General features: G+C 34.5%; 3 protein-coding genes and 1 long non-coding RNA gene across 4 annotated transcripts; all 4 read left to right on the forward strand.

Annotated features, from left to right (window-relative positions):
* The first annotated feature begins 9,728 nt into the window (after positions 1–9,728).
* On the forward strand, positions 9,729–10,890 carry LOC131621071 (cold and drought-regulated protein CORA-like). The gene is made up of 3 exons (XM_058892281.1): positions 9,729–9,904; positions 9,993–10,289; positions 10,456–10,890. The coding sequence occupies exons 1-3, from the start codon at positions 9,793–9,795 to the stop codon at positions 10,674–10,676; spliced, it is 630 nt and encodes a 209-aa protein (XP_058748264.1). The 5' UTR covers positions 9,729–9,792; the 3' UTR covers positions 10,677–10,890.
* A 28,175-nt stretch (positions 10,891–39,065) lies between these two features.
* LOC131621075 (abscisic acid and environmental stress-inducible protein-like) lies at positions 39,066–39,972 on the forward strand. Its single transcript, XM_058892285.1, has 2 exons — positions 39,066–39,211; positions 39,384–39,972. Exons 1-2 carry the CDS (start codon positions 39,100–39,102, stop codon positions 39,716–39,718), a joined length of 447 nt encoding a protein of 148 aa, XP_058748268.1. The 5' UTR covers positions 39,066–39,099; the 3' UTR covers positions 39,719–39,972.
* Positions 39,973–54,378: 14,406 nt separating this feature from the next.
* Positions 54,379–60,460, forward strand: LOC131621076 (abscisic acid and environmental stress-inducible protein-like). The gene is made up of 2 exons (XM_058892287.1): positions 54,379–54,522; positions 59,935–60,460. The coding sequence occupies exons 1-2, from the start codon at positions 54,411–54,413 to the stop codon at positions 60,267–60,269; spliced, it is 447 nt and encodes a 148-aa protein (XP_058748270.1). The 5' UTR covers positions 54,379–54,410; the 3' UTR covers positions 60,270–60,460.
* Positions 56,127–59,477, forward strand: LOC131621078 (uncharacterized). The gene is made up of 4 exons (XR_009289437.1): positions 56,127–56,337; positions 57,963–58,025; positions 58,510–58,565; positions 58,670–59,477. It is a non-coding gene; the product is annotated as an uncharacterized LOC131621078 (long non-coding RNA).
* Positions 60,461–71,013: the final 10,553 nt, after the last annotated feature.

The raw sequence follows: 71,013 nt of genomic DNA on the forward strand, positions 1-71,013 counted from the left end.
CAAACCGATTAAAATTAAATGGATTGGTTTGGATTGGATTTGCCAATTTTTGCGATAAAGCCCAAACCGAACCGAACTGAAAAACAACGGGTTGGTTTGGGTTGGATTGATCGGGTGTATAAAAAAATGCAAAAATATTTTTTAAAAAAAGAACTTATTTACAGAAATTTATTTTTCATAATAATATAAAAAATATAGTTTTAATAGTGTTCAATTGTAAATATTAAACTAGCAATTTTTCCCTAGAAAGTATGAAGTTTTTCAAGTCCTCAATGGTTTGATATTTTTCAAAGGCAATATTTTCATTCCCGGAGACACACCACTAAGGCTGACATTATTAGAAGAATTTCTTGCATCTCCTCTTGGGGGACATAGTGGCGTTCATAGAACCTTGGGTCGGTTACAGGAAAATGCTTTCTAGTTTGGCATGCGGAAAGACGTTATCGAGTTTGTGAAACACTGTGTGGTATGCCAACAAACCAAACCACCAAATCATGTGCCTTATGGATTGTTGCAACCACTACCAGTTCCAAATCAAGTGTGGGAAGATATCTCTTTAGACTTTATTGTAGGCCTCCCTTCATTCCAAAATAAAACAGTGATCCTCGTAGTGGTGGATCGGCTTTCCAAAGCTGCTCATTTTGGTATGTTGCCGACGCAACTTACGACATCAAAGGTGGCTGAAGTTTTCTCTGCGATGGTTTGTAAACTGCATGGAATGCCTCGCAGTATGGTATCGGACAAAGATCCTATTTTTCTGAGTCACTTTTGGTAGGAACTTTTTCGTTTAAGTGGAACTAAGCTTCGCATGTCAACTACCTATTATCCGCAGAGTGATGACCGGACGGAAATCGTCAACAAAATGTTGCAGCAGTATTTAAGGTTCACAACAGGCCAAACGCGTGGGGATCCTACCTCCATCGGGCGGAATGGCATTACAACACCGCCGTACACACAGCCACGGGTTTCACACCTTTTCAAGTTGTGTATGGAAGACAACCTCCGCCTCTATCAGATTATGTGGAGGGAACGTCACATATCCAAGTTGTAGACACAATTCTTGCTGATCGAGCTGCTGTATTACAAGAGCTGAAGAAAAGATTGATAAAGGCTCAAGTAACCATGAAGCGAAATGTTGACCGTACCCGAATTCCTCATAAATTCAAGGAAGGAGATATGGTTTTCGTGAAGTTGCGACCTTACTGCCAAACTTCTGTTGCTGGAAAAAGAGTTCATAAACTCTCCAAGCGTTTTTACAGTCCCTTTAAGATCGTAAAAGCAATAGGAGAAGTAGCATTTCAACTAAATTTGCCCCTACTAGCAGAATACATCCTGTCTTTCATGTATCCCTGTTGAAACCGTGTATTGATAATGCTGAATCAGAGCTTGAATTACCATCTAAAACAGTGGCAACACTATATATTAAAAAAAAAGTCACATCTAGAGGAGGGAGAAAAAAATCCTAAAAATTGTGAATTAGAGAAATCAAAACGTTGATTTTGAAAAAAAAAATGATTAAAAAGTTAAAAACATAAAAGATAATATTTTATATTTTAAAAATTCAAAACTACACTTCCTGTTAAAAAATTATTTTTTGGTTGTCATAATTGTCGTTTAAAAATTTATCGATAATTTATAAAACATCAACAAAAGTTAGTTTCATATAGTTATTAAATGTTTTCTTGGCGTAAAAATAATATATGTTTATGAATTAATATTTCAACTTTAAAATTAGTTTTATTTTAATAAAAAATGTGTTTGAAAATATATGTTATTCCCAATTTAATGTAAAAAAAATTTCTTTCGAATATGTCTTTAGTTATTTAATTCTAGAAATTGAAGGAGATAGATGGAGTATATGCCCTTAATTGGGACTATATACATTAATTATTACTACTGATGTCAAAATTGCCAGCGACGATAATGATAGTTATCCACTTATTTGATTTTTTCTTCTGTTTTCAAATTGAACAATATGAGTGCATTTATTGTTTCTATGTTCTTTTCTATGGATACAAATTTGGGGGTATGATCATTCAATGTTAGCAAAGATATAGACAAATAACAATAAAATTTGTAATAATATATCAATAATTCTATCCATGATATTAACGATGTTGGTAACATTGTTGCCACAAAATTTAGCTAAATTTTCTTAGCAGTTTTTTTTATTTATAATTCTTAATTTAAATAAGATAAAATTAATTTAATTTAAAATACATTTTTAAAATTTATTATAAATATTTGAAGTTTAAAACTATGGGCTTTTAAAAATCCATGATGAAAGTTATATTAAGAACCAAATAACACCTAAAAAATGCACTCAAGTATTTTGACTTAAAGAAAACTCCCACCTATTCTTCCTCTAAAATATGTATACAATTTTTTGAATTTTTAAAATATAAAATATTTAAAATTCACATATTACAGTTTTTAGAATTTTTAAATATAAAATATTAAAAATTCAAAACATTTTGAAAGTATAGAAAACTATCACCTAATCTTATAGGCACGATAAGAAACTGTATATTTCATGTCTAAAAAACTTTAGTCCTAAGTCTTTAGGCAACAACTTTCTTTACTTTAAGTCACCGTATTTTACTATTGACAAAAACTTTTTTTAAATGTATTCAGATAAATTATATGGAATTTTTTAAAAACTTTTTTAGAGGTAATATGGATTGAAAAATATAGTAGAAAGACTCTGAGAGTAATAAAATAGACAATGGTTTTTTAAAAGTTTAAATCTCATTTTTTTACTATTGTCTAAACTTATTTTTGTTGTAGTCACCAGATTTATCTATAAATTAAAATCTAAAAATTATTTGAAATGCAATTTTTTCAATTAAAGGGTAAATTATTCATAGGGAAGCAACTAAAGACTCCAAACATAAACATAGAGTCAAAGTTAGCACAAGGAATACACCACCAAAGAAGCAACAGAATATAATAAAAATTTGAGGATTTAACTTATATTTGACACCCTCCAAACTCAATGAAAAGGCCCTAATATCTTTGCAAAAAAAATTCACCATCTTAAAAATTCACTCAAACCAATCGGAAATTTCAAAATCTCTCGTGCGATATCAGAAATTTTGAAGATCTATAGAAAATTCTTGAAAAAGTGAGTAATTTATTAGAAATTATAAAGTTGCCGGAATTTTACTCGAAAATTTTGGAAATGCTTAAAGTTTTTATTATAAATTATGAAATTTTCGAGATTTTTTACCAGCAATTTTGAATATTTTGGATTTTTGTGAATTCGTTTGTACCAAAAATTTTAGCATTTCCGGTAGTTCAAAAAATTTTAAAAATTTTCGGAAATTTCATAATTTCTGATAGTGCTTAGATATTTGAAAATCGACCTTTGTTTACTGATTTTTGTCATTTTAGCATTTTGCAGTGAGGACTAAGGGGATGGACAATACTATTGCCGGAAGGACAACACCATTGTCATTTTTATGTTTAACTTCATTTTATTTATTATTGTTACATGATGTGTTAAAAGTTTACTGGTAATTTTTTAACTTTGTTTGTTACAGGACAGTCAGTCGCTGAAGGTGACATCCCACATTTCAAAGATGAAGAAATTCTCACGCAGTCTGATGCCTGAGCAAGTCAGTCGTATTGTTGTTGATTTTGGTCTCCTAGAGTTCACCGACTGCTCACTAACCTTGCTTGACCCTTCACTTCTGACTGCTTTTGTGAATGATGGCATAAGAGACATATTTCTTTCATCTTCCATTTGGCAAGATGACTATCACTTTAGATGATGTTTCCTCCTTGTTCCATCTCCCCATCACCGATGGATTCTTTATTGCTCCTGTTATTAACCACACGAGAACATTTAAGACATCTCATACTCCTGTCGCAAATGGTTGTACATTTGAGACATCTATTCCACTTAGAAGTTCACCTTGTTTAATGTCCACATTCGTACCCATCTGACCTGCTAATGGCAACTTAATTTCACAAGATGCTTGAGGATGGGATTTTATAATGGTGACTAATACTTATTCAATATCATTCATGCATTTTATAGACTAAAGCAATTTCCCATGCTTTCTTGCTTTATCTTCCAACACATCACAACAGATTCATGGATAACATAAGAATCCACAACCATAACTAATTCACTATCAATGATACACAAATTGGGCAAAAAAATTGACATGCTAAAAAAGAAATACGTATTTAAAATGAAGTTCTATGATTCACATATGGGTATAGTTAAACATATGAAGTTCTATGATTATCTGTGATCAACTATAAAGTTTTCTATATTCTAGAGACATTATTATAAAGTTTTTTTTGTTTAAGATCTATCTTTATCTTTCTCTTTTCCTCTTTGGTCTAAAGGGAATATGGTTTATCCACTACTTCATCATTTACTTAAGGAGTAGGATTAATCGAACCATTGACTATTGTTTCTAACAATTCATGATTTATGCTAGGAAGAAAGATTATAAACCTAGCTTGTCATATGTTAAATTTACTATAATTGACAAGTGGTGGTGTGTTTATAAAGGTTCTCTTGTCGGAAGTCATCTTGCTCCTGAGATGATTAGTCCTTAAACAAGAGTTAAGGAGACGGTTTGCTAAGCTAGAGTCCACCTTAGAAGCAGGGAGAGAGAACTGCTAGGAAATAAACGTTGATGTGATGGAGGTGAACCATCGTGTTAAGGAGACTCAGAAAGCATGAAACTGTACCAGGAAAGGGCTTTGGTAGAGAATCGGGGTGCGATATCTCTGAGAGAAGAAGCTTGATTTTATTCTAATTTTTCTTTTCCCTTATAAGTAGTTGGGCTTTCATGTATTTTCAAAAATGACAATATTTATATCTACATTTTTTACTTCCTCTTTCTGTGCCTTTGTTTATATTGTTGTGCTTGACATTTTTTTATTTCTTCTTTGTGTTTCTATGGCCCACCTTATTTATTGATAGTCTCAATGCTTTGGATTAACTAATGAGCTCTTACTGCGTCAGTATTTACTCTTTGTTCTTGAAACTCTAAGTTGTTCTCCTTGTGTGTTGCTGGATTCTAATTAAGAATAGATAGTGTCATTCTTCTACGTCACTAGGAACCCTCCTCTACCAAAGTTAAGGTTCCCGTCCTTGCCTCGAGCGTTGACCTGGTTCGGGTGGATGTCTCTGGGATCCAACACCTACGCTCTTGGAGTGGCTAGATCCTAAGAGGCGGGGAAGGGGGCACTAGCTACATTGGAAACGTGTTCAATGAGTGTGACATCTATTTTAGAGGAGAGGCTTATGACATACTGGTTGGGGTTACAAGATCTTTTGGGGACACAATTTCTCATAGTTAGCATATTAATGATTAAAATTGCATAAAAGTTTACTGAATACTTAACTCTTGAAGAAATTTAGAATGGAAGTGTATTCTACTTCTTCCTTTTTTTTCTTTTTTGGCCAACTGTGCATTCTAGGGAGGCCCTAGTGGCAGCGTTTCTTGGTCGACTTCGCTTTATGCGGATATGTGTCTTAGTTGTTGTGGATGGGATCCTTTGATTTATGTTTCCGGCGAATGTGCTTGTCTCTTAGAGGGTCTTGTCTGTGTATTTTTGTTCGAGGGAGATGTACAACGGGAGATACCTTCTTGGATATCTTGCTTACTTATGCCCTTGGAGGTCAGACTATCTCTAGGGTTTTCCTTTAGCTAGTTTTGGAAGACAACCAATTAGGTTATTTTCCCTTTCATCTCATTATTTTATGTTTGGCGTTGATCTCCAGCAGGTCTCTAATGCTCGGTTACTAGTGTGTTTGAAAGACATGTAGGAGACTAATTTCCAAGATCTGGTCGGACTGACATCGATATAATATAATCAATAAGCAATAATGGATAAGTGATTGGATTTTTAAGAGCTTCTATATTTCTCATTAGTCATCGTGAGTAAAGTATGGTTTCTTTCCAAATGTGTTATCTTTACTTTTGTCTCTACACGAATTGCCAAAGTTGGGAGTTTATCATGCTACACTGAGTCTAACAAAGATATCTTAGACGATGTTCTGACACTAACGTACTAGGAACCTGTATGTACATATCGATGATTATTCTTTTCCTTTGCTCTTTTTCTCAATGGTGAGCATGACCAATCCACCTTTATATATACTGTCTACCATATTTTCCAATTGATGGTATGGTTTCTGATATACAACAAAAAATATAATGAATTATCGAAGGTCTGTGGATCTCTGCAAGTATAGGTATTCAAATATGATAAGTGGGGATTCAATTGCTCGACTAAGTTGGACTTAAATTTGTTATGGAAGATCAGTCGTGTACGAGGAATCTTGTAAGCATTTCACTAGTGAGGGAGATTATAAAAACTATCGGTATCTTCACTATCGAGGTTTTCCCTATCTCCATGTTTCTCAATTAGCCTAGTGCAACTTGATCCTCATTTTGTAGTTTGGAATCGCTCACTTGGGAAAAATGTGTTTCAATGATGAATCACTACCAAATCTAACGGCACAATGGATCTCATTGATGACAATCCAATATGATGGAATAAAATTGGATAATCAAATAGATATCATCATAGAGAGGTGTTGATTGATAGTGTTTCTTTCTTGACTCCAATAGAGATCTGACTTTGGATCGAGAATGATCTACTTATGGAATTTCGCGGGATTTAGGAGTCAATTCCAACAAACGGTGCCACTATTCTGGAACCATCACTAGACATGTCTTGATGGTAAATAATCATGAACGAGTGGTGCTGATCTTCGATGCAGTAACGTAGGGTAGACCTGTAAGGTTAGCACTCCAACATCTAAGTTAGTTCATAATTTGAGATGAGTTTAATAAAAATAGAGATTAGAATAGTGTACCTTGAGTATCTAGTATGAAAGGTTTTATAAGTTGGGTCATTTGGAGTGGACTGTGCTTTGACTTTTTGGGCCTTTGATCTGTTGGGTGAGAATATGGACACCAAAGGTCTAGAGAGGGGTTGAATAGACTGATCAACAAAAAGAAAATTTCAAAAACATTTAAGGTCCCATGAAATGAAATTAGAGATTTTAAAATACGTGGAAGGAAAACACAACACGAAGAGAGCTTTGAAGCTTCTAACTGAATTAATTCAATAAGAGTATTACAAGATATCGCAAAAGGCATGATTCTTTCTAATGCAAATCAATTACAAGATAACCAAAGTAGCTTCAAACAAAGCGATTTCAAAAACTTTACATAAAATTTCATTTAAGGCATGGTTTGATTTATGATGATCCAACAGATTTGAAGTATCGCAGACCTGACCTTACACATTAAATTACTATAAGTAAGATATAACCTAAACGCATACAAATGATGAAATAGCTTTAGTGGAGAATATAGAAAATAAAACGAGATAAGGATGAAACACGAGTACACAGAGATATGTAGTCGTTCGATGTTCGTCCTCGCTTTGTCTACTCCATTATCCCATGGTGTCAAAACTATTGGGAAAAAATCATGATCTTCAACTATTTCATAAGTTTAATACAAGCATTTTGATTACAATGAAATATCACACGATAATTTCCTCTATTGATATAGATACTCAAACTGCTAGCAAAAATAGGATCCTCAACGATCTTGAACCAATAACCTTGCTATCCACAATAATTTGCTCCAAGTCTTCGTATATGGTGATCCACCTTGATCCCACCGATATCTTGTCTGAGTGATTGATATTAGCTAAGCGTTCAATTAGATAACTCCCAACTTCGTCTTAAGAACATTATTTACTAGACTTCACCAAAAATTTCCATGGAGTATAGTGAAAATCTTCTCTTGATAGATAACACAATGTCCAAACCCCATTTAAGAAACAATTCTTGCACCAGTTATAAACAACAGACTTCACACAAAACCATTAGATACCCTTATGTACCACTAGTGTCCCTCAAATGCTCAATCTTTAGAGATGAGAGTCCATAACACTGGATTAAGACTTAGGTTGAAGATGATGAAAAGTGCCATAAGAATCTCACACACAAACTATTATTCTCATAAGATCCACATTCTAGGATGTTAGTCATAAGGTATCAACAAGGAAATTAGGTGTTGATAAATGAAGAATAAACAAAAAGGCTCTCTCAAGTTTTTGGGTAAAATAGGTCTTAGTTCTTGATGGTTATCATGAACTTGATCAAAATTAAATCATTACAAGGTTGATCAACTCATTTTTTCTGGTTTCTCTCAAAAATAATAACACACAAATAGTATAACAAAAAGGAGATGCAATATGACATGAATTACACTTAAGAAGTTGTTTTCAAACAGTAAAAAATACAAAGGGTGCTAATACAAAGGGTGCTAGGAATATACACACTAGACAAATTGACATTTTTGTCTAACAAAAGTTTCATCTTTCTTTCATTATGGAAAAAGTTCATAATGAGAGTTTTTTTATCAAAGAAACAAGTATTTAAATCTAAGGTGGAAATTTGAAATTTTAGAGGTTATGATTCGAATCACTATTCAAACCCGTGACTTGAGTCAAATGAAAATCATAATTCAAGTCATTAGTGTTGTGACTCGAGTCACTTGTATTTCATGATTCGAATTAAATATGACATAAGAAAATTCTTGCTTTCAAGGAAATCTGTGATTTGAGTCAAATTAAACTTGTGATTCGAATCAAATCACACAGAGCCCAAATCCAATTTTTACAAACTGTATGATTCGGTCACACAATGTACATGATTCGAATCAAGAAACTCAACACCTTGATTCAAATTTTCTAACTTGTAATTCAAGCATCACTTGATGAAAAGACGAAAATTAACTTGCAAGGCTAAATAATGACACAATATCATGAACCCACCTTCTAATTAATTGAACAATGAGGGGACTAAGGGTACAACACTACATAGCCGAAACACAAAAAATATAAAGTGAAAAAGAATCAAATTTCAAACATGCAAAAAATCAAATAACACATACACGCAAATAGACAAAAACATCAAAATTAAAAAAATGATACTATACGATACCGTGACTACAATTTCAGTCTCCCCCTTTCGATGTTTGGCAACTTTGAACATATTATTGTTGATCAATTTAATTTGAAAGTATTTGTAATTTGAAGAAAAATTGAATCCGGTGAAATGCTTAGCACACGATAGATGATTGTACAACACATTGTTTAAGCTCTTACACTTCCCTTACATTAAACACTTATTATACTGGATATCGATAATATCTCGATAACTTCTCCTCCTTTAATAAATGCCAAAAAGAGAGAAGGAACTCGAACCCGATCGGAAAAAAACCCAAAAATATAAATTGGAAACGGCACGAATCCACAAAAATTATCAAACAAAACCGAGGACTAGGTCTTTCCCCTCAAACATTGCACACGCGTCAGGAACAAGCTGATACTGTTTACTCTATTTTTGTACGTATATAGAAAAAATTATATGTGTAGATTATATTTGGAACGCAGCTCCACGAGATTGCTAGTGTTGACTAGAAGTACTGTGATTTCAAAGCTATCACTTTCCGCTAATAGCAAGTAGACGTAGCAAATGACATACATAATAACTGCACTGCTTCATTTCATAGCCTCCAATCTTTACTATTCTAAATCAATCAAGATCATCAAACAATCACTCCCCAGTTTAAAGATAAGATAGCATTAATACAGATTAGCTCCTTCTCAACTACCAAGTAAAGGTTCCGTATTGATTCCTCCTTCCTTCCACTATATATAGACTACACTTTCTTACTATTTTTCTCATCCTTCACTACTAAATATCACATTTCAATTGATCTTGAGTTGAATACAATGAGTTCCAAAAACGTTTTCCTCATCCTTGGTCTATTGGCCATGGTTCTTGTTATTTCCTCAGAGGTGTCAGCTAGAGAATTAGCTGAGACTGCTACTATTACCAAAGAGGGTGAGCTAGTTGTTAATTATTATTCTTAATTTAGTCTCCAAAATAAGAGTAAAGGATATTTTAAATTTACATAATGTTGTATTTGCAGAAGTTGCTGAAAAGTCAAATGAAGTAAATGATGCCAAATATTACGGTGGAGGCTACGGTCATGGAGGCTATGGTCATGGCTATGGTCATGGAGGCTACGGCCACGGTGGAGGCTACGGTAGTGGTGGTCACTATGGTGGTGGAGGCTATGGTCACGGTGGTGGAGGTTATGGTCATGGTGGTGGAGGTTACAGTGGCGGAGGGTACGGTCATGGTGGTGGAGGTTACGGTCATGGCGGTGGTGGTTACGGTCACGGCGGCGGTGGTGGTTACAACGGTGGTGGTGCTTCCGACAATGGTAACTGATTATAACATCATGCATGGACATTCTAAGTTTAATAAGTTTCATGAGTAAATAATATTGATTATTGAGTGTTAAACAAAACAGGTATAGATAGACAGACATGATTCTTTTGTGGTGAATGTGTTATTATGTCTAATATATTACACTGTTGTATTTGCAGAGGTTGTTGAAAAGTCAGATGAAGTGAATGATGCCAAATATGGACACTATGGTGGTGGAGGTAGTCACTATGGAGGTGGTAGTCACTATGGTGGTGGTGGTAGTCACTATGGGGGTGGTAGTCACTATGGTGGTGGACATGGTGGACACTATGGTGGTGGACATTATGGTGGTGGTGGAGGACATGGTGGACATGGCGGTGCTTCGGACAATGGCAACTGATGATACCATCATGCATGTAGCACGTTCTATGTAATAAGTTTCATGAGAATGAATAATGTTTGGTGTTAAATAAAAGTGGTATAGTTAGTCATCAATCTCTTGTGGTTATGTATCATATCATCTTTTTAAATGTGGTGACGAGTATGATGTCAAGTCAAAGTGATGAATGTGCTATCATTTGTAATACATCAAATATCATCGTTGTTTGTTGGTACTTTGCCTCCTTTTAAATTTATATATCCATACCACTGATTCGTCTAGTAAAAATTCGTTAATTAATGGACAATGTTAATATAAGGTGAGAGACTCTAGAAGCATGCATCTGCATGCATATACAATCTCTTGGTAATGAAAAGCCATGTATAAAAATCATAAACTTAACCAAGAAAGTGAACATCACCCTATAGAGTGCATTTTCTCTAACATGGACATAGCTTCAATGCCAACACATGTCACCATATCGTCATAGACAGATCCAAAACAAATAAAGGTTAGACATAGTATTAGAGAAGTGTTGGTTCAATTGTTCTAAAAATGAGGCTAGAGAATGAATCCCAAAAATATGCGGGTCAAAGGTTATATCAGTTCAACCAGTTAAACTGTACTTGAACCGCATATTAAATTTAAATTTAAAAAATTAAATAAATACTAGTAAGATACATGTGCTATCGCATGAGTTCCATTTGTATCCATATTACATGCCGCGATATTTCATTTGTCAGCTCTGAAATTTGTTTTGCAGTCCATAATTATTCACATAGTTTCAAGTATAGACTAATAATATGCACAAACTTTTAAGAATTGATTCGTACTTATAATAAACCGTACACTGGATTCTCTAACTTTATTTATATAAAACAACAACAAAAGAAAGATTTAAAACATGGACATTAAAATGAACTTCATTTTGATAAACAATTCTACAGCTGTTAAATTAAGAAATAAAAAGAAATTAAGAAATAAAAAAAACTCGTAGATTAATATACTCTACAAAGAGAGTATTATTAAGTATTTAATGTTAAACAGATTTTGTTAAAAAAATCTACAATTTAGTAAAAAATGAATCCTAAACCCTAAACACTAAATAAAACAACAGCAAATTATTCCCGTTTATAAAAATAATTGTATCAACAATATACTTTTTTCCGTTTATAAAAAAATTTCTAACTTATTCCAGTTTAGAAAAAAGATTTGTATCAACAATAAACTTTTTTCCGTTTATAAAAATATTTGTAACTTTCGTATATAAAATAAATTGTATCAACAATAGATTTGTCTTGTTTATAAAAATATTTGTAACTCATTTCTGTTTATAAAAATAATTGTATCAACAGTCAACTTCTTCGCGTTTATAAAAATATTTGTAACTTATTTCTGTATATAAAAATAGTTGTATCAACAATAAATGTTTCTTGTTTATAAAAATATGTGTAACTCATTCCTGTTTATAAAAGTTATTGTATCAAAAGTAGACTTTTTCACGTTTAAAAAAACAGTTGTAACTTATTTTCTTTTATAAAAATATTTATAACTTATTTCCGATTATAAATATAATTGTATCAACATTAGACTTTTCTCGTTTATATAAATATTTGAAACTTATTTTCGTTTATAAAAATAATTGTATCATCGGTAAACTTGTTCCCATTTATAAAAATATTTGTAACTTATTTTCGTTTATAAAAACAATTGTATCAACAGTAAATTTTTTCCCATTTTTAAAAATATTCGTAACTTAATCCCTTTCATAAAAATAATAATATTAACAATAATTTTTTTAATAAAAATATTTATATCAACAATATATTTTTTCCGTTTATAAGACAATTTGAAATAAATAAATATTAAAATTATATTATATCATTCACGAAAGCAAAAGAAACTGCATATTATTGTGAAACTATCTTTTTAAAATTATTTAATACCACAATCAATAAAGGGCTCTTATGATATTTGATGTTAAGAAATTGCATGACATTGAAATAGATCAATTTAGAGAGATGAAAGAAAAAATGTTATATACATTTAGAAAATTAAAAACATATTTAATTTTATAATTAAATATTATTAAACGATAAAATTAAATTAAAAATAAAAATTTAATATAATTTATTAAATCAATTGAGTAATTTAAATTTACATAAATATGTTCCAAATTTAAATGGTATATTTATTCCTTGAAAACTTAATTTCTTTATCTTTATTCGTTTAATTTATTATAATTTTTTTTAACTTTTAGAATTTAAAAACCTACCACAAAAAATCACAATCATGAATAGAATACATCTTTAAAAACCTGCACTTGTAAATAAAATACAATACAACAACACATGAATACTTTTTCTTTTATTACTTTGATACCAAAAGTGTTCAACCCTCAATCTCTTCTGTAGTATCGTCTGATTTGTCTCGTTAAAAGTCTGCTCAAAATCCTTTCGAAGCTTCTTGCTGGAAGACTTAAAGAGGTGATTGAGTTTTTGATTTCTAATTAGCAATCCGCTTTTATCAGGAAAAGGAACATTTTGGGTGGAGTCTTAGCGGTCAACGAAATAGTGGATTTGACTAAGAAGGAAGGTAGAAGTTGCTTGGTTATGAAGGTGGATTACGAGAAAGCTTACGAGTGTGTAAGCTGGAATTATTTAATGTTTGTGATGAAAAGTATGGGATTCGGAAACAAATGGATGAAGTGGATGGAGGCACGTGTTTTTGTGTGTTCAATGGCTATTGTCGTTAATGGCAGCTATACTAACGACTTCAAGATTGACCGAGGATTGAGGCAAGGAGACCCCTTCTCTCCTCTTTTATTTGTTATATTTATGGAGGGATTAACTTGTCTTATGAAGAGAGTGGTGGAGTTGGGCGAATATAGAGGCTTCTGATTTGGTGTAAATAACTCAGTGAATTTTTTGCACTTTGCGGACGATACAATCATCTTTGGCGAAGGAGAGGAACATAACTTATGGAGCTTGAAGTCTATCTTAAGAGGCTTTTAATTAATGTCTGGCCTTAAAGTTAAATTTTGCAAGAGCAACATCTATGGTATAAACCTTACTGATAGAGACTTACTACTTGCTTCCTCTTTTCTGACTTCTGGAGTCAGGGTATTTCCTTTTAAATTTCTAGGCGTTATGGTGGGGGATAGCCCAAAAAAGAGTGGAATGTGGAAGGAGGTGATTCGGGATGTCAAAAATAGGCTTCATAATTTGATAGGGAGGAAGGGTTGTGCTAATTAACTTTGTTTAGAATGCTATTCCGTTGTACTCCTTGTCTTTCTATCGTGCGCAAAAAAGGTGATCAAAGAGATAGTAGGAATCCAAAGGAGATTTTTATGGAGGGGAGTGGAAAGGGATAGGTGCATCAATTGGGTTAGCTAGAAAAAAGTTTGCAAATCCAATGAAGACGGCGGGCTATGTATTAGAGATATCGATAGCATGAATATCTTGCTCATTATGAAGTGGAACTGGAGGACCCTAACTGAAGATAATGCAGTGTGGTGTAATTTGATGAAGTTCGGGTATTCCAAGCCGGAGTTAAAGATGTTTGTGAACGACGTTAAATGTTAGAAACAGGGATTCCTTATGGTGGCGGGACTTAATGCTGATTAATGACTGTGCTGCCTCTAGAGGCCTTTCTGCCTTTGATTTATTTCTTTGCAGGGTTAAAAACAGAAAAAAAAACTTCTTTATGGTTCAGCAGATGGATCGGGAAACAATCTTTTCTCAAGGTTTTCCTGGAGCTGTACGCAAAGACTTCTTCTCCGTTCATGTCGGTTGCGGATTCTGGTCATTAGGTGAATTTTGTTTGGTACTAGGATGCCCAAGACTGGTTTTGTAATAAACATGAAGATGATGCTCCTCTAGTCCAGTTCATGACAGAACTGATTCTTCCATTCTAGTCGGTTCAGTTCGAAGAAGACGAGATCGCGTGGCAGGTTTTTGTTGATGAAGGATTCTCGGTCAAATCTTGTGCAAGAGAAATTAAAAAAAGAGTGGAGGGTAATGTCTTGGGGACCATTGAGCTGAACAAGCTGAATTTTATGTGGAACTTACAGGCTCCATCAAAAGTGAACTTTTTTGCTTGGAGAATGGTTTTGGAGAGACTTCCCACTAGAGACCAGGATTTTGGTCGAGGATTTTGAATGTTATTGTGTGTTCTGTTTTAGAGCGGAGGAGAAATCTAAGCACTTGTTCGAATCGTGTCCCTTTACGAGGAAGATTTGGGAGAGAGTACGAGTGTGGACTGGGGAATCATTTTCATTGACAAATGCAGAATTGACTTCTTTTCTTCCCTTCTCCGCCAAAATTAAGGTGTTAGACGAAAGATTAACTGTAGGGGTGATTTGGTTGGCGGTCGTTTGGAATATTTGGGTTATGAGGAATGCGATTTTTTTATTGGAAGCATTTTCAATTTTGATTAGTGCTTTAGTGCAATTGTGCTAGCTTCGTCGAAATGATTTTGTTCAGTTAATGTTCCTTCTGTGTCTTGTAATTTTCATTTTTGGAACATTTTACATATCTCTTGTATAAAGAGGTAAGTTCAGTCGCTTGTATCCATTTTCCTTAATGTCACCAAATGATTCACATCGTTTGTCAGAAATGTTATGAAACTGGGAAATTTGATGGTTTCAAGGTGAGCCACAAAATAATACATATCGGTGAGATCTCTTGATGTTTGGAGATAAAATATATCAATTTACTTTCCATTGTATCATCAACAAATTAATAATTTCAATGTGTAGTGTAAACTAATTTGATTTTACATTTCCGTTACTGTGTTATCGTTCATATACTTATTGTTGTGAATCTTATTGTGAAATACGATAAAATTCCATGTCAATTTGTGAGGCAAAGAATAGTAGCAGCAAAAATAAATGGTCTACAGCAATAATAATTCGTACACAGATAATATAACAGAATAAGGAGAGAAAAAGACGAAGGCCTGTTTACCCAGTTCGATCAAACGATCTACTCTGGGGGAGAGAGCAACTTTCCAATTCACTATACTCAGAAAGTTGTTGCAAGAGATTACAAATGAGTTACAAGAAAATAGCCTTCACAGTTCCCAAAGAACAAACCCTATTTTCTACCCAAGTGTTTCCCAACCTCTCCAACTCTCAATATAAGAATCACTCAAACTCAAGGTGTTTAGAAGTATTTCTCAATCCCCTTAGATAACTCCAATGGTTTCCCTAAAACCTTTGTCTTTCTAAGTTTTCCCTTGAAATTTCCTAAACTCTTATTATCCCTTGTTGTTGTAAGCTCTAAGATTGTCACTATAATAATAGAAGAGATACATATTTATAATAGCCAAAATCCAACAAATCCATACCAAATCCCAAAAATATCTCCTTAATTGTTTGAATAAAATATATTATTATAACCTTTTAATATCTCTCAAATATTATACATATCTTATAATATCTCTTAGACTATTATAAATATATATCTTATAATATCTTTTAGACTATTATAAATATATCTTATAATATCTTTTAGAATATTATAAATATATTATAATATCTTTTTATATTAACTTATATGATCTCCAAATTAATATATAATATTCTATCATTAATGAATCAATCAACAAACCGAACCGATCAAACCCGATACCGTAAATTGCTCGAACCGAATTACTTTTCGGCTTTCTGAATTCTTGACAATCTCGAAATATGTTTATTTTCTTTTCGTCAACAAAGGTTTTAAGGCATATTCCAACAATCTCCACCTTGACTTTAAACCGTGTTGATACCAATTTAACAATCATCAACATTGTTGCTCTTTACCAAGTTGAAACTCTAATCAATAACCTTGATCAAATTTAAACAACTCTTGAATCTTGATCTTTCCACTTGCATCCACTTGTTTCCAATTACACTTTTATTCTTATGTAATTTAACAAGCCTACAAGTATGATTTTTCAACCACCCTTGACTACACCTGTTTTCAAATGCCTCCCTGAAGGTTTTTCTTCTTTTATTTTGTAGTCCTTCAGCCACATTAAAAACATAATATCCAAGGCTAGCATAATCGTCCCTTTGAGATGCTACAATAACCCTCCTTACCTTATCATGAGTTAAATGATAATTAGAGATCTCTGTAACTGTTCCCTCACTACTACTAGTATCCATAGTAGGAAACTCCACCTCAAACTGAGTTTTTTCTGTTATAGTTTTTACCAGGTTTCTCCCTTGGTTTTCACTATTCCCTCTCTGAAGAAATTCCCTACCAACCAAGTAAGTTGTTTTAACCCCAACTTTTGCCCAAAAACTCAATAACAACTCAGCAGTAACATGCATTTTTATCCCTTGATTTCTACAAAATTCATTATACTCCTTTGAAACTTTCTCAAAACATTCATAATGCCTTAAACCCAAATCCCATAGTTCTTCCTTGTCATGAAAGCCTCCACTAGTTAATGATGAATGAATAACAACATTTGAACCTTCTAAAATATATAGACCACATATTTTAGACCCTTTAACAATAATTAATTCATCAACGAAATCTTCAACACTCCATGTTCAACTCTAGTACAATAGCCTAGATCATCAAACATACTTATTGATAACAAATTTCGTTTGAGTTCTGGAACATACCTCACATTGTGAATAAGAAGTTCATGATCATCAAATATTTTAAGTCTGTCCGTACCAATACCATGAACCTTGCAAGCCTTATTATCACCAAGGCGAACAACTCCACCTTGCATCATCTTCAAAGTTTCAAAGTATTCTATTCTTGGACACATGTGATAAGAGCAACTTGAGTCCATGACTCAACTATCTTTAATTTCAAAACTCGATACTAATAGTACATCGGCATCCTCATAACTTTCCTCACCCAAGGCAACTGCATCTTGAACAGAATCTCAATTGATCATTCTCTCAGGACAATCTCTTTTAAAGTGACCAATTTTCTGACAATTAAAATATTTTACCTTTGACTTGTCGGACCTCTTTGATTTGGACATCCCTTTACGCTCACCTCCTCCTCTTGACATATTTAAGCCTTCACCACTATCTTCAATCTTCAAATCTTTCAACTTTGAAAATTCTTTGGATTTTACCGCCGTCTGGACTTCATCCAAAGTAATAGTACCTTCCTTACCATAAAGAAGGACATCTTTAAAGTGCTTAAAGGTTCTGGATAATGAACTCAACAGGAGCAAAGCCTTGTCCTAATCATCAATCTTCACTTCAATATTTTGAAGATCATCGATAATCTTGTGAAATTCTGTAAGCTCTTCAACTATGGATTTGTACTCCACCATTCATAATGAATAGAGTTGTTGTTTCAAACACAACCTATGAGCCAAAGACTTAGTCATATACAATGATTCAAGTTTTTCCCACATAGCAACCGCAGTTTGCTCCCTGGAGACTTCTCTTAGAACTTTATCTCTGAGGCACAAGATAATGGCACTTTTGGCCTTATCCACCATCTCGGTCTTCTGTACCTGTGTAAGCCCTGCAGGCATCAATGCTTCACTCTTCAAAGCATTAATACACTTCTCTTGAATTAAAATTGCTTGCATCTTAATTTTCCACAACCCGAAGTCGTTGTTACCTGAAAATTTCTCGATCTCCCATCTAACCATGGTGCTCACTTGTAAACAATACCTGTTTGTTCCACACTCACCGCACCACTTGTTGTGAATCTTGTTGTAAATTACGATAAAATTCAATATCAATTTGTGAGACAAAGAATACTAGCAACAAAAATAAATGGTCTAAAACAATAATAATTCGTACACAGATAATATAACAGAATAAGGGGAGAAAAAAACGAAGGCTTGTTTACCCAGTTCGATCAAACGATCTACTCTGGGAGAGAGAGCAGCTCTCCAATTCACTATACTCAGAAAGTTGTTACAATAGATTACAAATGAGTTACAAGAAAATAGCCTTCGCAGTTCCCAAAGAACAAACCATATTTTCTACCCAAGTGTTTCCCAACCTCTCCATCTCTCAATATAAGAATCATTCAAACCCAATGTGTTTAGAAGTATTTCTCAATCCTCTTAGATAACTCCAAAGGTTTCCCAAAAACCTTTGCCTTTCTAAGTTTTCCCTTGGAATTCCCTAAACTTTTATTCTCCCTTGTAGCTGTAAGCTCTAAGATTGTCACACTATAATAATAGAATAGATACATATTTATAAAAGCCAAAATTCAACAAATTCATACCAAATCCCAAAAATATTTCCTTAATTGTTAGAATAAAATATATTATTATAATCTTATAATATCTCTCAAATATTATAAATATCTTATAATATCTCTTAGACTATTATAAATATATATCTTATAATATCTTTTAGACTATTATAAATATATCTTATAATATCTTTTAGAATATTATAATGATCTTATAATATCTTTTTATATTAACTTATATGATCTTCAAATTAATATAAAATATTCTAACATTAATGAATGGATCAATGAACCGAACCGACCGAACCCAATACCGTAAATCGCTTGAACCAGATTACTTTTCAGCTTTCTGAAATCTTGACAATCTCGAAATATATTTTCTTTCTCTTCGTCAACAAAGGTTTTAAGACATATTCTAACACTTATTAATATGATTAAGAATATGTTTGTGTTTATCTTTAAGTTGTGTGTGTGGACTATTTAAAATTTATGACCATATAGGATTGTCAAATTGACAAACCTGTGTATGCTCTCAATTCGATATATGTTATTGAGAAATCACGTGCTTACTCTAATCTTTTAGGATTTAATGTATATATCTATATGAAAGTAATTAGATACTATTATACATCATGTTGTATACTATAAGGGTATATGTCTGATATTCGAGGTAAAAAATACTAGGTAGTTAAACTGAGACAACAAAAGTGTCTTTGATCTAACCGAGAAAAACTCTTTAAAAATATTTGTCCTTCAAGGATCCTAAAAATATATATTATGCTATAAAACTAGGTGATTCATTGGTTCAGAACAATATCATACGCTCCATCAAACATCTTTCACCTCAGTTAACAGAAGCAATATCCGAGAGAAAAAGTTGATATTTTCACCTTGGTTCTAAGTCCAACCAAAGAAAAAAGGGGCACACATTCCATAACACGTTTCTTTATTTATTAATAACCTCTTTAATTATAAAACAGTACAAACTATGTACGGGATAAACAAATATAAAAGAGATTAAAACTTAAAAGAAAACGTCCAACGACTATTAAGTAACATGCTTGCAAACTCATCAAAAAGATTTACCTAACTCTCTAAACAACTAAAAGGATGAGCCTGTCGTTGATTAATGTCATAAGTAAAATTTTTATCTTTGTGTTTAAGTCATAATCATGTTCTTAACTTAATATATTTTTTAGCAAAAGATCAACAAGAAGATATGTCTGTTCACCAATAAAATCTTATGAAGACATTATTCATGTTAAAGTCGCAGTTGGTAAAGGAAATATCAACATCTAAATAGTTGTGGCCCTCTCGGATTCCACATGTTTGAATTCTATTACCACGAATTCCTTACAATTATTTAAGGAGTTGTTTTGGTAGGAGAATAGAGTTATTTTACGAGGATATAGCATAAGTTAGATGATAGCAAATAAAATCACTAGTAAATACTACAACGTTGAATAAAATATAAAACAATTCTAATTTTATATACGAGTTGATAAGCTATAGAACAAATAATCTTGTCGGCAACATTGTTCACAAATTACAAGTAATTTGTCTAAATCTTTGTTAACATTAAATGCTGATCACCCCAAATTTGTATCCATAGAAAAACCAAGAAACACTAAATGCATACATATCGTGAAATTTGCAAATAATGGAAAAATTCAAATAAGTAGATGACTATCGTTATCGTGGGCTTGCAATTTCAACATCCATAGATTTTAAGATAAACTGAATATGCGAAAATAAATGAGAAATTCTTTGGCCACCTCCCTATCTTCTAGTCCACCTCTGGTGAAAACCCCATTATACCCCTGACTTCGGAAATGAACTTCCGAAATGCATGAAAAAGGTATTTTCGGAAATTCATCTCCGAAAGCGCCTTTTTTTTTTGAAAAAAATGTCTTATTTCGGAAGTTCATTTCCGAAACTACAATTTCGGAAATGAACTTCCGAAATAAAACGCGTTCTGCAGATTAAGCAGAACTCTCCCCCTCCCCCAAATCATTTACCCTAATCATCATCAAACACTTCCATAGGCGAAATTTCTGCAGAAGCAAGTGTGAAGTAGCCAAACTCTTCTTCCAAACTCAACCAAACTCATCATTAAACACTAATTGGTAAGTTTATCATTGTTTTTTCAAGTTTTAGATCTATTTGATTAAACTATATTAGGGTGTTTAGAATCTGAAAAAATGACATTAAGATAGCTTAGTACTGATATTAGGATGTTTAGTAGGCAAAAAAATGGATTTGGTTTAGGTTTTTGGGTCTGCCATTGGAGGTTGCAGAGAAGCTCTGCGTGGGGGTGTTTCGGAAGTTCATTTCCGAAAACACCTCCATCCCAGTTTTCGGAAATGAACTTCCGAACTGTACCAGAAGTTCATTTTTTTTTGTTTTTTCATTTGTCTCGCATATTAATCGATTTCGATTGTTTACAGGATCATGTCAGACCAGCCAGCACGCATCAGACAGGGGAGAGAGTCCCAGACTGCGTCGGCTAGACGCGAGCGGGCGGCGGTGCATCTGGCGTCGACCCAGGGACGGGGGCAGGGACGGGGACGCCGTGTCCGCGTTCCACAGGACTTGGTGGAGAGTTCATCTGCTTCAGGCTCTAGGAGTAGGCTGGCTCGGGTATCTTCTTCCCGCCAGCGAGAGGAGGAGGATGAGGATGAGGAGGAGGAGGAGGTCATACCGGATGTTGACCCTCCAGTAGTGGTGGGGTTTATTCATTTTTTGATTTTGGATTGTATATTTAGCACACTATTTTTATTTATTTCGGTTTGTATATAATATTTTCATATTAGTATTTTTTTTTGTTTATTTATCATATTAGTGTTTTCAGTCTATCTATTGTTTATTTTATTTGCCGGTAACGTTTAATTAAAATGCGGTTGCGTTTAAGAAAAAACATAAAAAAAAAACACAGTTTCTGCATAATTCGGAAATGAACTTCCGAATTCACCCCCCATGAGGTGTTTTCGGATGTTCATCTCCGAACGCACCCCCCATGAGGTGTTTTCGGAGATGAACTTCCGAATCAAGGAAATTTTTTTAAAAAAAAAAGCGCTTCGGAAGTTCATTTCCGAAGCAGGGGTAGTTTGAGAATTTCGCTGGGGGTGACCCCCCATAGAGACACTACGCCAAATTTGGCTTTTAGCAGCACCCCTACGAAAGCGCTTTTAGGAAAAGCGCTGGCATAGGCTTCGCTAAAGACAAAATTAAAAAACACGCTAAAAAAGCGCTCTAATAGTGGGGGGGTATGAAAGCGCTTTTCAAAAGCGCTCTGGTAGGGGGGGGTACGAAAGCGCTTTACAAAAGCGCTCTGGTAGGTGGGGGGAACGTGGGGGGAACGAAAGCGCTTTTCAAAAGCGCTCTGGTAGGGGTGTTTAATGAGAGCGCTTTTTGTCAAAAGCGCTGGTATAGCCCAGGCTATGAGAGCGCTTTCCAGAAGCGCTTTAGTAGCCTTATTACTAAAATTAAAACCAAAAACACGCTTCTACTGTTTCTCACTTTCTCTCTTTCTTTTTCTCTCTGCACGCGAACCAGAAACCCCACCCCTCACCGTCGTCGGTCCTCCGTCCACCACCATCGCGCGAACTTCTTCTCCTCCGTCCACCACCATCGTTTCGTCTCCGTCTCTTCTCCTCTGGTAGCAACTTTCTTTGCGCCACCCAGGTATCACACTTCTCCGTCTCTTCTCCTCTGGTAGCTCTTGATTTTAGGGTTTGTGTAGATATTATCGATATGTAGTTAATCACAAACCGTGGTTTCAATTTCTTTAGGCCTAATCTTGTAATTGTTCTGAATGCTTCATCAATGGAATGAATCTAATTTGTTCAACTATTGTTTAAAGAAATCTAATCTGTACTGAAATTTTATATCAATAACGTTTTCTGAATGATAATTGCTCTATACTATTTTCTATTCAATTCTGGTATAATAATCTTTTTTGAAATGTAAGTTATGAATTGAAATGTAGCAACAAACTTAGTTCAATATTCTATTTGGTTTTTTGAAGTCTGTATCATGTGTCTAGTTTCGATTTTGTTATTTATAAACTAGTTTATTCACCAGAGATATAAGTAAGTTAAATTGTTTAGAATAACTACTACTCTGTTTATAAGAAGAACTGTTATTAACTTATGAACTTGTATCAAGTTTTTCACAAGAGAAAAGTGGGAACATACTTGGTCTTTTGTTGCTAGGCCATTGAAATTGCAAGTTGCTACTTTACTATTGAACTTAGCCCGATAGGTGCTAAAGACGTAGCTCGCATGTTCAGTGACTGAAACTGGTTCAGAGCATTCATTTCCTGGTGAATCTGAGTTACAACTAATGTTTGCTGCATTGCTAGCAAGCTGGATATGCTTTTAGGTGATAGGGTTTGTTCCAGAAACTTCTAAGTGATAGGGTTTTGAGTTCTGTTGAACTGTGAAATGGTGGCTGTTGGATTGTTTGGGGTCTGCTTGTATGGTTTTCACAAAATATAAATTTAACCTCTTCTTATCTTTTGAGTTCTGTTCCATAGAGAGGCTCTTATTCTTAATTTGTGGTCTCCATTTATGTCCTTAGCCTCTTCTTATCTTAGTACAATTGAAATTGTGAGTCTCTTGTTATCTTAGTAGAATTGAAATTGTGAGTAAAGTTTCTTGACTGTTGTATAAGATAGTGGAGGAGGTGCAATATTTCTCTACCAATGATGATATATGTAGTGGATTTTGAGGCATGTCGGTATATACATACGTGTAAAGGTATATAACTAGCTAGTGGCATAACCGATGCCCATCATATATTTGGGCATAAAACTGAATATAAATTAAATGATATAAAAATGAATATATAATAGTATCAGTATGAACATAATTAAAAATGAAACATCTCATGAAACAGAGACCAGCACTAAAATCATACCATTCCCTCCATATGCCATAAAGTTTTATAGCTTCGTGTTAGTAGTGGTGTATTTAATTAACTGCATCGTGTGTCTTGTGTTAGTAGTGTTAGTAGTGGTGTATTTAATTAACTGCATCATGAGCTATTCACCCATTCTTATTATAATCATACATTGAATTGAATTTCTTGTATAGGTCTGACTGGATTGATAACTTTGGATCTCTTTGGAGCTCGTATCATTGACTCTGGTACTACATATTTAGGAGTATGTACACACATCAAACTATTGTTGATTTCCTTTGTTCAATCGATTTTGTCTTGGTGGTTACTAACTTTGTGAATTTGCTATAGGGGTAACTTGTGTATAGTGAAAGTTTGATCGTTTCCCAGCCTAGTTCGACGTTTGGCGTTTTCTTGAGTTCGGTAACATCCGAGGTAAATTTCTTTCTCAAATTACTGGTATTATGATGAATTTGTCTGAAATTGTGTGATTATATATGTTACGTTTTATTGCTTCGGATTCATTCCGTTTATACTTTGCGTTTTGACAGAAACACATTAGTTTTATGTGTTTAGAGAGTTAATATAGGAGGTACTTACTAACTTTGTGAATTGAATTCGCCATAGGGGTTACTTGTGAAGAGTGGAAGTTTGACCGTTGTTGTTTAGCTTAATTAAGACATGGATAAGACATGGATGAATTCAAACCGATTGTCGAAAGAGTACGAGAAAGGGGTATGGGAATTTGTTGAGTTTGCGGTTGCGAACTCCAAAGACCCGCTTCGAATGCCGTGTCCTTGCTTGGGTTGCTGTTATGCCGGGGGTAAGGTTGACGGGAATCAGTTGGGATCTCATTTACTACGGTTTGGAATTGATAGAAGTTATACATGTTGGACAATGCATGGTGAGAAAAGTACCGGGAATGCTGGGTCGAGGTGTAATAGGAAGTATGCTTCAAACGACGATTGCACAGACACATACGATTGTGATCGAGTCGAAGAGATTGCAGAAGCGCTGGAAGAAGATCTAGCGGATTGTCCCAAAATGTTTGAGAGGTTGGTAAGCGATGCAGAGAAACCGTTGTATGATGGTTGTTCAAAATTCACAAGATTGTCTGCGGTGTTAAAGTTGTACAACTTAAAGGCGGACAATGGATGGTCGGATAAAAGTTTCACAGAGTTATTAGCCCTTATGAAAGATATGCTACCAGAGGATAATGTTCTTCCCAATCGAACGTATGAAGCCAAAAAGATGTTGTCTTCTATTGGAATGAGCTATGATAAGATACACGCATGTCCAAACGATTGCGTTTTGTTTCGAAACGAGTATGCAGCGTTGAATGAGTGTCCTAAATGTGGTGCCCCTCGATATAAGAAAAAGTTGTCTCCTGCTAAAGTCTTATGGTATTTTCCTATAATTCCGAGATTTAGACGCATGTATCGTAGTGAGACCGATTCAAGACACTTGACTTGGCATGCAGATGAAAGAATTATTGATGGAAAGTTGCGACATCCGGCAGACTCACCACAATGGAGTAAAGTTGATACTGAATATCCTGAATTTGGAAAAGAAGCAAGAAACCTTCGGTTGTCATTGTCTACTGATGGAATGAACCCGCATGGTATTCAAAGTATCTCGCATAGCACATGGCCTGTGATTCTTATGATTTATAACTTACCTCCGTGGCTATGTATGAAGCGTAAGTACATGATGTTATCTATGCTAATTTCTGGGCCTAAACAACCAGGGAATGACATAGACGTATACTTGGCACCCTTAATCGAAGATTTAAAGTTTTTGTGGGAGAGAGGTGTGGAGGTTTACGATGGGTATAGGAAAGAAAGTTTCAACTTGAGGGCGATGTTGTTTGGAACAATTAATGATTTTCCAGCATACGGAAATCTATCCGGGTACAGCAACAAGGGTCAAAAGGCGTGTCCTGTTTGTGAAGATGAAACCGATACGACACGATTGGCGCTTTGTCAGAAGAATGTCTTTCTCGGCCATCGTAGATTCTTAAAATCTAATCATCACTACCGTGGGTGGAGAAAAGCATTCAATGGAGAGGCCGAACATCGTACAGCCCCGCCTTTTTTGTCAGGTGATCAAATTTTTGAAAAGGTGAAAGATGTGAGCACTCAGTTTGGCAAGCCTTTTGCACATTCAATTGTCAAGGGTGGGTGGAAGAAGAAGTCAATTTTCTTTGAACTTCCATATTGGAAGTCGTTGTACGTAAGACATTTCCTGGATGTTATGCATATTGAAAAAAATGTATTTGACAGCGTTATAGGTACGCTACTCAATATACAAGGAAAGTCTAAGGATGGCGTTAACATAAGGAATGACATGGTAAACATGGGGATGAGAACTGAATTGGCGCCCGTGACGAAAGGAAGACGAACATATCTGCCACCTGCTGTTTACACTCTATCTAGAAAGGAGAAGAAAACATTGTGTAAGTTCCTCAGTGAAGTAAAAGTTCCAGAAGGCTACTCTTCAGATATTAGAAGACTTGTGTCCATGAAAGACCTCAAGTTAAAGAGTTTGAAGACGCATGATTGCCATGTTATAATGGAACATTTTTTACCAATAGGTATACGTTCTATTCTGCCAGAAAAAGTAAGAAGTGCAATAACTAAGCTGTGTTTCTTCTTCAGGTCTATTTGCAGTAAGGTGGTCGATCCCGCGATCTTACCAACATTGCAAAATGAGATAGTTGTTACTTTATGTGATCTTGAAATGTATTTTCCTCCCTCGTTTTTTGACATAATGGTTCATCTAGTCGTTCATCTTGTGAAAGAGACACAACTGTGCGGACCAGCTTATATGAGATGGATGTACCCTGCTGAACGTTATATGAAAATATTAAAAGGGTACGTGAAAAACAGAAGTCGACCGGAGGGTTGTATTGCCGAGCGATACGTTGCTGAAGAAGCGGTTGAGTTTTGTACTGAATATCTGTCAAATGTTCAATCAATTGGACTCCCCAAATCTCATATTGTCGAAAAAAAAGAAGGAAAAAGGCTAATTGGAAATAAAGTTGTGACAGTATCAATGGTCGAACGGGATCAAGTGCACTTGTATGTTCTGCACAATGAGATTGAGGTTGAGCCGTTTGTTGAAATGCACAAAGTTGTTCTCCGAGAGTTAAATCCAAATAGAAATGAGAACTGGATAGTACGAGAGCACAATCGAAGTTTCATACCGTGGTTTAGAGATCATATTTATTCAAAGTATCGTTCAGATCCTGCTTCAGTAACAGAAAGGTTGAGATGTTTAGCCTATGGTCCATCTGTAATTGTACTTTCTTATAGCGCATACGCAATTAATGGATACACATTTTATACCAAAGAACAGGATGATAAAAGTACTATGCAAAATAGTGGTGTAACCTTGGTAGCTGAAGCTATGCACATATCAAGTGCGAATGACTTAAATCCGAAATTTGCAAATTTGTCATATTTTGGGGTTATCGAGCGCATTTTGGTGTTTGATTACGCGAAGTTTCAGATTCCTGTATTTGGTTGCAAGTGGGTTGAAAATAATAGTGGCGTACGAATGGATAAGTCAGGATTTTTGCAAGTGGATCTCAATAGGGTAGGGTACAAAGATGAGCCTTTCATTCTAGCCTCTCAAGCTAAACAAGTGTTCTATGTCAATGATCCGACAAGTACGAAATGGTCTATAGTGCTTTTATCTAACAAAATAGTTGATGAAAAAATTGAAGATCAAGGTGATATTGGTGTTGGCATTGAATCTTGTACAAGAAACGATCAAAATGAGAATGAATCTTGTATTAGAAATGATCATAATGAGGGTATTTGGATCAATCCAACCGTCCGCATTGTTAAGAGACGCGTAGTACACAAACCTACCAAGAAAAGAAAGAGACGTTAGTGATAAAGGTAATAGTATACATAGTCCGACTAATTTGTTTTATTCAATTTGGTGCATATTCTCGTTTTGTACATAACTTTTGAACCATGTATCCGCTTGTTGACTTCTTTACATGTAACTATACTATTTTGACGATTCCGGAGCTGCTCATGCACTTATCTTTACATTTCGGGACTATTTTTTTATCGGTTTTGCTTCTGCCCGTAATCAAAAGTCGGGCTTAGGGTCTGAATTTCGGAAAACCGACTTTGTTTTTGAGTCCGTGGCGACGTTTTACCATAGCCATGTAAATTTCGTTCAATTCCGATAACTTTCTTTTTTACGCTTATTTTGATTTGTACCGATTTCGTTTCCGATTTACTTGTACATGCATGGTTTGACTTCCATTTGACTTGTATAGATTGTTAGCTTATTAATAGTGTACTAATGTGCTTTAGTTTGTTTGATACAGGTTCAATGGCTTCAGATAGAGATGCTCCACCTGAAAACCCACCTGAAAACTTACAAGAAAACTCACAAGAAAGAGTTGCTTCGGATACAAATGCTCCACCTGATACTGAAGCAAAAGAGGTTGCACGAGGCATCACTATTATGAGGAGTATCATACGACATAGAGACCAAGGATTAGTATACCGATTGGAATGGAATTCTGATAAACAACCAATTGGTCCTAATTCTGCAAAGTTGACAAGTTATATTGGTACACTTGTCCGTATGCATATTCCGGTCTCCATAGCTACCTGGAAATCGAAAACGAAAAATTTAGAATTGGAGGAGAAAAAACAAGCGATTTGGGAAGAGCTTCAGGTATATATCATATATGGTTAATTGTTGTTATTATCTTGACGATAAATTGTTTAAATTATTTATACTAACACACTATGCGTACGTTTTTTTGCAGAGGACTTTTGAGATACCAGATGAACGTAAAAGCTACATACTTAGTTTGGCCGGCAAGAGATATAGAGGGTGGAAAAGTTTTTTGACAAACACCTATCTTAAGGATAAAGATGGAAAATTTCTTGAAAATGCACCGGGACGGCCAACAAAGTATGCGACCTTCATTGATGAAGCAGATTGGGCTGAGTTTGTAAAGCAAAGAGATGAAGCTTTTCAGAAAAAGAGTGCCACGAATAGGGAGAGAGCATCCAAACCCGCGTATCCATACAAAAAAGGGCGTTTGGGATATGCACGCTTAGAGGATAAAATTGTAAGTAAATAGAAATTCGATTTAATTAATTGTCTACATGTGCATGTTTTAATTGACGATTTTATCGTTTGTGTCAATGCATAGTTGGAGGAGACTAAAAGTGAGGAAGCTTCACTTCCTGTACATGTGTTGTGGAAGGAAGCTCGTGTGGGCAAGAATCACGCTGTCGATCCCGATGTTCAGAGAGTTTATACTGAATGTGTAAGTATAATACTATGTCTTTAATTAAATCAAATGTTTTTTAATATACAAATGACTTTTTATCTCCACTAATAATTATTTAAATGTAAATGAATTACAGGAGACCTTGTCGCAATCGGCATCCACCGGTGAGGAGAGCGTACTTAGTAGAGTACTAGATGCTCCCGAGTATCCCGGTCGGGTGAGGGGTAAGGGTCATGGTGTGACTCCAACCTCTTTTTACAAGAGTCCTAGGAGAAGAAATCCTTCAAATGAAGAAGTGTTGCAAAAGTTGGCGGAATTGCAAGCACAAGTCTCTGAATTGCAAAGAGATAAAGAGGCGTATATGAGAGAAAAATGCAACACTTCATCGGTGAAAGAAACTAGTGATAAGGCTAGTATCAACTATCAAAGGAAATTTCCCGAGGTAATTATAATTTTTTTTCCTTTTAAATTGTTCTATTTTATTAATGATAATGACTTTATATTTACTATTGGTTTAGGGCATTTCATCTTGCCAACTATACTTATCGGAACCGAATTATCGACTAGTTGGCAAGGGAAAAGTGCACAACACTTCGGGAGATTTACTTCACCACAGACCGCTCCCGGATGGACACCTGAAAGTATCGGTGGATGTTGTATTAGATCGTGATGCGATTCTACCGGTACCTGACATGGTCTCAGAGACGACATTGCTGCGAGATGCAATAGGATCGTTTGTTGCATGGCCCTCGGAGCTCATTACCATTAGTGATGAGGTAAATTGAAAACGATTATGAATCATTTAGTTTTCGAATGTCAATTCTAAACCGTTTATTAATTATGTTTTACATTTTATTTTTAGACTGCTCCTATAAAACCCGCAATTAAGGGTAAAGGGATTTTACAGGAGGAGGAGTCTGTTGCATCGCTAAAAGAGGTACATTTAAAGTGTTAATATATAATCTGAATCAAAATATGCATGATTTTATATTTTACCTAACTTATATGATTTTTAGGCATCCGCTCGGGAGTCACAACAAGTGACGCAGCAGGTTCGTAGTGTACCACCCAGTGGTCCTCCGAAGCAAGCGGCAAGAAAAGGCGGTGCTTTTGTGCCTCGATACCGGGCGACACTCGCAACAATGGTTGATATGTCCGATATGAAGGATGGTGCTTTACGGGAAATCGAGATGGATGAAAGTGTCTTCGGTATTGAGTTCAAGTCACATATTACAATTGATGACTTGCAAGAGATTTTTAACCAAGATCAACTAGGCGTCAGTAATATGCATTCATACATCCGGTAATATTCACTCATTCGATATATTATTTAATTAGTCCCACAATATAATTTATTTACACTTTTCAATGAAAAGAATCTAATGTTTATTATGTTTTTATTTAAGGTTGTTGTATGACAGAGTGTTGCGCGGGACTGCATTGTCTAACAGATTCCGGTTCGTGTCTTCCGCCCATTGCAGCGGAATGGAAATTGTTTCGGATCCGGAATCTGTTAGACAGCGCTTAGTCGATAGATTCATGTCCACCGGCAATACAGAATGTCTGCATCTTTGGGCGTATAATACCCGACCAGTAGGGTTAGTTTCTCATTCTTTATTCATCTAATCTCTGTTTCTTTAGTGTATAGCAATATTTTCATATAACCTATTGTTTTAATTTATAGAGCACACTGGTTGCTGCTTGCTATCAACCCGATAAGGGAAGTCGTGTATTATCTGAATTCGGTAAAGGGTGAATGGACCAATTATCCGGCCATGAAGGAAATCGTTGATTTGTAAGTAGGATCGTTCTAAATATATATTCGTGTATATTTATATATTTACTTATTTGTGGGATTGATCTAAACATATGCTTTTATATATTTGTTAATTAGATCAATACAAGTATTCCGTAGTCAACGGGACGCACAGGTATCCCGGACTAAATCAAACAACATCACCTGGATCGAAGTGCAGGTACATTACTTTTCACAAATTTGCTCATAATATTTATGCTACTTGGTAAAACAAGACAACTTATATAGAATCTTATTTGTTTTTCTATGTAGTGTCCGCTACAGCGTAACAGTTCAGACTGCGGATACTTTGTATTGAGGTTTATGAAAGAAATCATTCAGGCGAATCAATTAGAGATTCCTCCCACGGTATAAAGTTATAACTTAAGATAATTTCATATAATTTATTACATTTACCTAAATATATTATTCATATTATGTTTTTGTTTTATAGTACCTTGACGAATTCCGTGCTGCTGGGTACTCGAAGCTAAAGTTAGAAGAAATCAAAGAGGAATTGTGTCAATTTTATATTAAGCTATTTTTCATGCAGATTTGAACTATAATATTGTTGATTTTGTAATGATGTATATATATAATTTTGTAATGATGTATATATATAATTTTGGATATTATAATGGTATATATTAGTATATATATTGTCTTACTGATGGCTGAAATAATTTAGTCGAAAATATATTACAGGTCGAAAATATATTACAGGTCGAAAATATTACAGGTCGAAAACATTACAGGTCGACTGGGAGGATTAAATTATAGGCTGCACATAAAAATACCTCATTTAGCAACTACAGCGCTTCTTAAAAGCGCTCTTAAAGGTCCACATACTAGAGCGCTTCTTAGTAAAAGCGCTGGCAAAGACCAGTAAAAAAGCAAAAAAAATTAAAAAATTACGCAGCATACAAAAGCGCTTTTGGAAAGCGCTCTGGTAGGCCCCCCTATGAGAGCGCTTTTTCTGGAAAAAGCGCTCTCATAGGGGGGCCTACCAGAGCGCTTTCCAAAAGCGCTTTTGTATGCTGCGTAATTTTTTAATTTTTTTTGCTTTTTTACTGGTCTTTGCCAGCGCTTTTACTAAGAAGCGCTCTTAAAGGGGGGTCTACCAGAGCGCTTTTTCCAGGAAAGCGCTCTAATAGGGGGACCTACCAGAGCGCTTTTTCCAGGAAAGCGCTCTTAAAGGGGGGGTCTACCAGAGCGCTTTTAAAAGCGCTTTCGTAGCCTACGCCAGCGCTGGCTATGGCAGCGCTTTAAAGCGCTGTTAAAGGCCAAAAAAAGCGCTGTGAAAGCTGTTCCGTGTTGTAGTGAGAGGTGGGTAAAGAAATTTTCAAATAAATTTATGACTACGTAAAAAGTCATTTCACAAATAAGGATAATGTACCCTAATTATAATTAGGAAACGTGTTACCTTTGGTTACTTTAAACAACCGTTGTTATATTTTTGACACATAGCTTCTAACAAAGGTTGTTATAAACGACCGTTATGATTAAGTTTATTATAAATTTTGTGAAATATTTTTTTCGTCGATACTCACTAAATATATAACCTTTCTATCTGATCTACAACATCATGATACGAAAAATTAAGTTATATTAGAAGAACAAGTTATACCATTTCGAATTCTTCAGTCCATTATTCGCATTTTGCTTTTTAACAGTTAGATTTTGTTTCAATGCTCATAGTTCTTTAACCTCCCTTACCTTCACCTCTAATTCATTTTGCAAAATTTTCTTTACTTTGTAAACAAAATTAGAGGTGGAGAAGGAGGTAGTTGAAGAACTAGAAGCATTAAACCAAGTTCTAACAATTAAAGAGCAAAACATACGCAATGGACTGGAAACTATTATGAAGATGAACATGAAAGGTAGTGATTTCCTAAGATTTGATGCAACAAAGATAAACTTTCGAAGAAGATTAGTTCGCTGAATTACTTTGGGGTTTCCATTTTGCATGTTTGTGAAGAAAAATTGTCGAACCGTTAATTTTTTAATTTTAATTTTTTAATTTATTTTAATTTTTAATTTCAATTTTATTTTTCGAACAATTCATATTTAAAAACACAAAGAAAAGCTAAAATTTGTTCTAAAATAATCAAACAATGACCTTTAAGACACATTCCTTCTCTTTACCACTAAGCTAATGTACATTAGTGATAAATAATTTCTATAATTTGTAGTAATATTAAACATTTCTTAACTTAAAATAATAAATACAAACCTAAGTCCTTTCAGGTTAAACGGTAGTTACTTTACAACTATATCAATCAGTTTTTATTGTTAATATTTCTAACAATGAATATTTAACTTAATAATTTCGAATAATTATTTATTTATTTTAAATAATACACAAATTTAAAAATAAAATTAATAAAATATAAATCTCAAATATAATTAATATTTACATGAGTTACTATTATATTAATTTATTATTTTAAATAAATAATACTTTGAAAAATAATAGATCATTTAATTTGAATGAAATAAATATTTTAATAATTAATTGAATTATTAATAAAATTAATTAATTAATATTAATTTTAATTATTTTAAAATAAGTAAATATTTATTTGTGTGTTATTTAATATTATTATTAAATTATTTATTTAATTTCTCTTTGATTAATTATATTTAGAATTTACATTTTATAATTTTATTTTTTAAACTTTTGTATTATTTAAAATAAATAAATATTTATTTTATGAATGATTTAAAATAAATAAATAAGTAAATTTTTATTATGAATTTTTAACTTAGGCATTCATCATTAAACATATTAAGAACAATTGGTGTAGGTAAAATGACTATCATTTTATCTAATAAATTTTGTGTTTTTTATTTTAAATTAAAAAATGTTTAATATTATTGTAAATTATGGGAATAATCTATCACCAATATACAATAGCCTTGTGGTCAAAGCATATGATGTGCCTTAAAGATTCTTCGTTCGATTCTTTTAGGAACAAATTTTGCCTTTTTTGATGTTTTTAAATATGAGTTGTTTAAAATTAAGTTGAAATTAAAAATTAATTTAGTATTTTAAAAATGAACAATAAAATTAAATTTAACGTGGCAGTCCAGTCACAGTTTAAAAGTAGAAAAAAACTGATTTTAAAAAAATTTGTACGAAAGGACAAATATGGCCCAATTAAATTTTGTGAGGGATTAAATTGAATTTTTTTTGTGAGAGATTATTTAGAATTGTATAATTTTTGCGAGGGACTAAAATGAGTCTTCACTCTAAATTTTTTTCAAAATCCACTTTAAACCCTAGTCATTCACGCTCAAAGGCTCTAGCCAAATCAATCTTTGAAACTTGGACACACTTAAAAATCAGGAACTACAAAGACTGTATTTAGTTTTAATGTACATAAATAATGGTTAAATATATTTTTGGTTTTTATAAATTTCACAAATTTTATTTTTAACCTTTATTAGAAAAATAACATATTTTGGTCCTTATAAAAATTTTATGAATGTAGTTTTAGTTCATATTCTTAAATTTTAAAAATTGTTTAATATGCTTTGGAACCTTAGCAACAAAACTGACAACTTATGGATTAAATGGATTCACATATATTACTTGAAGGGTGAAAATGTGATGCAGGGTGAGAGCAAGCCAAGATACTCTTGGATCATGAACCAATTGTTGAACCTGAAGCCTATCTATGTTCAGATACAGCAGACTATGGTGGATAGATTTAGAATGAAGGAAGCTTATAAGGTTCTACAAATGCATAATAGCCGTGTTAGATGGAGAAGCATTATATATCACAACATTACTAGACCTCGAGCTATGTTTATTCTTTGGTTAGCTTGTAATGGTAGATTGGCTACCAAAGATAGACTAAGGAAATTTGGCTTGTTGGCTGATGATGTTTGCTGTTTTTGCCATAAGCAAGAAACCATACAATATCTCCTCTTTGAATGTAACAGGAGCAAAGCTATATGGAAATAAATTCTGGATTGGATGCACATTCAACATGAGCCAAATTCGTGGGATGCAGAATTGGAGTGGATTACGCAGATCTGCAAGAGGAAGAATTGGAGATCCCGTATCCTTGTCTGTGTTGTTGCTGAAACCATATACTCTATATGGAAGTTAAGGAATGATACAATTTTTGGGCATACAGTGAATAATAGAATTGGGAGAGATATTATTGACACAATAGTGTATAGATGTTGGGAGCATGATAAACTCAGGCCTCATCTAGCATCTTTAATGATATAGTTTGTTTTTGTTTTCCTAGAATCGGATTGTACCTAGGTTCTTTGATATCTTTGGGCTGGATCGGTTGAGATCGCCTTGTATTCAGTGTTTTTTGAATTAATCAAATCATTTATTGATTCAAAAAAAATGAATTTTTAAAATTTAAAAGATAATGATAAAAGTAATGAAAATCTCGACTTAGAAATTAAATTTTGAGTTTTTTTAAGGAATTTTTTATAACGTTCTATACATGTATGTAAAATAATCATTCAAAATTACATATTAGTTTAATAATAGAGATTAAAACTACGTGCATAATAATTTTATAAGGACCAAAACATGCTATTTATTTTATAGGGAACAAAAACAAAATTCGTTAATTTATAGGGATCAAAAACATATTTAACCCTATAAAAGTATTATAAATATATGATGATTATTTAAAAGAGCATTGGTTTGTTGACACCCAATTTTGATACCAAATACTTACACCGTATATATAGTTCACTGTATTTCTACGGTGAACAGTGTATTTCTATTTAAATAATTTTATTTTTATAAATATTTATTTTTAATTAAAAAATATTTACTTTTTAAATTTATTTTATAACACAAATATATGATTGTATCATTAACCAATTTCAAAATTATATTAACCACAAAATTGCACGTCATTAACCAATTATTTTACTTATAATTTATTTACCACTTTCAGTACTTCATTAACCAATAAAATACATAGTATTAACCATGTTCTGACACTAAATTATAAATGTATTAACCAATGTTTATACTCTATTAACCAACTTTATGTTACTATTTAATATTTGGCTAAATTACATATTTGATCCCCCTATTTTGCCCAACTCACGGTATTAGGCCCCTATTTTTTTTAAACAGTTTTAATCCCCCAAGCCCATTTGTCAGCAAAAAAGCACTAAGGTGTACCATTGGTTTATTACGTGGCATTAAAATGATTGTCATGTCATTTTTAAATAACTAAAAACAAATTAAAAACACATAATTATGAGAAAAATGCAATAAAAAGAGGCTGAAACCTAAAATCAGTTCCATCATTCTCTTCTTCATTTGTTCTTGAAGTGCTACTTCCCACAACCCAGATCGTTCCATTTTCTCTTCTTCATTTCTGACCGTTTTCGCAAGAACTACTTCTTCCCTTCCCTTTGTAATGAATTATGAATCTGTGTAAATATCAAGTTTGTCTTCTCATTCTAGGACGAGACGGATACAATGTTATTGTGGGTTAGATTCCCCACTTGCAACTTCCTAGACAACTCAAAATCCAGGTCGGAGGTTCTATGACTGTGGGTTATATAAGGTACAACTAAATCCCTAATTTTAATATTGTTCATCTTAAAATTTTAGGTAATTTAAATGGGTAATTTCTAACTTTCATCATATTTTACGTTTCATTTAGTTAAATGGAAAGAAAAGGGTGTTCCTTTTTTGTTTGGTATGATGACAAGATTTCAGACTGCTCACAAGAAGTGATTAACTCTCTATTAAAGAAGGTTAATGAGTTAAAGAGGAAATATGGTTTAATAAATAAGAGTGCTGATGACCTAAAGAAGAAGATCAAGTTATTGATTATTTTGTTACTTTTGTCTTGGGTTTTGATCATATTGTGAATCACAAAAGCATTTGTTTGAATATTGTTGTAATGTTACATTAGTAATGTTGTTAGGTTTGTAAGGAAGTAAAAATGTTATAAGCATTTGATATATAATGCTATCATAATTATATTTGTTATGTTACTGATATGTAATGTTTTGATAGTTATATGATGTTGTAATTATTGTTAATTGAGTAATTATTAATGATTTGATGTTATTGATAAAAGGGTTACATGTAATTTGTAATTTGTAATTTGTAATTTGTAATTTGTAATGAACAACAAAAGATATTTCAAAAGATAATTCAAACTCATATGTCATTAACAATAGGTTACACATAAAAGTTACAATCCATTACAAAATATATCAACATCAATTCAACATTAAACCAACAAAAAGTGATGCATCTTATAACATTAAACCGACAAAAAACGATATATCTTACAACACTAAACCAACAAAAAAGTGATCCATTACAAATATATGAGCATCAATTCAACATTAAACCAACAAAAAGTGATCCATTACAAATATATGACATAATAAGAACATTGCAATCAAGTAGTCTCTTGAGTCTGCGACACTTGGGATCCTTGTGTAAAAATAGTAGGTGCTTCGTTGTTTGAAGCAGTCTTTTGTTTTTTTGTCTTGTTACTTCCTTTTGCCAATTGTCGATTCGTCGCCTTTTTGCCTTTACACTTTCTTGAATTTTGCCCAATGATTAATTGTCAACCTTACTGAATTAGTCTGAGTGATAGTAAAAAAAACATCAATATTCAGTGTAGTTAACAACATTAAGTGAAAGTTATCAACATTCAGAAATTAACTTTTAATTCCAGGTTAACAACATGTCGGTGCAGTAATGAACATACCTCGCAAAAAAGTTAGGGTCTTCCTTAATAATGGAGGATGGTTGGCCATAAGTGAAAGACATTTGCAACTGTTACAGATTCACACAAAAATGTAGATGGGGAAGACCTAGGGTTTCAGTTTCAAATAGATAAAATACATCTTGCAACTATTACAAAATCAGTATCAAATAGATGAAATACCTTCGATGCGACCCCGACAAATGGTGTTGTAGGATCGTCTTCTCCGACTGTTTGATCTTCTCCGGTCGTAATCGTTTCTTCGGTCGTATTCTCTTTTCTAATTCTTTTTTTTTTCCAGAAAATGATTTTGGCTTTTAAAATATCATTACTCTAATGTCACGTAACTTTAATTTATTTTATTCTACTTTTGTTAATAAATAAATAAACTATAAAAATAATGCCAGTAATAAACCAAGGGTACACTTCAGCGCTTTTTGCTGACAAATGGGCTTGGGGGACTAAAATTGTTTAAAAAAAAAAAAATAAGGGGCCTGATATCGTGAGTTGGGTAAAATAGAGAGATCAAAATTGTAATTTAACATTAATCTTTTTTTAATATTTGAAAATTCATTAACCAAGTTATGAACTACATTAATCAACTTTATATAAACTATTAACAAAAATCTAAATAGTATATATATATATATATATATATATATATATATATATATATATATATATATATATATATATATATATATATATATATATATATATATATATATTAACTATTTTATATAAGAATATATATTAACCAACTTTAGAAGTGTATTAATTAAATTTTAAAACTTCATTAACCAAAATAATTTTAAAAAAATAGAAATATATATTAAAATGTTAAAATAATAATAAAAATATTGTTTATGTATTTGTGAACAATAGATTAGATATGGTGTAAGTTGTGAAGATATCTTTTCTCTATTTAGAAGGCCGATCCACGAGGCAGCATAACATATCTAGTGTTGACTAGTAGTACTATGATTTCAAAAGTGTCACTTTCAGCTAATAGTAACTATACAAGATTGAGTTAATACATAATGGTTTTAAATTGCGGTCCGCAACCGCAATTGCATCCGCAATATTGCGGATGCAGTTGTCTCCGCAACCGCATCGGACCGCAATTACGGTGCGATTTTAAAATCTCGTCTTCGGATGTATTAGAAATCCCATCGGACAATTTTAATAATAGTTTTTTAAGTATTTTCATCAAAAATCAATATATTAGAATTGTAAAACTCAATTTACTTCTTATATAATGAAAAAACATAATATTAAGTGTTTTTCAATATAATATTTCAAACACTTTCTTTTAAAAATTCACGCCGCAATGGCCGCAAAGCGCATCGCGAAAAACGCAATAACCGCAATCGCAACATCCGCTATCGCAACCGCATCCGCAGCCGCAATCGCAATTTAAAACCATTATACATATTAGCTCCATCCCAACTACCAAGTAAAGGTTCCGTATTGATTCTTCCTTCCTTCCATTATAAATAGACCACACTTTCTTACTATTATTTTCATCCTTCACTAACAAATATCACATTTCAATCAACTTGAGTTGAGTACTATGGATTCCAAAATCGCATTCCTCATCCTTGGTCTATTGGCCATGGTTCTTCTAATTTCCTCACAAGTGTCAGCTAGGGACTTAACCGAGACTTCAACTAATACCAAAGATGGTAAATTATGTCTTTTATTTTAGTCTCCAAAATAGGAGTTAATGATTTTATTAAACTAATTAAAACTAGTAGGGGTCATTCATAATGCTAAAGATTTCTTTCTTAGTTTTGAAAACAAATAGATATCTAAAATTAATTTATTAATTATACTCACACAATATTGTATATGCAGAGGTGGTGGAAAAGTCAAATGAATTAAATGATGCCAAATATTACGGTGGAGGCTACAACCATGGCGGCGGCGGTTATAATGGTGGTGGAGGAGGCTACAACCATGGTGGTGGTGGATACAATGGTGGCGGAGGAGGCTACAACCATGGTGGTGGTGGTGGTGGATACAATGGTGGTGGAGGAGGATACAACCATGGAGGTGGTGGATACAATGGTGGCGGAGGAGGATACAACCATGGAGGTGGTGGTTACAATGGTGGCGGAGGAGGATACAACCATGGCGGTGGTGGTGGTTATGGAGGTGGACATGGTGGTAGTTCCGACAATGGTAACTGATTATATAATCATGCATGGACGTACTATGTATAATAAAAGAGGTATAGAGAAATATGAATCTTTTTGAGGTTATGTATTATCTATCTTCTCACTATATAGTATAGATAAGTCACTATGTTTATGTGAAGATGAGTTTGATTTCGAACCAAAGTGCTGAATGTGTAATCAATCATGTGTGTAATAAATCAAATATCATCCTTGTTACGAAAAAAAATCCAAATAACCATGTTTAATAATTTATTTACACCAAAAACCATCTTTTCGAAAAAATTACCTGTATGACCAGGTTTCAGAGGTGGTCTCCACATAGGAGCCACCTCTGGTGGCGCCAAAGACAAATTTTCTATAACCCATGCGCCACCCCAGGTGGCATCAATGTCCATTTTCTTCTTTCAAGCCACCCAAGGTGGCGCCTATGTACATATATATATATATATATATATATATATATATATATATATATATATATATATATATATATATATATATATATATATATATATATATATATATATATATATATATATATATATATATATATATATATATATATATATATATATATATATATATATATATATATATATATATATATTTTGTTTTTTTTAATTGTTTATATACTATTTTTTTTAAAATTTTTTTTATTTATTAATAAAATTATTTTAACATAAATAAATAATGAAACACCACATGTCATTCATTCCAAACATTACAAATACAAGAAATGCAGAAACAACATTATAAATACGGTCATACAGTTCAAACATTACAAATACGGTAAAAAAAAGAAAATTTATAAAACATGGATATTATGCTATTCACGACCCCTCCGACCATGACCCCTCCGACCCGGCGCCGGACCATGACCCCTCTCACCGCCAGTTCCGCAATCTGGAACTGTTCGAATCCGGTTGGAAGGATCTCGACGACCCACTTCTCCACGCCCCCCTATTCCTTGGTTGTTCTTGCTGTGTCTGGGTAGGTGGGCCTCGTATTAGCCCCTCCATGCGCTCGTTGGACATGTATTCTTGTATGTTGCTGTCAAATAGTCGGGTCCCCATGCCCTCAAAGATTTGTCTTGGCGGTGGAGTTGCGTCACATGGTCGATAAAACCCAGCGCTTGATTGACCTTGAAAAAATGGCATTGTTTGTTGGGGTGTGGTGTACCCATATTGTTGGTGTTGTGGAAATTGGGATGTGGGGTATCCATGTTGTTGGTACTGTGACGATTGAGTGGTCATTTGCTCGTTTGGGTCGTAATTGTCATCTAGACCCATGTCGGGGCTGGGTTGCCTATTGTAGCTGGAGGGGCCGGCGTCGCCGTGTTGTTGGGTGAAGGCCCATGATTGTTGCTGGATGGGTTTCCTAGTGGAGGAGGAGGGGCCGGCGTCGTAGTGTTGTTGGGTGAAGCCCCACGATTGTTGTTGGACGGGTAGCCTAGTGGAGGGGTCAGCGTCACGGAGTTGTTGGGTGAAGCCCCATGATTGTTGTTGGATGGGTTGACTTTGGTAGGGCGTTGTTGGTGTTGTTTGATATTCCTCATGGTCAGGTTGTTCGGATGTTTGGCGTTGTTGGCGTTGTTGGCGTTGTTGGGGTGGTTGTTGGGGTGGTTGTTGTGCGTATTGTTGTTGGCGGGGGTCGTGTAGGTAGTAGGGGTCGGACACATACATATCGGGGGTTGTGACTGTTCTATACCAAGCAAGGTATCCCGCGGTTGGAAACATGGGGAGTTGGGCAACAGGGAATTGTAGCAGACGGCTGCGACGCTGCTTCCACATCTCACAAAATTCAGGTGCGAATGTACGATAATCTGTGTGGTCCCATTGATTGTTAACTCTTTTAATATGCCAGCGACCCAAATCAGTGGGGGTTCCGGGATCGGTTGATGCATGCCAAACTGCAGTCTCACACGGTCAGATTGGTGCATCTCCACGATGTTGAACCTTATTATCGGTACTACTGCAGTCCAAACTTCCCGGTCACTCTCGTTTGGCTCATGGTCCAGCAACAAGTATGGTCTCCAATTAAACTGCGTAGGAGAAAAAATAACATATTATTAAAAAACATGATGAATTGTAATACATCTATATGATCATATAAAAGTTTAGGGGTAATACATCTTCAGCTCGGAGGTGATCAATTAGGTCCCGATACAAAACAACACTCCCCCTCGGATTCTTACTGTAATCCAATTTAGGACCACAGAACCTAAGAAAAAAGAGCAAAAATGTTATTTCAGATTTTTATGTAAAAGAGAGTTAGCGTTCAAGGAATAGCGTTGAAAAAGAGAAAAAGACGTACCTTGTTGCATAAGGGAACGTGTAGTTGTTCCTGCCTGCAGGGGATAGCGTCGGCACTCTCCACCAACCCCATACTTGTAGGAGGAACGCACATCCATAGAAGGTGCACTTCTCGGCAACCGCGTTCTTACAAAGAGACTGGTATAACATCGCCAAAACGGCGGACCCCCAACTATATTTCCTAATCTTGCTAATACTATCAAATTTACTTAAATAGAAAAAGTTGACAGTGTTACCTGTCGACTCCGGGAATAAAAGTTTACCAAACATCAGCATTATATAGACCTTAGTCATTAACCAAACATGCTCCTCGGTAGAGTTGTCCATAAAGACGAGTTCATCATAGTAAGCTCTAAGGGAGGCCAGACTGATACCCTGGCCTCTTGAACCTTGAGTAGGCACAACTAGATCTCTTCCCAACACTCTCTCACACATTGAATTAGCATGTTGAACAGATCCATTAACAGCCTTGTCATCAATGGGCAGACCAAGTAACATATAAACATCCTCTAGAGTAACACTACACTCACCTATTGGAAGATGAAACGTGTGGGTTTCAGGCCTCCATCGCTCTTGTAAGGCAAGGATGAATTTTCTGTCTATGGTGTTGTTGCTGACTTTTATGATATGTCCGAAGCCACATGCTTGGAGATTCAGAATAATCCTCTCGTCGGGTTCAACATAAGCGTGAGAACGTGTACGGAATCGGTCAACAGCCTAAGAACCACAAATAAATTGATTAAACTGGATATCATATACGCATAGATGTTTAGAAATAAATAAGTATAAACTTACATAGGTCGCCAAATTCGCTCTAGTTCCTCTGTGTGTTTTACCCATGGTAAGAAGTTGTTGTTGAGCCATTTTCAAGAACTCTTTAAGTTTTCTGTGGATTTGAAAATGCAAAGTGGTTTTTTGAAGAAGAAGAATATATGTTGGTGAAAAGAAAGCAAGTCTATGAGAGTATTTATAGAGGGTTGGTGGTTGCTGATGTTAAGTGCATGAGGGCCAAGTGGTGAGCATGCATGTGATACAGATATCAAAGTGATAAAGATGGGTTCACATGCATTCTGTGTTGAAATGACCATGCATTCCTGTGTTTTGTGCTGACTTTATCTAAGCATGCATGCATTAATTGTTTCTGGCAGAACAGACTAGGCCTGCATCCCGTGTTCGGTGCTGAATTGTCTAGGCATGCATGCATACAGTATTTCGATGCAGGTAGATCACATGCTGGCGGATCAGATTAGGGTTTTGGCAGTGGGGACCACTAGACAAATTTAGGGCAAAAAAAAACAAAAAAAAAAAGAAATTTCACTAATGCGCCACCCCAGGTGGCGCCATGCTGGGAAAAGTTACTCTAATGCGCCACCCCAGGTGGCGCCTACATGCTTTTGTTATTTTTTTTTTTGAAAATTTAGGGTTAGGGTTTGGTTAGGGTTTTCTATGTTATTTTTTTTATTTTTAGGGTTTAGGGTTTTTTCTAGTTCTATGTCACCGAAAATAATTAGCATAGAGTCTTCGCATGTGATTGTACAGTGTACACTGCTCAGTATGGTTGTGTCTGGTCAAGTCGGCAAAACTGTAGTTCACCAGTGTCAAGCACACCTCAAATCAACTCAGGCATTCATTTTCCGTCAACTTTATTCGCATGTGATTGTACAGTATGGTTGTGTCTGGTCAAGTCGACTGTGCAGCAGCTCAGCAGTGTCATGCATACCTCAAATCAATTGTGAAACAGTCTGGTGTGCAGCAGTGTCATTTATTCATCAAATCAACTCAGTACGCATGTGATTGTATAGTATTCGCCTTCATAATTGTCATCACTCAATGTTCGTCTACATAAAGGAAGCCTATAACGTGTAAAATAACACAACACATTACACATCTGATTACACATCTGAAATAAAACTCTCTACCCACTCAACAATGGCCCCTCCACAATACATTATCAACGCTCATGTTTTTGGCGAGACCTATGACAACGAAGAAGTTGGTTTTCTGTTTAGAAACACTGAGGTTAAACGATTTTGTTTAAGCAGAAAAGCAAATTTCAGTTACTTCAAAGGGAGATTAGAGACGAAGCTTGCAATGGGTGGTGTATCCCAGATTTTTTACCAATATCGATTTCTTCGTGGAGACAACCCGGTCAAGTTTATCCAAGTTGAGATCAAAGACGATGAAGACATGCAGAATATGTTTGCCAATCATGAGTATTCTGGTTACGAATGCATAGAACTGTATGTTACTCTACCAGAAGTTCAACCCACACAAATGGTTGAGTCACAAGTCATTGATGCACTTGGAGACGAGCAAGCAGAGGTCGACGTTGTAGATGAAGAAGAAGAAGCACCGGAAATAGAAGTTGATAACCTGGTAAACGAGGAAAGTGAAGATGAACCGGAAGTTGTTGTACCACGAGATCAAGTGCATATGCCTCCAGTGCACATGAGGAACCTGAATTTTGATGGGGATGACGAACCATCGACTGATATTTTCTATGATCCATACACCCAAACAGATCAACGGTTAAAAGTAGGAGACAAATTTCGTTCTAAGGAGGCATGTATCATGGCCATAAAAAGATTTCATATGGCAAACAATGTTGATTTTAGAGTTGATCGCGCCAATGTCGAAAGGTACAAAGTTTACTGTAGAAACACTGATTGTGGATTCAGGTTGCATGCATCATATAGGAAGAGAAGTGACTCATGGGTTATAGGATATATTTCCCAAGATCACACATGTGTTAACACAAATGTTTCACAAGATCACCGTAAGCTCAGTTATGACATCATTTGTCAAGAAATCTTGCCTCTAGTTGAAAAAGATCCATCGTTAAAGGTGAAAACGATAATCTCTCATATCGTTGCAACGTACAACTACACTCCGTCTTATAGAAAGGCGTGGCTGGCGAAGACCAAGGCGATCGAAGTTGTGTATGGAAATTGGGAGGATTCGTATAAACGACTCCCACATTTCTTATATGCGCTTCAAATTTATGCTCCTGGAACTGTTACTATTTTAGAGACCCTTCCGGCGCAATCTCCAGACGGAACATCACTTCAAGGAAATGTGATATTCCACAGGCTCTTCTGGGCTTTCCGCCCATGTGTACAAGGATTTTCATATTGCAAACCAATTCTTCAAATAGATGGAACTTGGTTGTACGGAAAATATAAAGGCACCATGTTGATGGCTGTGGCTCAAGACGGAAATAGTAACATCTTTCCTGTTGCTTTCGCTCTTGTGGAAGGAGAAACTGCTGGAGGTTGGGGTTTCTTTCTCAGAAATCTTCGGACACACGTTGCCCCCCAACCTGGACTTTGCTTGATTTCAGACAGACATGCTGCCATCGAGAGTGCGTACAACAATCCAGCAAACGGGTGGCAAAACCCTACATCAACGCATGTTTACTGTATTCGACACATCGCACAAAATTTCATGCGGGAGATAAAGGACAGGGCTCTTCGGAAGACTCTTGTCAATGCCGGATATGCGTTGACTCAACCGACGTTCCAATATTATCGACATGAAATTGTAGCGGCAAATCCAGATGCAGGCAGATGGGTAGACAATCTTGCTAGAGAGAAATGGACCAGATCATACGACAACGGGAAGCGATGGGGGCACATGACTACGAATCTTGTGGAGTCTATGAACGGGGTGTTTAAGGGCATCAGACACCTTCCGATTACTGCCTTGGTGGAAGCAACATACTATAGGATGGCTTCTCTTTTCGCAAGAAGAGGTGAGCGTTGGAATGCAGTTATAGAATCCGGACAATTATGGAGCGAAACATGCGTCAAATTCATGAAAGAGCAATCTGCCAAAGCCAACAGCCACATTGTGACATCTTTCGATCGATTCAACCAGACCTTCAGTGTTAAAGAAACGATTGACCATAACGAGGGCCTTCCGAGACAACAATACAGGGTTCTTATAGATGAAGGTTGGTGCGATTGTGGAAAGTTTCAAGCCTTTCGGATGCCATGCTCTCATGTAATTGCAGCATGTTCGTATGCGCATCAAGATCCGTTATCACTTTTATCTCCCATTTACAAGGCGGATACCTTGCTCGGGGTGTACAACAACTCATTTCAAGTGATGGCAAAGGAGGATTATTGGCCTGCGTATGAAGGGGACGTGGTTTGGCATAATGATAACATGCGGAGAAAGAAAAGAGGTCGTCCGAACAGCACCCGGATCACAACCGAGATGGATCATGAGAAAATGGTACGAAAGTGTAGCATATGTCGTGAAGTCGGGCACAATAAAAATACCTGTCCTAACCGTGGATCAAATTCCACCAACAATTAGTTGTATGTCATTTGTATTTTGTATCTGTATTTTTATTGATAATGTTTTTGTATTTGTATTAGTATTAGTATTAGTATTTGTATTTGTATTTGTATTTGTATTTGTATTTGTATTTGTATTTCTATTTCTATTTCTATTTCTATTTCTATTTCTATTTCTATTGGTTATGTATTTGTATTATCCTTTATTAAATCAACTAGTTATGTCTTTGTCTCGTTGTGTGTTTGTCCTCATGGACCATACTGCCACTCTTTATTTTGGACAGTCAAATTCGCATGCTTTCGTCTAGTCCCATCAAGTCAGTCATTGATCAGCGTGTCTGCATTTATCATACATGTTAGGCGTGCTTGTAAACAGTACGCAACATCATTACTTTTTTCTACCCACTACTATTATAAATTAGGGGCTCCTATGGTTGAGTTTACACACAGATACACAAACTCCAAATATCAAACAATCACACAAACACAACCATGCCTCGCCGGACAACCATTAGGCCAGATGGATGTCACCGGACAACAGAGTTGCCGCCCCTGAGATCAACATGGCGTGCCGAACCTGAACCGGAGTATCGCAGAAGGAACGGACATGTCATATTCTCCGCCGTCAAACCTCCCATGCCGGTTCTGTTGTGGAATATCTCTTCCGTCGAGCAACTCAAGAGGACTCTCATGTCTTTTTTAGAGGGGGAGTACGAGGCCGGCGAACAGATAAGAAGCATCAAGAGGCTTAAAACAATGGCTGATGATGTGACGGGAGCAACGATAACTTTCTGGGACAACGTGGAATACGACATTGATGCCATTCAAATGATGCATGGACCTAATGACATTGTTTTAACCGTGGTGATTTCTTAGATGTTTTACTTTATCTTTTTCTGTTGGTTATTTTCTATGTACCTTTTAATTAATGAATGAACTACTCTTTTCCGTGGACGCTCGAGTTAGCTGATTCACTGATTTTATCTGTTGCAATTTAATATATATATTTTTTTAATACTTTAAAATAAAAACAATATTTTATTAATAAATAAAAAAAACAAAAAAAAAATTATTTATTTATGTTAAAAACAATTTTATTAATAAATAAAAAAAATTAAAAAAAAATAGTATATAAACATTAAAAAAACAAAAAAAAAAACAAAAAAAAAAAGGGAAGTGTGCATAGGCGCCACCCTAGGTGGCTAAAATTGAAAAAATGTACATTGATGCCACCCTGGGTGGCGCATAGGTTAGGAGAAATTGGGGGTTGGCGCCACCTGAGGTGGCTCCTATGTGGATACCACCTCTGAAACCTGGTCATATGCGTAATTTTGCCGAAAACATGGTTTTTGGTGTAAATAAATTATTAAATATGGTTATTTGGATTTTTTTTTCCACTACTTCGCCTCCTTCTAGGTTTATATATCCATTGTGCAAATTTTAAACTAAATTCAACTAATATTAATATTGCCTTCAAATGGAACATTCATTTCACAAATATTTCAGACAAAATTTACATGATTTATATTTTGATTTTCAAATATACAATTCAAATAATAAATAATATTTAATTTATAAAATACTATAAATAAAACTTATTTTGTAATTTTCACCCATGTTTTAAGTAATATATATTTCATAATGTTTTTAAGCAATATAATATAGACTAATTTAAATATATTTTTTAATTTTTTTTTATTGTTTTGTAAATAAAACTAAAAATAATTATTAATTTTTTTATTTTTATAAATGGAATAGGAAATATTTATTAAGTTATTGTTCACTTGTCTTGCTATATCCTACATTCAATTATGTCCCATGTTTTCGTAGATACACCTTCGGAAGCACCTTTTATTTAATAATTTTGATTTTTTTCCGCAAATACATCTACGGAAGCGTTAAAAAACATAGTGAACAATGAGAAAATTCAAAATATTTGAGTTCAGTAAATCTTCCGTAGATGTATCTACGGAACGTGTTAAAAATATAGTGTTCCGTAGATGTACCTGCGAAACCTTCTTCTATATTATAAATCAGTGTTATTTCACTCCAAAACACCAATATTATTAACAAAAAGAAAATCAAATTATAGTACATCAAAGTAGTGCAATTTAAAGGCAATGAAATATGTACAACAAAAGAGTACATCGTATAAATCATCTAAATATCGTCAAATACATAATCAAAATAAACTGCAAAAATGTAATCAAATTACAGACATCAATAAAACCACAGGCATCACTACTGTGTGTGCCGGACAACATCCTCCTCCTCATCCCTGCCTCTGGCCCCGCGTCTGCGTCCACCACTTCGTTTGCTTGCTACTCGGCCTCTACCGTCAAGTGCCTCACAAGTCCTGACATGATGTAGACGGTACAAAAATACATATTTGCCTGGTTCCATCTGAGCGGGATCTAGGCACTAGCACACGACATGGCCTTGGTGTAAATCTGAAGGACCCCTAGGTGCCTCATTTTATTGTTTATTCTAGTACTTTCATTCCATTTTTGTTCTATTTAAATTTTGTTTCCTTGTTTTCTTTAAGTTTTAGGAGTTTTGAAGGTGAAAATTCATGATCAAGTGGATAGATGTTGAAGTAGAAAAGATACAAGAAGATGTTTGAAAACTAGAAGAGAGCAAAGGAAGTTGCACAAAACAAGGGGGCATTATCGTCTGACCATAATGGCTATTATGACTGTAATTGCCGCAACGACCTTTGGATTTCCAATGTCTTGTTGTTTCATTTCTGGCCCTTCCACATTTCAAACATTTACACTCTGATTTTAAGCATCTCTAATTGTGAATTATGGCTATTTTATTTGGTTCAGGGATATAAAACACCATATGACCTCAGATTACACTTACAACAATTTTACTTTAATGCGTTTTACGTTCTTGCACAAAGTCTTATAGTAGAAAGGTAAATAAAAGTTTACATGAGTGAGTCATAGGCGGAAATCATAGTCTTAAATATATTTTTTATTAAATTAAAATCAATCAAAATTACTTCAAAACCAAATTATTAATTGTTTTAGTTAATGAACAAAATATAAATTCGGTACTCCAAATAATGCTTAACGAAACAATACATTATTACTACTCTCGTAGAATTAAACATTCTAAATGTTGGAACATACAAATCAAATTAAGGTTTTAATAATGGAGAAAATGAACAATTGAAGAAGATGAAGATTAAAGAAATTGAGAGAGAGAGAGAGAGAGAGTGAGAGAGAGAGAGAGAGAGAGAGAGAGAGAGAAATTGAGGGTGGGTGGACAAATTGGCATTAACCACAATAGGAGTAGTGAGCCCCTTTTATAGTACAAGATACAAAGTGATTGGAACTAATAAAACAGCCTAAACAGAAACAGAAAAAATAGCTAAGCTTCAGTGTAACCGGTTACGGCAAACAGCGTAATCGGTTATGCTACTACAACAACACCAGTAACTCTGTTTCACGGGTTCATAACCGGTTACGGCAAACAGTGTAACCAGTTATGTCAACTGAAGTGATAAAAAACAATAGTTTCAACATTAAACCAAATTCGCTTTTTGTGTATCTTTGCGATATCATACGCAATTAATTAATTTGTTGCTGAATTTTTGTTCTCTTATTATTCGTAAAATTATTTTTCGTAAGAATTGGAGTATCTCTTATTTTTCACTTATTAATTATAGGGAAATGCTAACGAGTGCCCCAGGGGCACTTGTTAAGAGTTTTAAAAGGTAAGCAATACTTGTATTTAATATTTTATAAAAGGAAATATCTAACTTTTTTAAGCAATGACAGACTTTGTTTTATTGAAATTACTTGTATTAAAATCATTGAATATTGAAATAAATACTTTATTTAAGGAATATTTTCTTGATATGGAATGCTTAAAGAGTGCCCCTGGGGCACTCGTTAGCATGACCCTTAATTATAATAATCAATTATATATAAAAAATAAAGATACGGGATAAGCAAACATAAAAGACTTTAAAGACTTAAAAACAGCACTCAACGAGTGACTATTAAGCAAACATACTTGCAAACTCATCAAAAAAGACTTACCTAAATAACTAAAAGGATGAGTCTGTCGTTGATTAATGTCATAAATAAATTTTTCTTTTTGTGTTTAAGTCATAATCATGATGTTAACTTAATATATCTTTTTAGCAAAAGATCAACACGAGAAGATTTGTTTGTTCACCAATAAAAGACACTAATTCATTTAAGGTCGCAATTGGTAAAGGAGATATCAACATCTAAATATTTGTTGCCCTCTCTGATTCCACATGTTTGAATTCTATTACCACGAATTTCTTACCATTATTAAAGGAGTTGTTTTAGGCGGTTTATTAACTTTCATATAAGACTATCTTATGGTTACATTTATAAAGATTATTTGGTAAAGAATTTAGTGAATAACATATAAATTAGTTGACAGCAAATCAATTTATAAAAATAATGTATAAGTTAGTTTTTTTACGAGGATATTGCATAACTTAGATATGGCAAATAAAATCACTAGTAAATATTGCACGGTTTAATAAAATATAAAACAACACTAGTGCGATATCTTATAGACAATTGCTTATTAAAAAAAACATACGAGTTGATAAGCTATAGAACTAATAATCATGTCGGCAACAATGTTCACAAATTGCAAGTAATTTGTCTAAATCTTTGTTAACATTAAATGCTGAGTGCTCCAAATTTGTATCCATAGAAAAAACCAAGAGACACTATATCCATACATATCATTAAATTTGCGAAAAATAGAAAAATTCAAATAAGTGGGTGACTATCATTATCGTGGGCTTGCAATTTCAACATCAGTAGTTTTTAAGATAAATTGAATACACAAAATAAGTTCACTATTACATAAAAGTCGTTTTATAACGGCTGAAAAATGTTATCATTACGCTTGATCAAACTGTTATGAAGTAAAAGTGGTTGTAAGTATAATATTTTTTACCGCGGTCGTGTGACCATAATTATAATTAGGAAGTGTGTTATCTTTCATAACAGTTATTTTGAACAACCATTGTAATATTCTCAATGCATAACATTTAACAATGGCTGGCCATTGTGATATATACACTGAGTTTATTATAAATTATGTTGAATGCTTATTTCGTCAATATTCACTAAACATATAACCTTTCAATTTGATCTAGAAAATTATAATATGACAAATTAAATTATATTAGAAGAACAAGTTACACCGTTCAATGCTTAACAAGAATTCTTCAGCTCATTATCCGTATTTTGCTCTTTAAGAGTTAGATTTTGTTTCATGTACAACCATTAATTTTCTTATATTATAGATAAAAATATTGGGATCATAAATACCATTTTTTCTAAATAATAGATTTTTTTCCGTATACAAATATTGTTTTTGTTTAGGTATCATTTACAAAAATATTTGGATCAATATTAAATTTTCGTATATAAAAATATTTAGATTTATAATAGTTTCGATCATAAATATTATTTTTTATATATAAAAAATAGGGTTAAGTCACATTTTGCCCACTGTCATTTGGGGCGAATTTCAAAAACAACCCTGTAAAAAAAAAACTTTTTTATTCTGACATGGAAACACTATTTGACATTTTTTATTTTTTAATTTATTTTATTATTATGTGGAAACACACGTGGAGTTTTATATATTTTTTATTCTGACATGGGAACACTATTTTTATTTTTCAATTATTAAATTATTGAAGGGATTAGAATTAAGAAAAATCAAACAAAATTTTACCTTTACCAGGATTCAAACCCAACACATGCAAGATGAAGGACACCTGCTTTTCCACTTGGCTACTATTTTTTTCTTTGTTAAAACTGCAAACTAAATATATATTATATTACTTTATAAATTAATTTAGTTTTTATACTAAACTAATTAAAACTAAACTAATTAAAACTAAACTAATTAAAATTAAATTAAACTAATAAAAACTAAACTAAATTAATTAAATTAAAACTAAATTTATACAAAGTAAACTAAATAAAATAAAACTAAGTTTAATTAAATTTAAACTAAACTAATTAAATTAAAACTGAATTAATTTAAATTAAATTAAATAAATTAAAAATAACTTAATTAAATTGAGTTAAAATAAATTTAAACTAAAATAACTTAATTAAATTAAATTAAAACTGAATTAATTTAAATTAAACTTAATAAATTAAAACTAACTTAATTAACACATTTAACATTAAAAAACTAAACAAAAATAAATAAACTAAATTAATATTGTTATATTTTAATTTTATAAATTTAATTTATTTTAGTTTAGTTTTAATTTAATAATTTCAGTTAATTATATTTAAGTTTAGTTTAATATATTTTAGTTTATTTTAATTTATTTATTTTAATTCAGTTTTAGTTCATATTAATTTCAGTTTATTATAGTAAATGTCTATAAAGTTTAATATATTTCCTTAAATGTTGTAATATATTTCAGTTTATTTTATATGAATTTAATTTCAATTTAATTTATATTAATTTCAATTTAATATATTAATTTATTTTAAAATTAACGTTAATATATATTTATAAAAATGTGAATATTTATGTGAATATTTAATAAAAATTTAATTTATTTATGTGTTATAACATTAAATATATAATAGTTTTAATTTAAAATAGTGTACATATTTATTTAATATAGAACTTTATCAAAATAATCATATAAGACAAAACTTTTGAATCATATACATTTAATCCAACCATTATGACAATAAATTCAACTAGCCTGTTGGTTGGGCAGTAGTGCCTGCATCCAATGTGTTGTGGGTTTAACACTCATTGGCACTATATTTTAAGCTTTAAATATTATTCTTTAACACCAAAATAATAAATTAATAATTAAGTCGCCACATGGAATTTTAAAAATAAATAATAATAAAAATTGCCAACTAAGCCACACACATGGCGTTTCCACATAATAAAAAAATAAATTAAAAAATAAAAGCTTTAAATATTATTCTTTAACTCCAAAATAATAAATTAATAATTAAGTCGCCACGTGAAATTTCAAAAAATAAATAATAATAAAAATTGCCAACTAAGCCACACACATGGCGTTTCCACATAATAAAAAAATAAATTAAAAAATAAAAAATGCCAACACAGCAGCGCCACGTCACATATTTTGTTGACCAAATCTACTCAGGGGGCAAAACGATGGAATCTACAAATAGCAGGGACGAAATCTGTGTTTTTTATACAGAGTTGTTTTTGGGATTCGCCCCAAATGACGGGGGTAAAATGTGGTTTAACCCTAAAAAATATATATCAATAATAATTTTTTTTTTGTGGATGAAAGAAGTGAGAAAATGATGAAAGAGAAAAAAATAGAGAATGGAGAGAGATTTAGTAAGTTTGATAAAATATGAGAGTTGTATTATTTTAATAATAAAATTAAGAACTTTATTGTGCAAACACCAAATAACCATAATTTTAATGTGATGGCAAAAAATCAAATAAGGGTATTGTAGACTTTTATACAACCATTAATTTTCTTATATTAGATGTTTTCAGTTACATGCAAATTTAGTGTTACCTGCGGATTTACATGTGAATTTACTTATAAAATTATTTAATGTTTAGTCTGTAGATAAATACGGAAGTAACACCAAATCCGCAAGTAAATATGTAGGTAATTGAAAAAATTTTAAAAAAATAGAAGGCGCTTATATGAAAAATAGCCCAAGTTAGATGCATACTTTTTTTGAAATATTAGTTTGTTTTGTATTTTTTTTATTTTAAATTTGGTTATTATGAATGATGTGTATTCATTTTTTATTTATTTAAAGTATATTATGAATGATGTGTAGATTATTTGGAATGCAGCTCCACGAGGCAGCACGAGATATCTAGTGATGACTAGAAGTACTATGATTTCAAAACTGTCTCTTTCAGCTAATAGCAAGTAGACAAGATTGAATTAATACATATTAGCTCCATCCCAACTACCAAGTAAAACTTCCGTATTGATTCTTCCTTCCTTCCATTATAAATAGACCACACTTTCTTACTATTATTTTCATCCTTCACTAACAAATATCACATTTCAATCAACTTGAGTTGAGTACTATGGATTCCAAAATCGCATTCCTCATCCTTGGTCTACTGGCCATGGTTCTTCTTATTTCCTCAGAAGTGTCAGCTAGGGACTTAACCGAGACTTCAACTAATACAAAAGATGGTAAATTATGTTTTTTATTTTAGTCTCCAAAATACACTACTAGAAATACACGTATTACCTGCGAAATTTGCTGCGGAAAAATTTCCGCAGGTTTACCTGCGGAATTTGCTGGGACTTTCTTAAACAAACTAAATTTTTCTGTGGATTTAGAATTGGCAGAAAATTTCGCAGGAATACCTGCGGATTTTTCTGCGGTTCTTATATTTCAAACAGAAAACGAAACTATAATGCAAAATCCGCAGGTAAATTCGCAGGAATGTTTCCTGCGGATTTTGCTGCGAATATCTATTTTATTAAAACCAAACTATTATACAGAATCTGCAGGTAATTCCGCAGGAAACTTTCCTGCAGATTTTGCTGCAAAATTAACTATTTTCTTAAAATAATAGTAATTTTTGTCTAATTTTTTAAAAAATGAATCATTAAATGGTTAATTATTTAATATTATTATATTAATTAATGTTTTAATGTGAATTGTGTCATTTTTAAATTTTTTATCTTAATTTTTGACGAAATAAAAGGTATAAAAAATTTTAAAAATAAAATTAATAAAAGGTATTAAAAATTTTGAGAATGGATATCAGATATTCTTTTATAATAATCAATTTTTTTAAAATATTATCTCAATAACCCTTGTTTGGTTGACACTGTCAATTAATATGTTTTAAAATTATTTCTAAATTTCAAATTTAATCTTATTTAAAATTATATTTGTTCAATTGTTAATTATTATAAAGTTTTAATTTTAGAAATCCTACTCTAATAATAATGATGTGTTATATGAAATTATATTGGAACTCTTGTTAAAATATCAAATTTTATATAGGATTTTAAAATTATAAATTAGTTTTACTATTTTTGGTAGCTTAAATTTTGACTTTGTGGTTGAGTTTGCTGCACGAGTGGGCTAAATACATTTTCAATTCAAGTTACAAATTGAATATAAATTTTTATAATTTAATAATAAAATTATAAAATATGTGATAGAATTATAGCTAATTGAATATAAATAATAGCTAACATATATATATATATATATATATATATATATATATATATATATATATATATATATATATATATATATATTGCTTAATATTTTTAATTTATTGATTGATAAAAAAATATTTATATGTTTAATTTTTTATTGTGAATTAAAATAAATGATGTTTTTTTTAATTTATCTCTAAATAATTTTATTTAATTTTATATTTTAGTACAAAGAGAATTTAATTAAATTAAATTATTTTAGTTTTACTATTATTAGTTTTTCTTAAACTATTTTATTTTATCATTTTTGCCTTAACATTTATTATTGATTATTGATTATTGATGTTACAAATTAAAATTAAAATATATTAACATAGAGAATAGATAAAGGAAAACCTAATGGTGTGTTCCAATCTTAACCGGGGTTTCCAGCCACCAGAATGCTCCTGCATCTTCGTGAGTCCTCCGTCTCCGTCTATTCTCCATTATGAGTCCTCTCCTTCGAATGCTCCTGCACCTTCGTGAATCATCTCCGTCAAGCGCTTCGGCAACATCGTGAATCATCGTTATCGATTGTGTCACATCCATTTCGTTCATCCGGTTGTTTCACTTGCTATTGCGCGTTTTGTTACTCGGATTATAGTGTAAATACTTATTCTTCTCCCCTACTTCACTCCATTTTAACCCTGGGTTCTTTGTTTCAGAGTTGATAAATAGTAGATTCGATGTTGATGGTGATGAGGTTATCTAGACGAAACAGAGGACAGAAGGAAAAGATGATTGAAGACTTGATCCTTACATAATCCAATTGTGAGATGACAAGAGGTAAATAAAACCTAATATTTTCAAAGGTTTATTATAATCTGTATCTTGCACACATAGTGTTTGATAAAAGCTCTCAACCAAGTCCTTTCTTTTCTTTTGACACTGGATTTTTGTGTTGTTGTTATTATTTGTTGAAGGTGATGGTTGTTAGTTAACAGTAGTTTGTTTTGTTGAATCAGGGTAACCGTAGAAGGTGGTTCCATGAGATCAAATTCGGTTAAATTTTGCGAATTTTGAAAAAGATATTATAATACTAGTTATAAAGAGTGATTCATATGATTTTAGGAGATGAAGTCTTCATGTATGTTTTTGTGTCCCTTGAGAATATTTTTTCATCCAGTGAGCAAAAGATTAATCTCTTGTTCAAAGCTAGTATAATTGTTGTTACAGTTGGTACTCTTATTCAAAGCTAGTATAATTGTTGTTACAGTTTTGCATATATGCCTTATAGAAAGCATGTATGAGGTTTGTCCGATTAATTGTATTTCCTTGTTAGTTCTATGAAATCTCTTCTCCAAATGGCTACATCAAACAACAAGGTAAATTAACTTTTTAGGTCTGTATTGATGTGATGAAGTTTAGTGGTATCAATATGTTATTTATTACTTGTCACCTGCTTCAGTAGTGCTAGGCAGCTAACTTTCTGCATGTGATAAATAATATACACATACTTGAAAAAAACATGATGAAAATGAATATTTTAGCTTCTGTTATGTGTGCTATGATAGCTTTTTAAGATACATATAAGTGCCTTGTTCTTTTTAAATTATGTCTAAGTGTTGAATTATCTCTTTTCTGAAAGAAAAAAAAATCACCAAAGAAAATTCTGTTAGGAAGAGAGGGGTAGTGGAAGAATGCTTCAAATAAAGTCATCTTAATAGCGAAGTGATAAGAAATCGAGTCCATTGTGTGTTGCCTTGTTCTTTTTAAATTATGTCTAAGTGTTGAATTATCTCTCTTCTGAAAGAAAAAAAAAATCATCAAAGAAAATTTTGTTAGGAAGAGAGGGGTAGTGGAAGAATGCTTCAAATGAAGTCATCTTAATAGCGAAGTGATAAGAAATCGAGTCCATTGTTGAGGTTTTTCATTGACAATAACGAATGTATGTTTCAAGACAATGATTGAAAATACGGTCGCGATTACATTGGGGCTACAACACTTGATGAATATAGGAAGTATGTTGAAAAGGATGCAGCATTTGAAAGGAGGTTTCAACAGGTTTACATGGCTGAACCTAGTGTGCCCATACTGTTAGTATACTTAGTGGATTGAAAGAGAGATATGAGGGCCATCATGGTGTTAGTTAGTTTGGAATTTTAATCGTTGCTTGATAACTGAGGTAGGCTGTTGGTGAATTTATATCTTACTAGAATAGTTTCAGTTTCACACTTATGCCAGATCTCTCTCTGTAACACATCACCTATGAGAAATAGATATTGGCAATTGTGATTAATTGTGATTGCGTTTAATCAATATATTTTTTTACTATCTGTTTGTACTTCGTGGGAAGTTTATTAAAAAATGTATTTACTACTTTACTTGCTATCCACATTTTTTAGTTTTACTTTTAAATAATGGTGGGGAGAATTTTAATGTATCTTCCGATTCTAATTTGATATGGCCAGGTTAAACCCAAAGATTATGCAAAAAACCTATGTGCAAAACTCTGGGAATTTCACTCTCACCAGGTAAGTACTTTTGTTCTGACTTGTATCTGTTCAATTTTTTTGTATTAGTATAATCAAAATTTGTTACACTTAGTTCCATCACATGACAATGAGCCTTTTTGATAAATTATTCATGTATTAAATTTATTCCTATTTTTGGTATACTGTTTTCTTATGCCTATAATTGGAAATTTCAGTTTCACCTTTAAAAGTTGGTCGTCACTTTGATTTGGCTTCTAGTATCAATTATGAGAATGATGTAGATCTGTATGCATAAAATTATAATTTCACAGTTCCACTCTACCAATTGTTATCTATTAGCATCATGCACTTTGTTAATGAGTTTCACATCGAATGAGATATGGCTTACAAGTTAGGATAATCTTCCCCTTATAAGCCGGTTAGGCCGGTTTTGTAAAGTTAAGTTAGACTCAACCACAATTCTATACTGTTACCATCTGATGATTATGTTTGAGGATAATTTTTAATTTTTTGGTTAATATAGTCAGCATCTGCTAGGGACTCGAGAAAACATGTTCAAGAATCGGTTGTTCATTGGAAGTAAGTAAAGAAGTAGATAGATAGATTTCATTTGCATCTCAAGATGTTCTATGACTCTGCCGGTTTTAGTGTAATAAGATGAACGTGTTATTTGCTTAAAACAGGTTACACCAGAAAATGATGTAAATCCTAGAAGTTCCTTAGGAGAGTCGAGCTGCAAGTCGAAATCTTCGAGAGAGTTAGTCAAGGTTCTCGATCGTATGTGGCGTCTTGAAGAACAGCAGGCATCAAATATAGCAACAGCGAAAGTGCTGATAAAAGAACTAGATTCTTCTCAAGCACAAGAAAAAGAGTTAGTACATGAAAAGAAAATGAATAGGCAGATAATGGAGAGCTTAATGAAGCAAATAACAGAAGACAGACGTGTTAACGAAATCAAAGACCCTCTTGTTGCTGCTTCAATAGTTCATGGTGGTTCAGTTGATGAAGCAAACCTGTAAGTAGTTTTCTCAGCCAGCCTCTTGTTAATGAGGTAGATCAGAATCAAGACAATCGACAACAGTAAAAACGTAAACTACAGTGTAAATTCTTACTCCACCCCCACCTTCTAAAGGTTATTTATGATTTTTTTTTCTTACATAAAAAAAAAAGCTTAAGCAGTTGCTACTAGTTGCTACTTATCTGTGATTTGTATTATTCCAACATTAGAATACAATCAAGATGAGGGCATTGGATATGTATAACAGTAGAAAAGTTCATAGTATGAACTATTCCTAATTTTCTGTGTTAGTTTGTACTTTTTACTTTGGATTGTGGCTCTATACTCGATTTTTTCCCTCTCCTAATCGACGGTGGCTAGTATTTTCACGGTTGTTGTTCATAAAGCAAATAAAAATGAAAATCTGATAAACTGGTGATTCAATAATATATAGGTGAGTATTTTATTTCTTTATTTTTACCTTTGTATACTGATAGAGAAGCAAATAATAATTTAGATTTTTTTTTAAATTTAGAAATAAATTACCTGCGGATTTACCTGCGGACTAACGTTCCTGGGGATTTATCTGCGGAATTACCAGCGGAATTTACAGCGGATTTACCTGCGGATATTTTCCTGCGAATTCACCTGCGGATTTTCCTGCGGAATTTCCTGCCGAAGTTATTACCCACGAAGGTTTTAGCTGGGGACCAAACACCGCAGGAAAATCCGCAGGAAATAGATTTCCTGCGGAAATTTTGCTCAAATCCGCAGGTAAATCCGCAGGAAAGCAGAGCATTTCTAGTAGTGATAGGAGTAAATGATTTTATTAAACTAATTAAAAGTAGTAGGGATCATTTATAATGTTAAAGATTTCTTTCTTAGTTTTGAAAACAAATAGATATCTAAAATTAATTTAATAATTATACTCACACAATATTGTATATGCAGAGGTTGTGGAAAAGTCAAATGAATTAAATGATGCCAAATATTACGGTGGAGGCTACAACCATGGTGGCGGCGGCGGTTACAATGGTGGCGGAGGAGGCTACAACCACGGTGGTGGTGGTGGTTATAATGGTGGTGGAGGAGGCTACAACCATGGTGGTGGTGGATACAATGGTGGTGGAGGAGGATACAACCATGGTGGTGGTGGATACAATGGTGGCGGAGGAGGATACAACCATGGAGGTGGTGGTTACAATGGTGGCGGAGGAGGATACAACCATGGCGGTGGTGGTGGTTATGGAGGTGGACATGGTGGTAGTTCCGACAATGGTAACTGATTATATAATCATGCATGGACGTACTATGTATAATAAAAGAGGTATAGAGAAACATGAATCTTTTTGAGGTTATGTATTATCTATCTTCTCACTATATAGTATAGATATGTCAATATGTTTATGTGAAGATGAGTTTGATTTCGAACCAAAGTGCTGAATGTGTAATCAATCATGTGTGTAATAAATCAAATATCATCCTTGTTACTACTTCGCCTCCTTCTAAGTTTATATATCCATTGTGCAAATTTTAAACTAAATTCAAATAATATTTATATATTTTTTTTTTGAGTAAGCAAGTTGTATTAAAAATGAGAACTAAGGGTTCTCAACACCTGTTTACATCAAAAGAGGGGAAAAAACCCCGCACAAAAAATCAACAAGAGATTACAAACCGATTCGACACTACGAAATAAAGAACAAAGGATCTTTGTTGAATTCGTAGAAACCACAAATAGGATGAGTAATATCTCCTATAAAAGCCCACTTCCACACCAAAACCTTGATGCTCCAAATAGTATTATCCACATTCCACACCTCATTCCGGAAACACACACCATTTCTATACAACCAAAGAGACCATAAAGTTGCTAACCAAACTACTCCTAGTTTACCTTCTTTAACTTTCTTCTTTTTACAAAAGGAAAACCAATCCAAAAAACCTCCCAAACAATTCTCCTCCATCCCACCAAAAGGTTTGCCAATCCACCTAGCCATCGAAGTCCAAACCAATGCAACCGAAGGACACAAAAAGAAAGAGTGCATCATACTTTCCGAATCAACACCACAAAAAACACACTTGGAAAGATCTCCCGAAAAAGTGATACCTCTCCGAAGTAATAAATCCTTTGTAGGAAGTCTATTTACAAAGACCCTCCACCCAAAAGCCTTAACTTTAAAAGGAACTTCCATTTTCCATATCAAGCTCAAAGCCCCATCGAATTTATTTGAAGGACCAAACGGAATACGGAACCCGGCAAAAAACTTATAACAAGATGCAACGGAAAAGACACCGTCCGCTTCGGCCATCCACTCCACGTTATCGGACTCCCCACAACTCGGACCGCGTCCTTCCAACATATCCCCCAAAGAAGCCAAATCCGAAACCAAATTTTGATCACTCAAATCCAACGGATTAATCCCTAGATTCCCCCACGACCACACTCCATTAACCCAACCTCCCATACCCGCCACCGCCACTCTCTTCAACCCCGACACCTCAATCAAACAAGGAAAAACCTTCTTTAAACAACAAGAATCCAACCACGTGGCTTCCAAAAACGGAGTAGAAAACTCATTCCTAACTCTAAACCGACAAAAAGACTCCATAGGATCTCTCGTCCCATTATACCCACTCCCACCAATAGACATCAAATCCCTCCACCAAATAGAATCCAAAGAAGAAGAAGAAATAGAAGAAAAAGAACGAGAGGAAAAAGAAAGGGTACCTCCACATAAGATCTTCATGTTTAGATCCCCATATTTTGCTTTTAACAATTTGAACCAAAGCACATCATCACCTCTTAAAATTCTCCATCTCCATTTATTCAAAAGAGCCAAATTAAAATCCGAGATATTTTTAATGCCAAGACCCCCTTTTTCCACCGGAAGACAAACATTCTTCCAACTAACCCAACTAATCCTCCTTTTTTCCTCCATACCTCCTCCCCACAAGAAGTTACCTTGAATACTAGAAATTTCCTTAGCCACCGTTGCCGGCATCTTATAAAAGGACATAGTGAAGATGGATAAAGAACAAATAACCGATTTCAAAAGAGTAATTCTACCGCCCAAACTAAGATACCGATTCTTCCACCCCATAAGACGCTTCTTCAATTTAGACACAAGCGGTTTCCACGTGTTAACCTTTCTCGGATTACACCCCACCATAATTCCAAGAAAAGAGAACATCCCCTCTTCCAACTTACACGAAAGAACATAAGATGCCGCTTCCAAAAAATTGTTGCTAACATTGTAACCGATCAATTTAATCTTATGATAGTTTATGCCCAACCCCGAAACAAGTTCAAACGCCCTTAGCACCGCCTTGATAGCCCACACTTGTCTCCAAGAACCCTCCCCCATCAAAAGAGTATCATCCACAAATTGGAGGATATCCACCCCACACTCCCCATTAATATTAATGCCATTAAACTCCCCAATCTCCATCTACTTCCTCACTAAGCCCGCTAAACCCTCAACCACCAAAACAAAAAGGAAAGGCGACAATGGGTCGCCTTGCCTCAAGCCCTTCTCCACCACAAACTCCTTTGTAGGACTACCATTCACCAATACCGACATCTTGCTATGAAACACCAAAACATCCATCCATCTCATCCACTTCATGCCAAACCCCATCTTTTTCATCATAAACCTAAGGAAATTCCAAGAGACTTTATCATAGGCCTTCTCAAAATCTACCTTAAACAATAAGCTCCTCCTACCATCTCTCTTAACTAAATCCACAACCTCATTAGCCACAACCACTCCATCAAGTAGTTGTCTACCCGGCACAAAAGCATTTTGAGACGGAGAGACAATTTCATGAAGAACCCTTTTCAACCTTCCCGCTAACAACTTGGAGATAGCCTTATACATGCATCCCACCAAACATATAGGCCTATAATCATCCAAAGAAACCGGGTTCGAGACCTTCGGGACCAAAGACAAAAATGAGGAAGAAATAACTTTACTAACCTCACCCCCCGAGAAAACATAATTGAAGAAACGAACGAAATCCTTCTTGATAAAGAACCAACACTTCTTGATGAATAAGAACGAATATCCATCCGGCCCCGGACTTTTTGAACTACCACAACTCCATATTGCTTCCTTGATTTCATCTTCAAGAAAAGGAGTTTCAAGAGAACAAGAAGCACCGGAAGAAAGTCTCTCAAAATTGACACCCTCTAGCAAATATCTCTCGGCATCTTCCTCCACAAATTTACAAGAAAAATGCCTCCACACCTCACTTTTAACATCCTCCACCTTCTCAATTAATCCACCGGGGGAAGAAATCGGGCCAATATGATTGATTCTCCTCCTCTCCTTCACTACCTTATGAAAAAAGCTACTATTCGAATCACCTTTGTCGCACGCTCGCGAAAAAATGAACAGAGTCGCCACCAATATATTTATCCCATAAGGGAAAGGAATACCAGGAAACCTAACAAAGGAAGGAAAAAGGTCTTGCGACCAGAGAATCAAGGTACGGGAGTCGGTTACGCAAGGGGAAGGTATTAGCACCCCTCGCGCCCATCGTACTCGATGGTATCCACCTATGTTTGTTTCTATCTAAAGGGTGTATCTATGTCTATGTCTACATGCGAATGAATGCAAAAGAAATACGGGGAAAAGAAGGAAATATTTACAAATGTGCTCGTTCAAGCCCCGCGACTTGATGCCTACGTATCCTTTTCAGGAATCAGAGCGCCGTAGTTCGGCTCCATATTTTCTGTTTGTTTTTGTGTTTTTTAGTTGGGCGGCGTTAACGCTCGCGCTCTTGCATAAGGGATCGCCTAGGATGCAATGGAGCGGAGATAACAATGCCCTTAAGAAAGGAGAGAAAGAGAGAGAGTTTGAGTGTTTCGAGGAAATCCCTTAAGCAAGGGAAACTCGAGTTACTCTTTGGTTTGTATTTTTTAGAGGTTGGGAACTTACGCCTGAATGGAACCCTTAAGCAAGGGAGCTCCAAGCACTCGAACATCCCTTAAGCAAGAGAAGTTACAAGCTTCCATTCCCTTTTTATTAGTCAAAGTATTTATTAGTCATTTTTTATGAGTTTTCTTGGTATTTTTTATGGGAGTTTATTCAAGTATTTTTAAATGGATTAAAGTTGAAAAGAAAAAGAACTAGCCTAAGAAAACTAGCCTAATATGAATGAGGAATTCTACTTATTATTATCAGGGTTTCTACCTAAGGTTAGGATTTAAAAGAAGCATAAAAAAATAAAGCGCTAAGTAGAATATTGAGAATAGCATAAGAACAAGTCAAAATATAGCACAAAAGTGAATTAAGAGTACTATTATTTTTTATTGATTTTATGAAAGAAATGAGTTCAAAAGATTAATGTCAACAATAACTAAAAATCTAACAAAATGTTAAAAAGTTTTATTGATTTTATTGTCTTTTAGAACCTAAAAGGTATAAAAAAAACTAAGTGAAAAATCTAAATCTACATGAGAACAGGGAGGTGTTAATCAGAAAACATGGTGTAGATAGGGAAAGGGCGCAGCAGCCCAATGGGATAAGCCCAACGGAGTTTTGTTTACAGCATTTTTCACATAGCGAAAAAAACGAGACAACGGGCCAGGGGGTGCAACTAACAACTATGGCCCAATGGCGTTTTTGGAGTTGCTGAGTTTTGTCTGCCAAAAAGAAGCATGGGCCAGGGGGTGTATGCAAGCAATTCATGGCGTAGCCCAAGCTTATTAAGATTTTATGTTATTTCTATTATTCAATGAATTAAAAAAAATAATAAATAAAAAGAGACAAAAGGGAAATTAGGGTTACCTTGGCCGCGGCGTTCCCAATCCCTTCATCTCAGACTTTCTCGTTCTTGCCTCTCCTTCGTGAAAACGGCGATGGGCGGCGGCTTCATCACCTCTTCCGGTCGAGCTCTAACAATCCCTGTCGCACAGTCAACACGTATCCACCGTCTCTCCTCTTCCTCTCTGTGTTTTTAGTTTCCTCCCAAACGTTCTTCCCGTTTCGAATCTCCTAAGACAAGTCTGGTTCGAGATTGACGAAGACGAAGAATGAACGGAGCAATTCGATATCCAGGTAAGGCGTCTTTCTTTTTTCTGATTACAACTTCATCTCTTCTCACATTCCTTCGCGTTTCTAAATTCGTTGACGTTTTTGAATCGCAGATGCGCGAAGCTTCTGAAAATGATGCGTGTTATTGATTGAAGGAGATGACGATTGAAGATGCGGAAGCGTGATAGGAAGATGATGTCGTTGCGTATCGCGGATGAAGATGTATGGTGATGCGCGGTGTTTATTGACGCAGATTGAAGATGATGATGCACAGGTGTTGCGGATTGAAGCAAGATTGGTGATTGATGATGCTGACCGTGGTGGAGTATGGAGATAGGGAAGATCCACTTCTGGTTTTTGAGGTGAGTTTTCAATTCTGTTATGAGTTTGTTAATCCCTTCTCCTCTTCTCATTTTCTTGTTTAATTTCTGTTGATGATGATGATGAGATTGAAGGAGGTGGAAGATGAGTGTGAGAGAGTGATGATGAAGGTGGTGATGAATGGCGTGGAGAAGATGAAGATGGATGAGAGAAGAATGTGAGAGTGATGGTGGAGAATTGTGGTGAAGTGTTGGTGAATGAGCGTAGATGGAGAATGAATGGTGTGGGTGGTTATATAGGCTGAGGGGATGAAATGTGAGCCTTAGGATTAGCTCGGTTCTGTTATGAAATGAACGGTGAGGATTGAACGGTTTTGAAGTTAGTTGAGGGAGTGGAAGTGTTAGTTCTGTTAGTGTTGCTAGGAATAGTTAGTTATGAACTGAATGTTAGTCGGTTAGAGATTGTTAATAGGTTTTCTGTTAAGAATCAGAGGGAACTGCTAGGGATTTATGATGGTTTAAAAAGTTAGTTACCAATTGTTTTGGTGGTTACAAAGTGGTTAGGAAGCAGTTAGGTTGTTATTTAATAGGTGATTTTTGTAACTGTTTTTTTTTTGGAAGTTAGTTAAGTCTACTAGGTTAGTTATAGGTTGGTTAGAAGTGTAACTAATTCTGTTATGGACAGTTGAGAGTTGGTTAAGTTAGTAGTGAGGTTAGAAGCAATTAGGTATATTTCTGTTGTGTTATGGTCTTATATAGAGAAATTGGTTAGGGATTCTTCTGTTAGTGAACTAGTAGTTAGGCATCAATAGGAAAATTGCCTTTTTTGAAGGGACTCAGTGAGGTTTGGTTGTGCTAAGGGGTTGGTTATATTCGGTTCAGAGCTGATTGTAAAGTGAACTTGTATTGATTGCTGAATGGTTTTGATTTTATGTTGCAAACTGATGCAGAGCTGGTTGAGTAGTTTGATATGATGCTGTGACTGAACTTTGGCTTGAATAATTTTGTGTATGATCAACTGTGCTGAACTGAATGCTTTCACCCTTTTTCCTTTTCTTTATGCAGAATGGATGCATGTTTGTAGCAGGTTTGGCATGTATAGTTTGGACTGTTTGAATGTGCAGCTTCAATATTTGAGTTCTATTGCAGGGAGTTTCATACTGAATTTTGGCTTGAGCTTAGATGGTATTGTATGGAGTTATGTCATCTTCTTTGGCAATGCATGGAGCAACATGAATGTGAAGTGGAAGGAGATGAGATTAGAATAAATGAAGGGAAATAGATCCCTTAGGAAGTCAACAGCTGCTATTTTGTACATTTTCTTATAAATCTTCCATTTCCATGTAATGACCTTGTATTGAGATGGATCCGGTATTGATTTTGAAGTAACATATGGCATGCTTTGACTTTGAATTCTAAAGTACCTTTCCCTCCAAAATATTCATATATTTCTTTCAACTCGCAACTTGAATAAACATCATAAGACAAAAGCCTAATACAGTCCATTATGGACTTTGGTCAAAAGCTGAAATTTTGCCACATGTCTTCAAAAATTGAAAGTGACCCGATATTGTCTTCAAATGAATGAATCCACAAATGAATGGCTTGTATTCCAGGTAACCGGATGAGCCAAACCTTGAATTGGAAAATAAACCAGATGAAACTCGAACATTGTGATGATCCACATAATAATCATAGGTACAACCTTGAAAATCCACTAGTTGACACAAGCACAGTGAAATGAACCTCAATCCATGACCAGTTAAAAGCCTCAATAGAAACAAGCATGTACGGGGTATGAACTGCAAACCATGTGAAAAATCAGCTCCCTCTATGACCATGATCCCCTAACATGTTTATTGATTAACGATGCATGTTATGTTAAATGAATTAATGGAAGTATGCAGATGAATGCGATGCTTAAGTCAGTTAAAAAAATTAAGGGTAGGACAAATTTGGGGTATGACAGCTGCCCCTATTTAATCGTCTTATACCTGAAGGTGAGATTGGCGTTAGCCTTTCGAACCTTCGAGGTGGAAGAAGATTAAATATCACGGTACCAGAAATTTGTCCTGAAAAGATGGTATGAATGCTATCCTTATTTTTTGTTTTTGATATCTGCTGGGGAAAGAGATTTTTGTTTTTTCTGGTGGAAAGGTTTATAGTGAGTAAATGGATGAATGGAGATAGCTTGTAACGTGGTAACGGTGCCAATACAGGGTTTTCAAAGAGAATGGTTGTATGAAACAATGACTGGAAGGAAAAAGATCTCGTACGATCTATGACTCAACATCGGGAGAAGATCTCGTACGATCTTCAGGACTGAAAGGAAGGAGATCTCGTGCGATCTATGACTCAACATCGACTCGACATCAGGAGAGGATCTCGTACGATCTTCAGGACAGAAAGGAAATAGACTCAACATCGACTCGACATCAGGAGAGGATCTCGTACGATCTTCAGGACAGAAAGGAAATAGACCTCGTGCGATCTACGACTCAACATCAGGAGAAGACCTCGTACGATCTTCAAAACTGAAAGGAAAAGATCTCGTGCGACCTATGACTCAACATCGGGAGAAGACCTCGTACGATCCTCAAGACAAAAAGGAAAAGATCTCGTGCGACCTATGACTCAACATCGGGAGAAGACCGCGTACGATCCTCAAGACAGAATAGACCTCGTACGATCTAAGACTCAACATCGTGGTTCGGTTTTGAAATGGTTTGCCAAGTTGAAAATTGGGCGTTGAAAAAGGTTTGCCAGGTTAGGGACTGGGCTTTGAAAGGGTTTGCCAGGTTAGGAACTGGGCTTTGAAAGGGTTTGCCAGGTTAGGAACTGGGCTTTGACAACACGATGGTTGGACTTGAAAAATTTTCCCTTACGGGGGAAGGGACCACGGAGACTAGTGACGACTAGACTCGATCAAAAGACGTAATCACGAAGATATTGATGCTTGCGAAGCATAAGAATTATATTAATCCCTCAGGCCAAAGGCGGGGTGTAGCTCTTCAAGAGTGGCAATCGTTCGAATTGCCACACACCAAGTATGGTTTATTCAAACGCTTGGAAAATGAGATGGGTTGAATGCCCACCCTCATTCGCACTCTAGTTTGCACGCAGCACACGGGAAATAACCATGACAAGACTAGTGACGACTAGACTCGATAAGAAGATGATAGTAACCATTGGAGATTACGGAGATATTGATGCTTGCGAAGTATAAGAATTACATTGATCCCTCAGGCCAAAGGCGGGGTGTAACTCTTCAAGAGCGGCAATCGTTCGAATTGCCACACACCAAGTATGGTTATCCAAACGATTGAAAAATGAGATGGGTTGAATGCCCACCCTCATTCACGCTCTAATATGCACGCAGCATGCGGGAAATAACCTCGGAGACAACGATTCTGACGAAGAAAGACATTGCATCCGATTCACGTTGGAGAGAGAAGATGAGATTTCTTTTGGAGATTTAGGACACCAAGTATCGGCACCGTGGCATAAGGAGATTTGTAATGTAGTAGCAGATATCAATCAGAGTTTGTAAGGACAACTTTTTCAGTGGGGATGTATCATCGTCTTGATTGAGGGATGATTTGTATTATCTGGCTTATGCTTTGTATGCATGTTTGAATTTTCTATGGCGTAATGATCCGCTTTGACGGATATGCTACGCTTTTGAGGATGCAATGTTATATGCAGTGAATACTATATGCAGAGTGCCAAATAAAGGCATTAGTGAGGTAAACACCAGGGAGAATCCCCTTAGTGTTAAGGACCATGTGGAGGTGCCAATAGATATTGGACTTTGACTTGCAAGATGCCCCTTCTAGTTGTTGGCTTGTAAAGTGTAAAATAACTTCTAACCTCTCACCATGTGCCACTGCTTGGAAGATTTTCAACTTGAGGAGATTCTCTTAATTCACCATGTTGGGGATTATCCGAATAAGGGCATCAGGTTGGAGAACTGGAACAACTCTCAGGAGAAATAAACTCCTATGCTTGGGGAGAGACCAAATTTCTAGGAGAAATAAACTCCTATGGTCGGGGAGCGACAAAAACTCAGAATTGTGCCCCAAGCTTCGCGACTTATGGAGGAATTTGCCCCAAAGGATCCTTGGAGAGATTTGTCGAATCTCGACGTAACTGCCCCAGATTGGTTGAGCTCAAGAGAGATTCCTCGATATGATTGCCCCAGATTGACCAAAGCTTGAAGAGATTTATCGACATGATTGCCCCAGATTGATGGAATTTGAAGTCAAACATGGAAACAACTTTACCACGCTCAACGGAGTCTTCAAACTCTTCCCCTCAGAGTAATTAAAGAAAGCATTAACAGTTCATACCCAACGGAGTTCTTTAGGTAATTTTCCCCTTGATGATCAACATTTGAGATGATTAGCCTTTACTCCTCGGAGTTCTCAAGTCTCTTGTACTTCGATATGATCAAGTTGCTCGTTGATTCTCATCCTTGAAAATTTCCTTGATGTTAAGCACATACTTCGCATGCAAAAGAATGTTAATTCTAAGAATGATAATTCTAATGCAAAACCTATGTTAGTATTGAAGTTTTAAAACTTTTTATTGAAATGAGGTTGCGACCTCTTGTGAATGGGTCACTAGTTGACACAACCTCGATTTTTGCATATGGAAGATAAAGCAAACGTACGATAACAACATGGATATGAGTCTCGCTTCATTGGGAGTCAGTTAAACGCTATCTCTTCGGGGTGCGCTTTCAAGATAAACCCTACTTCAATTAGGACTTTTAAGGGTTGTAACTTGGCCGGGTTCACGGTTTAAAGAAACAAAGGATATTTAGGCTCAAAATTATTTGTACCCACCCCCTTCGTGATGTTCTCCAGTCCTATGTTCAACTAACTCGACACGAGTGTTCATCCCTCACAAGGAATTTGAAATGGTTGAGGAATCAATGAGGTTTTTCGGACATGGCAGTCACTCACTTTCTTTTTGGTGTCTGATCACACGACTTTGTTCTTTTGATGAGGGTCTTTATTTTGCAATCCTTATTTTTCGTCTCTGCTTCGCTTTTTCTTTTTTATTTCCCTAACTTTTGCCTGGACGAATTCTTTTGGATTTCATTTTGGAGTCCAGCGGGATGCCCTAATTTTTGCCTAAGTCACTTGTTTTCATGTTGTTGACTTAGCGGGCTCTTTTTCTTTTTTTTTTTTTTCAGTTCTCTCTTTTTTTTTTGAACAAGTCGTGTGATGTTGCGTTGCTTTCGATTTGTTTGAAGTGATTGTGACTGCCTCATTCTTTGATTGATGGAGGATAACCATTGTAGTGTCGTCATCTTTTGACCTCTTGACGGAATAAGGATAATCATTGCGGTTTTGAAATTCCTCAACCTTTTGAAGGATAACCATTGTTGTATCCTTAGATGCATACCCTTTTGGTGAGTTTTGAACACTCGATCAAGTTAGATGAACACTACCCTGCCCCAAGGTTAAAATAAGGTTTTTATGATTAGAAAAGAAACTCCTACTTCAAGGCTCAAAGGGGTTAACGAGGGTCTATCTCCCTTATATCTCCGGTGTTTGGGGATTTGAAATAATGCCTGTACATCCTCAGTAGGGTTTTTGTTCAAAAGCACATGATTAGAGATTTTTGCTTTTATTTTTCATCATTCTCCCTCAGCCTTTTGC

The sequence above is a fragment of the Vicia villosa genome, linkage group LG7 (genome assembly GCF_029867415.1).
Source record: "Vicia villosa cultivar HV-30 ecotype Madison, WI linkage group LG7, Vvil1.0, whole genome shotgun sequence".
Taxonomy (NCBI): Eukaryota; Viridiplantae; Streptophyta; class Magnoliopsida; order Fabales; family Fabaceae; genus Vicia; species Vicia villosa.

Bases quoted from the DNA above. Each gene is read 5' to 3' on its own strand.
- LOC131621071 (XM_058892281.1), top strand. From the start codon at position 9,793: ATGAGTTCCAAAAACGTTTTCCTCATCCTTGGTCTATTGGCCATGGTT. The intron at 9,905-9,992 runs GTGAGCTAGTTG...TTGTATTTGCAG, and splicing joins TGCTACTATTACCAAAGAGG to AAGTTGCTGAAAAGTCAAAT. The intron at 10,290-10,455 runs GTAACTGATTAT...TTGTATTTGCAG, and splicing joins TGGTGGTGCTTCCGACAATG to AGGTTGTTGAAAAGTCAGAT.
- LOC131621075 (XM_058892285.1), top strand. From the start codon at position 39,100: ATGGATTCCAAAATCGCATTCCTCATCCTTGGTCTATTGGCCATGGTT. The intron at 39,212-39,383 runs GTAAATTATGTC...TTGTATATGCAG, and splicing joins TTCAACTAATACCAAAGATG to AGGTGGTGGAAAAGTCAAAT.
- LOC131621076 (XM_058892287.1), top strand. From the start codon at position 54,411: ATGGATTCCAAAATCGCATTCCTCATCCTTGGTCTACTGGCCATGGTT. The intron at 54,523-59,934 runs GTAAATTATGTT...TTGTATATGCAG, and splicing joins TTCAACTAATACAAAAGATG to AGGTTGTGGAAAAGTCAAAT.